Source organism: Chanos chanos, chromosome 3 (assembly GCF_902362185.1).
Source record: "Chanos chanos chromosome 3, fChaCha1.1, whole genome shotgun sequence".
Lineage (NCBI taxonomy): Eukaryota > Metazoa > Chordata > Actinopteri > Gonorynchiformes > Chanidae > Chanos > Chanos chanos.
The window spans coordinates 36,799,813-36,871,901 of NC_044497.1; the positions used below are offsets into that span (position 1 = coordinate 36,799,813).

The 72,089-nt window shown below is 37.4% G+C and overlaps 1 protein-coding gene across 1 annotated transcript; it reads right to left on the minus strand.

Moving 5' to 3' along the window:
* Positions 1-267: 267 nt before the first annotated feature.
* Positions 268-41,005, minus strand: cntn3a.1 (contactin 3a, tandem duplicate 1). The gene is made up of 22 exons (XM_030767810.1): positions 40,951-41,005; positions 33,440-33,572; positions 30,685-30,860; positions 24,416-24,511; positions 21,220-21,423; positions 20,638-20,740; positions 20,309-20,496; positions 18,108-18,247; positions 13,367-13,496; positions 12,046-12,196; positions 8,120-8,247; positions 6,126-6,301; positions 5,551-5,668; positions 4,959-5,117; positions 4,515-4,664; positions 3,857-3,927; positions 3,258-3,492; positions 2,887-3,002; positions 2,349-2,535; positions 1,780-1,892; positions 1,396-1,564; positions 268-359 (listed from the first exon to the last, which is right to left on the minus strand). The coding sequence occupies exons 1-22, from the start codon at positions 41,003-41,005 to the stop codon at positions 268-270; spliced, it is 3,090 nt and encodes a 1,029-aa protein (XP_030623670.1).
* Positions 41,006-72,089: the final 31,084 nt, after the last annotated feature.

Sequence of the window (72,089 nt, forward strand, 5' to 3'; positions counted from 1 at the left end):
TTATTAAAATCAGTCAAAACCATTCAAATACTGTATTTCAAAGCTCTACATCAACTCATGCTAAACAGCACTTGACTGTAAAGTAATGGAATAAGGTGTTCTGAAATATGTAAATGACCACTTGCTGTCACTAATTACATAATTGAATATATAAAACTAAGATGACGACCAAATTTTATGCTGTCAAAAGTTGATGATTAGACACTGCCAAATCATCATCACTTAGAATGACGATGACAATATCATAACACCCTTCCAAAGAAGTAGTTAAAGAAGAATTATTTTAAGGCTCTTCTGGTCCTGAGGGTTTTCAAACAGATGTCTTTTTCTGTAGTCAAGCGTATTAGCATTGCGTGACTCTGAAAACAGTTCGGACAGAAAGATAGTCATGTTAAGTTGTCCCTGTGCAAGAGTAAGGCCAGCAGCAGCTGACTTAATTTCACATTTCTCTATAGAGTAGAGATACAGTTACTGATTGGCTGAAACCATGGCAATCACATCCAAAATGGGCCAATCAAAAGCCCACAGCAGTTAGACGGCATTAATGTGAAGGTGAAGGCCATAAATGATGAAGTTCAGGAAATATCAATTTTCCAGTGCATTGGTACGAAAAGGGATCGTTCCTCATTGTAAACTCCATTTGGACAAAAATGTCAGGTGTAATATCCAATCCAAACACGATGAAGTAACAACAGAACTCCGGACATTTGCCACATTAATATGACGCAGGCTTTACTGTCAACAGCTAATCAAATCTGAGAGCCATTATGAGACTGTTGAGAGACTGACAGGATGTCCTCAAAAGTTGAAGAAGAATAAATACTTAAATGTAGATTCATCTCGCCCAGTGGTATGTCTCCTAAGAAGCTACAAATCCTGCTACAAATGCACTGTTTGTTTCTGTAACAGTTCTCATTCCTTTGTCTTGACAACAGCTTTGGTATCAAATTTCAAGACTGGACTTACAAACTTCTTGGAAACTGTTGAAAAAAACATTGTTTTCTTCTGGAAGTTCTCCCCCACAAATTTTCCTGGTAGGTCTCTGGGGAACCGTGTGTCATAACAAAGTTCTTGCACAGAGAGTTATTGTTACCATGATGAGGACTGACAATACTGGCATCTGGCATGCTGATCCAATCGCATGTGCTGCTGAAAAACAGTCAACACAGCATGTGAAACTCATTTACTTGAATGTATTGTTTTTCCCTTTTTTAGACTAAAAAATTACTTGTGCTTTTTCACAATTACATCTTGAAAATGTAAAAATTAAAACTGTATTTTGTTCTTGACTAAAATGACAATTATAACGGTCATGTATAATACACAGATAGCAGATCAAATATAAATACATAACATATGCTTTAAATATATAGTACAAAATAAGTAAACAGAAACCTCTGATTCTGGGGATCATTATTTGTTGACTGCTGCTGCCTTCTCCTCCCTCACTGATTGGTTTAATCTGGATTAGATAATCTTCGTCCAAAGGCAAAGAGAGTTCTAGAAATGTGCTGTTAGTAACCAGCACGCTTGGATGACTCTGTCTGCTTTGCTTGTACATCACCTTCAGATAAAAAATGAATTACAAGGTGTTAGGATAAAACATAGGATGAAATGAGTTACAATAATCCCTAATTCAATGTGTTCCTAACTTTTTGGATTAGTTCAGGTGAAAGAAAAGTAAATAATTCTTTGACTTATTGACAGAATAATGTAACTCAACTAAGTAAGAAAGAAAGATGCAAAAAAGGCACAAAGAAAAGAACATTCTGCTTTTACCTTGTACCCCATCACTTCTGATTCATTGTCCAGGGCTTTCACCTGGTCCCATTTCAGGATGATTTTAGAGTTGGATGTGTTCCACATTACTTTCATTGGAGGCTGGCTTGGTGCTAAAGCAGATAAATAAGTGAGCTCATTGTTCAGTGTATATACATCATAAACTACTGGAGAGTAGTTATTCCCAGTGTTTCCCAACTAAAGTCTGGAGAAGTAACAGGACTTTACTTTTTTTCATTCAAGCTCTGCACTCATACACCAATTTTATTAATCAATCTTCCAGATCCCTGATATCTTTCATCAGATTTGTTGTAAAGCACAAAGTCCTGTGGGACCTGAGTGCTGAGGATTGGAATAACTGTAACATGTCCCTGTTTGGAACCGTAACATAATCTTTCATTTTGGAACTGTAACATATCACACAATACTCACTGTAACACTGTAACATAATTTCATGTGGAACTGTAAAGTATTGTAAACATTTTGGAACCGTAACATATTGTAAAATATTCTCTACAACTATAACATACTGATGAATCGAGCAGTAGGGAGATGTGATGTGCTCTTACGGGGTCTCTTTGTGGTGATGTTGACAGTGGTGCTGTCGGGCCCCACGCCTGCGCTATTATATGCCCGCAGCGTGATGAAATAAGTGCTGCTGGCCTCTAGTCCTCGAATGACTGCAGACGTTTTGTTCCCTACTGTCCTTAAAACGCTGGCAGTCTCCTTGTTTTTCTTCTCTCCCCAGTACCTCAGCTAACAGAACATATAGTACACTGGTCATCATTCAAAGACTAGACATATCAACTTATTCCTGTAGACAGGCTAATATTTCATTTTGTCATTTAGTCATGCCAACTGCAACTGAAATAATTGTTTTAATCTTTGATTTCATCCTGTCTTATGGGTATACTAAACAATAGAGCAAAAAAGAACACACAATCAGCAGGTTCATTACCAAATGCAAAAAGTTTCTTAGGTTTGAATTAATCATATGAATCATTTGACACATAGTTACAAATGTTCTTGGACATCTGTTGTATCATCTTACGAGGCTGGAAGGTCAGGCCGGCTCAAACTGAAGTATCACTCATGTCTTTCACTTACCTCATAGCCCATGATGCGTCTCCTGCTGGTGATCCAGGGCAGGGATTTCCAGCTGACCTCTGCCTCTGATGCAGACAGACTCTTAGCACGGACCCTGCTCGGGGCACGAATTGGCTCTGTGTTTGAGGGGGAGGAGTGTAATTTAATATCTGTTATCTTTTTTGATTCAGACAAAATCTTCTTTGACAGTTCAGGAAAATACTGAGACAGGCATAGGATGAACAAATTAGCAAGTGGTTTCTCAGTGGTATGTTGTACTTACTCATGTAGATTTTTTACAAAAACATTTTGATATACAACACCATCATCATCTTACTAACTGATCTACTATAATGTGTTATAGGATGTATTTGTGTTGCTATTCTCTCTACCTTCCTCTGCAGAGTAGATGGTGGTAATGGCCCCAAAAGGCCCCTCTCCTTTGTTATTGTACACTCCAACTTTCACATGGAAAGGTGTGAATGGAGGGACACTTTCATTCTTGTAGACGTATCGAGATGCATCTGGAGCAGTGACAGCAGCCAGCATCCAGGCCTGTGCTCTGTGAGGGCGAAAAGCCACCACATAGCCGAAACCTGGACCTCCCTGAAGCTCCTCAGGAACAGGCTGGAGCGTAACACACACACACAAACAGAAAGAGAGAGAGAGAGAGAGAGAGAGAGACGGGGGGGGGGGTTCAAAGGATGAGTGAGGAGAGGAGAGGCTGACAATCAGTTTATTCTCTACCATCACAAAGCATAACAGAAACATTATGTGTGAAAAACCAATAAGCCCTTGAGAACTGATGCACATTTTAAAACAGCATTGCTCACATTCAGAAAAAATTAGCCTCATTCAGTCAGTCTTGAAACTTCCTTTTAGCTGATAGAAGAAGTTGCATAATGTTTGACTCATTCTGTTGTCATAACTATCTACCGTATAGCACAAAGAAAGTGTAAACAATAAGGGACCAGTTTCCCGCTTCTTTTACCTCCCATGTGATGACCAGCTCTGAGCGACTCCCACCGCCTCCACTTATTCTCGCTGGCGTAACCTTTGGACCTGCAATGTCGACAGACACAACTGTCCTGTAATGTGTCTGTTGAAGGATGAGGTATATTGGTTGTCCAGATACAACCATTTTCACGCACAGCTGTTGTGATTGACAAGCCAAAAACACAATATCCCACTGCTTTGGGACATTGTTTGAGGACTTAGATTGAATTATTTGATTAGCTGGAATTCATTAAAATGAGAGAGAAAATGTGCCTCTGAACCATTTCAGTAGCTATTTCTTTTTAAAGCAGATGAAGTTTAATCTGACATGATGTTCAGAATTATTCATTAATTCATTACTTTATTTTTCACTCTGACAGCTCTGAATCTGTTTCCCTGTAATCTTTGGAGTTGTATCAGGTGCTATTTTATGGCTGAAATAAACAAAATATTTTTTTAAAATTTACACTTTCCTTTTAGGAAATATTTAATCAAATATAGCATGAACAAGTTTCTGCTCTGACAGATATCTACAACTCTCCATTGTTTGAGAGTTGTTTGTATAAATCTTGTCTGTTTGATGGTATTTAATCTCACATTAGTTTTGACGCTGGTAAATGACAATGTCCTCTGGTGTGATGAGGTGTACTCACGGACATCCTTGGTTCGGACTTTGCCAGAGGGTTTGCTGGGTTCACCTGTTCCTATGGAGTTTGTGGCCAGAACTCTGAATTCATACTCCACCCAGGCACTGAGGTCAACGACCCGGGCAGTCAGTTGCTGCCCACTCAGAATCTCAGGAACTGAGAGAGCAAGAACAGAAACTTTGAGTGACACTGAGTAAAAACACAAAATCACAAAATACCAATATAAATGAGGCTATCATGGATCAGTGGCAGTGGTCAGTTTGGATCAATCAATACATCTTACTAATCAATAAAATTAATGAGTAAAATAATCAATATCAATACAGCACACACAGGATGAAAATTTTGCATTATAGAGTTAAAATACAAGTGTGAATTGATTTTCTGGTAGTTTTGAAGACAAGTGAGTGAATTATTTGTTTGTGTTTGAAATTGGGATGAATGTCTCACGTGTTTTGACAGCCTGCCAGCCCAGTGAGAAGGGGCTCCTGCCCTGGACACTGTAGGTGAGAATAGGGCTGTGATTATGTGGTCCTGGGTGCCACGACACCACACATGTCGTCTCAGTGATGTCACTCACCTCAATGTCCAATGGAGGACCAGGGGGTCCTGTACAGAAGAAAAAAAATTAGATCAATAATCTGAAATTAAAATATTAAAATAAACATTGTTTTTAAAGCGGTCTATGGCAAACAATAGATGGAGATGAATACATCAACAATTTATTTACTGAAAGATTAGTATGAAATGTTCCTAATTTGTTTTGTTTTTTTTTTTAATTCAGAAGTAAAGTAAGTATCTCAACCCCTGACCTTAAGCATCAGCAACTGTTTTCAAATGATAATGAAATGAAAATGAGAAAATGAAAAGAGAAGAATATGCTATAGATTTGCAACTATGTCAGATTTTGATGTTTTTCCACAAATATAGGTCAAATATTGCTATTTGACTACACATGGTATTTAACCTCTTTCTAGAGATCAGGTCAGGGGGTATAATTAGTGAAAAATGAGAGATGTAACAGCACAACTTATTGCTTTACCTCTGACAACTACATCAATAGCAACTGAGGCACTGTCAACCTTTGTCTGCACAGCACAGGTATACTTCCCAGCATGCCTTAGCTGGATGTTGCGAATCATGATGTCACCAGAAGATCGCTGTTAATAAATGATATACCGCAGGTCATTGAGAAGTTTAACAGTGACAGAAAATAACTTTTTAAAATCACTCCTATAGTGTGAGAGCTGCATATTGAGTTATAAAATATCTAAGAATGTATCTAATCTAACTTTCAACAATGTCTTCCAAGGTGAGAAAAAGTAATTAAGTGCAAACTGTGTAACTCACATATGTTACAGCTAAGAGAAAATCAATTCTAAAAAAAAATTCTTTCATTTACTTTGAAAGGGAAATAAACTCTGAGCATATCTTCCCAGACCATAAAATCACAACATGAGAAACACTGAATCTTAAACAGTTTCTAAAGTTAAAGTGACTGCAATTATGGAAGTTGTCAAAAATTAGTACCAGTCTACTGAAACACAGCATGTTTTACAGAAAACATTTTCATTTAATATTGTTAAGTTTCTGACTATTAATGATTAAGACACTTACTCCGCCAACTTTTTCAAAGTATCCACCAGGGGTTTCGAAACTGATCATCTGTTCATTGAAAAACCAGGTGAACTTCACTTCTAGAGAGGGATCTCGTGATACCTGACATGGAAGCACAATACTCTCTCCTACTGTGACATCCAGCTGGGCGGCTTTAGTGGTAATGATGGTCGGCTCTGAAAAATGAAAATACACAAATAAACTTACGAAAAGAAAAAAAAAGTAAAAGGTGAGATCCTAAGGGCAAAAGGTGTTTTTTCCCCTGTTGATGGGACTTTTATGGCTCTCTTAGCACCACAAGGTGTCACTGTACTCTTAAATTTCTGCTAGTTGCCCTGTTACTCTATAGCCATACCACAAAGGAAATCCTCAGAAACATGAAGCTCAACCAGTGTATATCACTCTCTTCAGAAAATCCTCAATTTGGGCTCAAAGTGAGGATGCACACTGAACAACAGGGAGTGACTGTAAGTGACTTCATCTCTGTGAAACTTTCTCCACATTTCAATGTTCTCATTTAAGGAAGATGGAGTATGGGAGTATTTATGCATGAAAGAAAGGCAAAGCTGGCACAGTTGACAAGACTGGGGATAATTTTGCTTGAATCTTTCAGTGGAGTGTTTGCAAAATCCTTAAAGTTGTCTAAAATATTCTCACCAGTGGTCACAAAGGCTCTGTCATTTATGAAAAAATGCCTGGGCCTTACAGTATTTCAAATAAAACACCCAAATAACTTCTCAGAGAGAATCTACAAAGTTACAAAAAGCTGTTTGCTGACTATCATACACAGCTGCCTCTTACTGGTATTACTAAAATATTCTTATTTTTATAAGAATTGAAGTGACATTCTTCTGAAAAAGTAAATTAATTGCAATTAAGTAGAGAAATTAAGAAAAATTATTTACCACAACATTTTCACAAGTTTTTTTTTTTTTTTTTTACAGCTGCCAGAAATTACTGTACACATGTGTTGAATACCATAATAATTTGATGCACGGGGTGGCAGATCTTGTAACTTTCTACAAAAAAGACCATCCAAACTAGACATTCTAGAGATCTCAGTTTGAAAATGTCAGTCAAATCACACTCCCCTTTTTACCTCTATTTTCATTTGCCTTATTTGTCCTCTGACACACCTGACTGTAAGGTATTAGAGAAAAAAAGGAAGAAAAATGAGCTCCACCTAAACTGAATCACAAAATGTTGCAGGGTATTCACTGCTATCACAAGGTAATTAATATTTAATGAGAGTTCTGTTTTATTATTAATGTAAATTAGGGGGCAATCTCCACTCAAAAGACATGCTCTCAGTGTGACAGATATCTGCAATAAGTACTCACCAGAAATGCTTCACCTCCCATGGTAATGGCTGAAATAAATAGCTCTATGAAGGGAAAACTTCATTTTCACAAAAGGGGCTGCTTGCACCAAATGTACCATAAGCATTCACCAAAGATTCTGGCATTTCTTGACAAAGCAAAAAAGAGCCTTTAAAATAAAATGGAAATGGTTTCTATAGTAACCAATTTGCAATTCAAAAAATTGAAAGCAATCTCGCTCTGTTTTAATGGAACACTGGTATTGTTGACTTGGCTCTTTTAACAGGGGGTGAAAAATCATTGACTTGCGGGCAGCATTGATTCAAATGGATTGAACCCCTAATCAAACAGGGCACATTAATTTATACACAAATGCAATGAGCTGAATGATGGGGAGGGTTCCTACGTTATAAAACAATGCTGATGCAAGACAAATAAATCCACACTCCTGCCATTAATGGCAAACCTGTCCATTTAAATTGCAGAGATTTGGGGAAATTTCTGGCCATATAAAACTGCTCATTTTCACCAAAGCCTTTACCATTGTTAGGAATCTGCATAGGGACTGAAATGTTTCAGCCCAAATGAGAGACTCTGAATACACCCCAGACACCTTGGAAAACGTGATCTAAATGCAACAAATTTAGAAAAACAAAGGAAATTTCCACTGTGTACCTTTGACCACAAGTGTCCCAGCACTGCTTGCCACCCCAAATTGGTTCCTGGCCACACAGGTGTAGAGACCAGCATCCAGTTTGGTAATGTTTGAAATTCGAAGACTCCCATTGTCCAGCACAGAAACTCTGAAAGGAATATGATGAGAGAAAAGAGTCATACCATACACAGGACACTGTATACAATTATAAAATGTATACATAACCAATGACCCAATCTGTTTTACGATGTGTCACTCACATCTAAAGGCTCCCATGCCTGTTTACGACTAAACCATTACACAAGTGTATACACATGAAGGATGTACTCATTCAGCCATGTAAAGTTTAACCCAGAATCTCTGACTCCATAGTAACAGTGAAAGAAAAACTAAGCAATCTACTTGAGACACCAATTACTGGGATTAAATATAAAAAACGCAATTTATTCACATCAAATGACACTTTCTTTGAAGAAATCAAGACAAACACAATAGCTTGCCAGAGGAGATGTCACTTGGAAGTGTAAATTAGGCAGAGAAGACTGTTTAGCACACCATTTTCACAATCCTTTCCCGGTTTTTCACTAGAGCAAACAGCATGGCTCCCAGAAATAACTACACACATGCTGAATTCAATGACAATTGCATTCATTGGGCAACAGGTCTTGTAACTTTCTACAACCAAATTTCAACTTAACATCCAGTGACATCAGCCACCAGCAAACAGGCGAATACCATTAAAAAAACAAAAATATTTTGGCTTGCTTCATACAATACACAAAAATGCTTGTCGACATTGGTATTAATGGTACATTTTCTATTTCCAATTGTTTTGTACACATGCCCACTATTATCTTCATTTTGTATGAATATACTTTTTATGAGAGAGATATATGTTCTAAAACATACTGAAAACCACAGTAAGTTCATCAGTCAATTTCCAAATATCAAATGCATTAGAAAACAAACAGCAATATTTTGCTTGTTACAGTTTTCTGATTTGTAATTTTGTTGGGACTGTTCTCATTTGTTTATTATAGGAGGAGGGACAAAACACCTACTGGTCTTTAAGACAAGATATGAGGCTGTGTTCCCTTGATTAGCTAAGAAAGTTGGACTGTATTTCAAAATGTAAACAACAAAAACATTGGTAAGTATTGGTATATTGAGATAATATTGTTGCAAAAACAAGCCCAAAAGTCAAGAAGTGAACTCCCCCTTTAAATAATGAAAAACAAAATTTTAATCACATCATACTCTTACATGTCTGCAAGTGCCGAACATTAGAATGTTTGTCTTAAAATAGGAGAACAGAAAAAAAACATACATTTATTGAATTCATGAAAATTTCATGAATTTGTTGTCTCTACAGATACCCAGTGGTCCCTATTAAATATCAATTAATTCCCAGTTGCACAGTCAAACAGATTTGTCTTCTACAGCATCGCTGTAGGAGTATTTGACCAACTGATTATTTTAGAACTGTGAGTTCATCACCATGGCATTCATTAGATCTCCTTTTGTTCATTTGCTTTATTGTGTTTCACTGACAGCTGCCGTATCTGAGACATTCTCTGAGAGCTGAAAACAGGCTGCATCTTGTTTTCCTCAGAGCTGCAGGAATCTTGAGTACAGTGGTAGAGGAATGGATTAGCTTCATTTTAACTCCGATGTCAGTGCTGAGGGTTACAGATAAAAATAACCCTCCTGAGAATATAAACAGCATTTGCTTAATATGCATCACGACCTTTAAGGAGCAATTGTTCTTAACACCTCATCTTGGCTGGAGGGTAGGATTTGAGGGGTAAGATCCAGAAAGTGGTGGGAAGTCACCCTTGGCTTTAGAGGCAAATATGGAAAAGATCCAGGATGAACTTCTTGGCATTTCAAACATATCTTCTGGGAGGGTTTTTAAATGACTGGCATTTTGACTTTAATCCTAGTGAAGACTGGACCCAAACTGTGTGTACCTGCATTTTCTTTTGTTCCCCATCAGATGGACACTACTACAATTTACAATTTAGCATTTGGCAGACGCTTTTAGCCAAAGTGACTTACAATCAGTGCATCAGTCGGATTCCTAATAACTCATAAGCAGACATCGCAATAAGACTGAGTGTCAATTTACCCCTTCGTATTGCGCCCCTACTAAAGGATCACTGGGAGATAAAACCACACTTAGACCCCAATACCCTGTTCATAAAGCAATACCCTTTAATATCCTTCAGCAGCTTCCAATACTCTGAAAACAGCTTATTCTAAGATGTTCACCGTAGGTTTCTAAGCATGGCCAGAGGCATAGAAACATCCCATGACAACCTGTGCCTTCATGATGTGTTTCTGAGTGTGTAAGTCATGCTTAACAATTAATTATGAACTATGTGTGTAGCAGACATTGTCATGAGGCATTCACAAACCCTCTTTTCACTGCTTTAGTCCACATGTGGATCACTGTTACCTCTACTGGTTAACAGCACTGTTACAGCACTAGCTCCCCTACATATTCATTTTAAATAAGGTATTTCATAAAGACTATTGGCCCGCTGCCCGTTTGCCATTGGATAGGTTATATTGTGAATGTCTACACGGGTGCTCATGAACTGAACTCAATCTTTGTCATGATAAGTCATGTAAACCCTCCAGCTGATTAGCAGCCCTCACCATGAGAACACAACAGTTTCATCAGTGGTAATTAGACATTAAGTTATTTTAAAGGAATGCCTAATTAAATTGCCACATGATGTATCTTTACGTCTTTATGAGGTAGTAGAATGGTTAAATAGCAGTGGTTTATGCTGCTGTTAGAGCTATAAATTCACCCATTTCATTGAACAGACTCACAAACCAGGTCACAGAGTCCCCTGCTGAGAGGGAACATGGCTTAATATTCATAACAATTATAAATACAGACTTAGGGAGGAGTTTCACTGTGCCTCAAGTGTATTTTTTCTGATCAAGCTGTCTGAGTACTACATGCCTGAAAAAGCATTCGAATGTCACATGACATTTCACTTGGGTTTTTTAAAATGAGAAAACCCAAACTGTAGACAAATCGCAAAAACTGCTATGTTAAAAATGTATTTTTAAGATTTTCTGCTGTGCACCACTTTAAAGAATTTCTCTTTAATTCACAAACACATTTAAACTCTCTTTCTTAAAAACAGAGGATTCACATTTAAATTAAGGGCATCATGATTATTTACCATCTAAAAGTTCAGATTCATGTTGTAGTGAGGAGACATATAAGGAAATGAGACTTTTGACAAAAAAAAATCTTAATACTCAGCAGTGAGTATTAAGATGTTGCATTATTCTTCCTCCTGAGAATCTCTCCATGCTGCTTTTCTGTCTGTGTGTGCTTGCACATACTCATAGTCTAAGACACTTACTAATGATCAACAGACCTCTCTCTGGACTTCTGCAGGGTAGTGGGGTGGGCTTGGTGAATAATTTCAAATCTAGAGTATGTAAATGAAATATCAGACACATGCAATTATTCATTCTTAACAGTGGAAGCCAGTGTTAATCCACTCTAATGAGGTGACGAACAGTTCAGTCACAGTGAGAGAAATGAATTATACGGCAAAAAAAAAAAAACGCAGATAACTGAATACCACGTTGTAAAAGCAAGAGATTTTCATCTCCTTTTCCATCTTTTTCCTCACATGAAAAAAGCAGAAAAAAATTGTGTCTAATTAATCCTCAGTGGACACACCGATCAAACCAATAATTATCTGAGTTTATGGATTCTGGATTTTATTGAGTGGTTCTTTCAGTTAAAAACAAAACAAAACAAAACAACCCCCCCCCTCCCCGACTTTTCTCTTGACAATATCATAGTTTTATTGTGACCACCAAACACGGCAGAAATTGGGATAGAGAACTACATATAGTATGAAAAGAAAAGTGTGGTATAACTCAAAGAGAGGTTGTTTTTTTTTTTTACCTTTGACTCTCTCTCAGAGCCTCCTTTCCTTTCCTCCATGATATCATCCCACGGGGGGACATGCGGGGCCTGCATTCAATTAACACGTCCCCGCCCTGCCGAGCCAAAGTCTGAGACTTCAGCACGTTCTCTGAGAAATCTGGGGCCACAGCTGAGGAGAGAAAACACAACTTTTACAAACAGAGAAAATGAGGGCAGTGAGGATAGAGGAAAAGAGAGAGTGGGAGGAAAGGATGGGTGATATGAGGGAAGGGTACAAGTGGGATATGAGTGAGAGAGGGGTATGGGATGGATGTATTGTGAAGACAGAGCAGACGAGTGAAAACAGTGAGAAAAGGAAGTGGAGGAACAGAGCCTTGAAAACATCAAGAGTAAGGCCGAAAGGGAAAGAGAGTGTAAGAGAGAGATTGAAAAGGTATGTCTTCATAGTGTAACTGGCAAAAATTTTCTCTTTTTTCTTCTTCGGTTTTCTCTCCACCTCTGCCTCTAATGAACAGTTCACAGAATCCTTGTAGTCACATAGCCAGTAAGTGTGTCATCCTTAAGTCCGACCTATTTTAAGAAACAGTGAAGAGGTGCTTACTCCCACGCTAAATCAAATCTTCTGCCGTGAAGTGCAAATTTAAAAGGCACTAAGTGACAGATGTTGTAATAGACTTTTTGAGCTTTTTCTGTATACATACCAAACAGAGCATAGTCAAACTTCAAAGCTACTGTAACGTCAAGAAATGACAGAGCTTAGAAACTGTAGGCATTGCACTTAAGAGTTTGTGCCAGAATGAACAAAAACAGTAACACCTTTTCCTCTCTCATCTTCTTAATCTCTACAGCAACAATGTATTTGATCACTATACCTTCAAACACTACCCTGCTAAAGAAAATCAGTAGAAGTTTTAAGCATTTAGTAAAAGGTATTTCCGTTATGTAGCAGGGCATGAAGTCCTGTGACGGCTTTTACAATCATGCATCTGAACTCTGAATACTAGATATTAGCTGACAACCTTTTCTTAAGCAAAAGTCAATTTGGTGTCTTCTTGACAGAAACAACAAGTTAGCCAGAGTTAAATGTATTCAAAGGATAAAGTTTTTGGATTATAGAAGCACCTTTCTAATCCAAGCAGACCTGAGTGCATGCAGCCACAAGTGCTCTCATAAACTGTGTCCTCTTGCAACTGCAACTGCGACTGTAACAAAGTCAGCTTCAGGTAATTTTACACTGATGAATTACCATCTGTTTATCTGGAGTGTTGCAATACTAAACCGTCCATGGGTCTTGTGAATACTGCTCCCCATTAAAGCTTGAGGATACATGCTGCCTTACCTATTATTGTGAGCATTGCATTGGTAAAAATCCTGCCATGACGATTCTCAGCCACACACTGGTACATCCCTGTGTCAGAGAGAGCCAAAGCACTGATGGACAGAGCCCCATTGATAAACTGGATCCTATCCTGAAATTTAAAATGTTGAAAAATAATGGTATGTATTATACACATCTTTAGTATATTATATCTGAACCTGCTCCTTTTCACATACACACACACACACATATTCACACACATTCACACACACACACACACACATCGTGAGAACTAAAAAAATTACATTGGCAATCTGGGAATTTTGAGAATCTGACAGCTCACAATATATGTATGGACAGGGTGCAATTCATGAAAAAATCAGAGGGGGGGGGTGTGTTTTTGAGACTTTCTTATTCATGAAAATAAATCACAAACCACAGTAGGCCTATATACAGTAGACTATGAAGCCTGTTAGGCTATTTCTTACAGCTGAAACATTTATAAAGTTTCAGCTGTTAAAGCAACATTTATAAAAATAATTGTGAACTTTAATAGAACAATTTCAGAACTTGAACTAACCACTGCATTTGCAGGAATATTTTAATTCAAAATATGATGATATGCTGCTCTGAATCCTTTTCATTTTTCTTTCATTTGGCTAACTAGCTGTAGTTTTCGCGCTGAAATAGACTATTTGTGCTTGGTGACATTCTGAATAGCCATGCGTAAATCAAAGCCAATGGAACCAGGACCATCACGTAATCATGGTGTCATCTCTTTTGTCACACGAGCGAGAGCGCTGACAGTGATAGTCCATTTCTGATTTTATTGTTGTTTGCACTATAGACTGTTCTCATGTTGCAGCACTTTACTTAGATATATTTTCAAAATATTTTTATTTTAGGTATTTTATATGGTCTATTGGTGAAGTAACATTAATCACTATGGGGGGGATTTTGTCCCCACCAGGGATAAAAATAATTCAGCAGAGGCTGGGATATATAGACCAGAGAGGGGTAAATCCCTCTCATCCCCCCTGGCAAATCACACGATGCATATGGACATCTCATGAGCTGAACAGACACACTTTCACATGAACACAACAAACATGCATTTGATCTGTATTCGTGCTAAAATAAGACAGTGCCAACTTTTTAAGGCAGGTCAGTTTCAAACACAGGGTTCATTATTTGTGGACTTTCTTAGACATCAGGTTATCTTTGTTGTGAAAAGCATTAGTATAAAATTAAGAGTATATATGCACAGAAAATTCCTGCCAGTGTGATGTATAACAGATACCATATGACTAATGAGGACAAGAAAGGGAATGACATGTCAACTATCATACTTTAAACAAATGCCTTAACACTAGGGTTATATATATTCAATAACACAGCCAATTAAGAAGATGTTTAAGGAAGCAGAAGGCTTGTCTGACCTTTTAGCCACTAAAAAAAACTGTTTGAGATTGCTTTTAACTATTTTAACTGCTGTTTTGAGATGTTCTTCTTTTTTCACTTAATTGTGTTCTTAACAATTTATTCTTACTGTCTTTCATTTCGCTTAATATGTTTTATTACTCTTTATTCTATTTCTACTTCTCATTTTTCTTCTTAAAACTGTCACTCTATGTAAAGCCCTTTGTAAACCGTGTGTTGAAAAAAGTGCCACACTAATAAAGGGTATTATTATCACTTTTTCAAAAATGGCAAGTTCTCTATGCTCTCAAAAGAAAATGATAAAACCATGATAGTAAAAGCCCTTTTAACAATTACAGTTAACTAGATGTTTAACGAATCCTCAGATTCCTCATATGAGTCTAAGATGTCCTGCGACAAATGGAATATATCTTCAATGCTTAACGTTAGCCCTTAAATGTCCCCAGCTCCCCTTCACTCATGTGCAGAATCAAACCTATATAAAACCTCTTCATCTCAGTGAGCAGCACTCTCAGACAGTTATTGAAGCTGACTCTAATTTGATCTTTCTGCCTGATGTGTGCCACAGAGTACAAATTCATTGTTCTGGCTCTCAATCTTGTCTCTTCAATCCACCAGGTTGTTTAATGCCATTAGAGGAGAAGAACATATGAACAGTCTGTCAGAAGTCTACTTGGATTAGGTCTGTGCCACATGAAAAGACCAGACAGCCCCTCAACAACAGAACATATTCAAATTGACCTCCTATGAGTGCTATTCTTGAATGTCTGAAGTGTGGTCCTCTGAGTGCAGCATCACTGACTTGTAGTGGTTACACACAATACTGAGTTCAATAATGGCCACAGATGTCTGTAGTCTGTCCTTCTATGAACATGAAAACAATTTCAATTCAAACCCCTCATATCAAAATAAATTAGATGCTTTTGATTTCCCATAGCGTTGACATTAATGCTAGAGAAACACAGTATCAGTAACTGAATAAAGTTTCTTTTCTAGTTGGTTCTATGAATATAAAAACACCTAGATTCAACACAAGGGGGAGGGGGGTATTAAATCTATATTTTAGACATCTATTACATGTTCTATTGCAAGATAGACAGTCTTTCAGAATCAGACAAAAAGGATAAGTCACTGAATCAGAAAGGTTCGAACAAACCGGGCTTGAAATTAGTCCTAAAATGGTACAACACTAAAGACCATCTCTCTCTAGATGAGCTTGGTTATTCTGGTCGCTAGAGTCTGACACTGAATAGCAGAACATTCCAAGTTTGTCATACTATCTATCAGACAGTAACTACAAAAAAAACTTCTTTGCTTCTGCACGTAAGGATGGACTTTGGCCTGAATTTCTAAAGTCTGTTGTCCTTTGTTTCGGTATGCAGCTGGTTGTAATGGGGAAGATCAGCCCTGCTTCAGGCAGAGGAGACAAATGGTGCCATAGACATACTTTACGACTGTAATTAATTAGCTGTGACATTTTCCTGAAATCAGCGCTTTTTCATGTTGACAGGAGAGCACTGTTTGGGCACCTTCTGTTCAATGAGGGTTATTAAAAAGCTTGGTGTGCACATGCCACCAAGTCTACCTCAAAATGGCAGATGTTCAGTTTATAAGTATTCTACAAAATTATCCTTCCTTTTAATGTTTTTAAAATTGAAAATACTTAATTAATTAATTTACTTTTACATGTGGAGACTCACCATTATAGTTTGAAGGTCATACTTGAGGGGAAATGGATTTGTGAATCACCTTAGTGATATTTTGGAGAGACAGACTCCTGTAGAGCCAGTCTTTTCGACTGACATGCTCTACAAAATGGAGCAGTGACAAAGCATGATCTTCCACACATTTTCTTTGTAATGAGAAATAACAAATGACCTTCTTCTACCTCTATCCCTCTCACTACAGTACTGACCTTTGGTTTGGAAATTGATTAAATGCTATGGCAGTTGATGGTGACATTTTCAAAATGGTAACACCTTACCTCATTAATACAGTAAAGCCCTATGCATGCAAAAGAATGGGCTTACCTCTCAAAGAATCAGCTCCAAGAAAAAAAAAGGAAGGAGCTTCATTTATGCATTATTCGATGTTTTAAATGTCCACTCAAAAAACACCAATAAATTCACTAACCATACTAAAGGGTAATCTTTGGGAAATGTTTATATTAATGCCCTAATGATGAGATAATAAGACACCAATTCCTGGAAACATGGGCTGACTATCGCTGTTGATACTTTTTGAATTTTATGTATTTTCACATAGTTCTGAATTTATTCTTATTTCACGTCCTGCCTGTAACATTTTGGCATGAACAAAATGATTCATCGTGACAGCCTTAAAGTTTTAAGTCTTAGAATTATGGGGTATGAAACATGATATAAAATTTTTTGCCACTGGTTTGCCTAAATGTCAAAATGTATCCAGCATTCAAGGCACAAATCAACATAATATTTGCATGTTCACGACTGCTTGGATATTTTTTTTTAAATTTGCTGCTGCAATGGTAATAAAACAAAATACAACATTTAACCTTTTGACATTTAAGCTCTGAAAATGAATATTGTATGAGTTTTTTTTTGAGTCTGGTGCCAGAATTCAATGTTAGAGTTCTTAAAATTGATTGTGCCTTTTCATATGTTTTACTCTTGACTTTCTCTATCTACGTGCCATATTACCTTAAAATCTCACTGGAGACCAAACAGTTACAGGACATCTCCTTATATTTTAAGTTATACATTTTGAGTTAATCACATTTTACATGGTTATTTTATGAACAAAGCTCACTGTGAGCACTAAATTGCCTAAATAAAGTGTATGTGATTTGTGCTGCTCTTTGACCATCATATTTGCATTCACTGACATTTTTATATCAATTTAGCTCCTCTTGCATTGCTTCTTTTAAAAAGACTGGGATACCTCTTAATTTGACAATGTTCATGATGATGTTTCGAGATAGGGCAGGTTTAATTTACTCCCAAAAGGACGACAGATAAAAAACTTGAAATGAAGTGAAATCAAGGAGTTTTTTTTTTTCTGGCAGAGGGAGAGCAACACCATTTGTCTCTTATAGATACACTCAGTAGCAGACATGCCCTAGACCATAATTTGTGTCTTAGGTACTTGTACCACATTCTCTCCTCTTTTCTGAATCTGAAAATATTTCCAAATATGTGTTAAATATAGAAATTTGCATATAAAATGGTCCCTAGTAGTGTTTCTCTTAAACGCAAACTGGTTGATTGGGATGGTGCTATCTCCATATACTTTTCATACTATTTTGTTAGTGTGATAACAAAAGCTGTACAGCTGTGTTTCCCACCTCAAAAGACTCCAGGGGATCCCCATTTTTCAGCCATCTATAGGAAGGTTTGGGTTTGGCAGTGGCCTTGCATTCCCAAAGAAGTGAGTCATCAATAGCCCTTTGTATGTCCTGGGGTCCCTCCAGTAGCTGTGGGGGGGCTGAAAAAAAAATTATAATAGTAATAATAATAAGAATAATAATAAGAAGAAGAAGACTCTTGATCTTCATCTTCATCTTCATCTTCATCTTCATCATCATAATCATCATCATCATCACCATCATCATCATCAAATAAATTCTTCAGTATCACTATGAAGGCAGCCAGAAGATAAATCCATTTTATGAATAAGCAAACCAACCAACCATAGAATGAACCTATTTATGAGCAAACCCAGCCAATCAATCAATCAGCATTCTATTAGAAACCATTCCAACTGCTCTAAAACAACCTACATTATCAAACAGCACAGTTGTATGATATGATCTGCTCACCAAGAACACAAGGAAAAAATAAACGTCCATTTATTTGTTGGCTTGGGTTGGGGTTGTTTTTTCCCCAATTTTTTCAGTCTCTTGGTATATTGATTAGGAATTTGAGGTTCTTTCATTTATTTAATTTAAAATAATAAAGACTACTTACAACACCATTAATTTACAAGACTGTTATATAGTACCTTCCACTGCAATTCATCACAACTCAAACATTATGATGTTATAGTTAGTACAGTTTCATGATTCGGAAAAAAATTAGGACAAATTTATATTTTGATGCATTCTAAAATATGAAATGAATAGAAAAGGGCATGTTAATATTGCATATTTCCTCTTAACCTGTACAGTAAAGCACAAGAACATACTTAACAGAATTACTAAGCAGGCATCTAATGATATATTGTATTGATACACATTATTGATACATAAGCTGATGTAATATTCAGTAATGTTGCATTCAGTAATTCAATAAGTGCACATTCCAAAAAGCAAAACAAACGTCACACACACATTTAGAGAAAAAAATTTCAGTGCCCCATGCAAAGCATCCACTCTATTGATCATTCCGCAATGCCTAATCTGCACTGTGTTTATTGCGATCTGCTGAAAAGGAGTAACATAATTGAAAGTGAGAGTTGTTTTTGTTATGTTTTGATTTGACTCTCCACAGCGTCATAAAGAATAGATCCAGATATTGATTATTTTATTGCACCACAGAGCTGAGGGATGTGCCTGAACATGAAGACTTTGAGGGATTATAGATTTTTATCTCCTAACAAACAACCCTTTTCAGAAAAGATCCAAAATCAGAGCCAGACTGAAAGCTGGCAAGGCCAGACAAGTCGCCTGCAAATCCTGTAGATCAACAGCATATACCTCAACAAAAGGGAGAAAGAAAGAAACAGAGAAAGGTAAATTCTAGAAAAGAATATCTCAGCGTACATGCTTTTAAAACATGACAGACACACAATGTTCCTAATAAGCTGCTCTATTTTCAGTGAGTTAAGGCCCTGCATAATTCCTTTCTGTTACTCTCCTATGGTGTGTATTACCTTCAAAGAGATTAAACACTTTGCACATTTGTTGTGCACTCTGTGGATTTGGGCTAGTACAGTCATCATTTCAAACTCTGTACATTTCTCAGGAGAAAAAAATTTGTTTGGATTCCATCCAAAATCAATAAGGGCAACATAGTTTGCAAACTTTTTGCCTTAACGATGTATTATATTGACTATATTTTAAATATATGTAAGAAGTAATACATTTGCTTGGGTCAAGCATTCTGAATGGCTTATTTAGCCATAGTTTTTTCTATCTGTTCGTATGGGTGGTAATCAATAATATGTGAGCTGGAAATATAACTTTGCGTGCATGAAAAACATTTAAAAATACTACACACTCTAGCAATATGTCAATATGTCTCCAAAAACAACTAAGCTAAATATTTACAGCTGGATCAATACTGAGAGTGGGTCAAACAAGAGGCTAACATGAATAAAATGCCACTCAATAATGAGGCATTGCACCTCAGCAGAAAGGTGCTGAGCAGAAAATGGACACTAGTAGCTTTATAAATGGCTCATTGTAGCCATGGGACTGTGAGAACATCCAAGCAGCAATGTTTCATTTGTTAAGCAAGGTTTAAAAATCAAATTTGAAGTACAATAAGTAAAGAACAGTGCATGTGGCATTGCTCTTCACAAAAGACTTTAAGACTGTTCACCTACCGTAAAATGAAAGCTTTCCTCTGACTGCATTCTTTCCCTTGGGGTTATCTGCCACACACTCATAAACACCTGCATCCTCCTGCTGGAAATATGGGATTTCCATCACTCCAACACCGGCCTTGTTTAGGTCCACTTTCCTGGCAAACGAAATACCATCCAGTCTTCTCCAGCTAATAGAGGGAACTGGGCTAACAACAGAGGGAAAGGAGAGATCAGACTGATGACTGTACGATAATAGTTAAGGTCATTTAAGGTCAAACAGTAACAACATATCTTGAGGCTGGGCATTCAAAGTCTGACAGAGACACAGAAAACTGTGCCAGACTTACTTTCCTAGAGCGAAACATTCCAGTTTAACAGTTGACCCCTTTGCTACAGACAGAGTCTCTGGAAACTGCACTTCAATTTTTGGCTCATATTCTCCCATAACACCTAAGAGAACACACAAATAGCACATATACATAAAATCAGACAAACCTTTAAGAGATTAAACATTTAATGAGTTTTGCTCTTTTGCTGTTGGCAGAATCAGAATTGAGGCACAATGACCTACATGATGTCTGTAAAATTATGAAATAAAAAAAAGAGAGCTAAGAAATAAAGACCATTTTTACATCAGTCCAACCATTGTCAGGGCATAAAGTGTTGTTAACAGCAGGCACATGCCTCAGTAAGCCTTTACCTCATTAGACTAAAAATGACTGATGATAATATAACATTGACTTTGAGATTACAGTAAGGTGTTATGAATAGTCCTAACCTCACATTAAAAACTCTTCAATGCATGTAACCCCATAGTCATGTACATGTTTCAAGATTTTTCTGGATAGCAGTGCTTGACAAAAATCCAATGTAGAGCCTTTAAAAGAAATTAGAAATTATATTTTAAATTTCTATAGTAGCTACATTACCATCACTGCGTAGCACCAGAGCAGTGGGCGGACCCTGGACTGTGCTTTTGGTCACCAGGTTGGTTACAACACAAGTGTAGTTACCCACATCTGATGGTTCCACTTTAGCGATGTATAGGTTGCCTGTTATCTGAGACACAAACCGACGCATATCCTGTTTCACAAATGATGGATACTCGTTGAAGATCCAGGAAAAGGTCAACTCTGTGAAAGAGAGAGATCATCAAATATAACAAAGACAAAAATCAACACTTTACAGACAGACAACAATTGCCACAGATCATTTAATTCATACCTAATTTGGTGCATCAACAAACTTAATATGGACAAATCACGATAAGCATACATTATGCCTGAAAACCTGAATAACAGAGAAAATGAAAAGGGTGAGAACATTTTGCATTGAAAAGAGCAGACATCCTTGATGCTTATCAGATATATCAGAATGACTCACACTAGACAGTGCGTTTTTTTCCAGACCACACATGGCTTCGCCTTCAACATCCAGACATTTTGTATTTATCCCCTGGAATGACCTGGCAGTTACTACTTAACAGAATCAGTCTACCCACTGGAATAATCAAATAGAACCACTTAAATAATCTAGCTGATTGCTCTTAGCCACACTTAGTAAAGTTCTTTCACTGTTTCTCATTAATAAATCATTCAATATTCATCCTGGTAGCTTCACTTTCAATAGTTGATTTCAAGAAAATAAGAATAAAGGATGATCACATGATGATCACCTATCAGCACTGTGCTTCACCAGCATTCTAATTACCAGATCATTAGAACAATTATTCAATCATTTTGTTCATCTGTTTTTGGTTCATCCTCCCAGTACTCGTCTGTGTAGGACTTTTCCTGTTTGTCTCATTGTCAGTTGTGAGGTCTGTCTATTCTCCACAGTTTCTGAGTCTTAGTGTATCAACTGTGCCTAGTTCTTCCTGTGTATTATTCTTAGTCTATTCCTGGTTTCAGTCTCTTTCTGGTCTTAACCTTCTTTATTCTTGAACGTTAAGACCGGAAATAGACTAAAACTAAAGCTTAACCTGCGTTATTCCCTTACTCCCTGTGCACTGGATTGTTTGTGTAATTCCTTCCTGCTTTGCCTTCCAGATACCTGAAGTCTGTGTTGCAAACCAAACCTGCATTGTGACCTGCCTTCTGGAAGGCAACTTCATTAAAATATACTCAGCACATACATCTAGTTTCCCTGATAAAATCAAAGGTTAACGAGTAACATGTACAGCACATTCGTATGGACAAAACCTATGCCAAAACTAGTCCTACATCAACCATGATTAGAAGTCAGAATAGAGAATAATCATTAGGTGTTCAAAAACAAACTCTGAATTCTTTGTTAGGGACCAAAAAAGCACTCAATTAAGTATGTCTGGAACTCTGGAAGAAATCATGCAATTCAAGCATCTAATGAACCAAAAGGTCCGGTCCAATTAATGAAACAAGCTCAAGTGTATTTGGCTCGCATCTAAAAATTATAATCAAAACAGCAGGGGAGCAAGCAGACAGTTAATGCAAGAGAGCAGTATTAACTGTTTTCATTTTACTGAGAACTTCTTGCATTTGAGAAAATGGAGAGCAAGAAAGCCAGTGGATACATATGCTTCAACTCAATATACTGATACACGCAAGATGGAAAGGCAAAGACTGAGAAAGAGAGGGAGAGAGAGAGAGAGAGAAGAGAGAGAATAAATTTGGATATTACAAACTGATTGCAGGCAAAGGTAGCAATCTCATTCTCCATATGGATGCTTTTGAGTGCTTCAGACATGTAATGTAAGGGAAAAGATTACAGTACCGTTCACAGAAAAATGTTTATTCTGTTTACATTGTAATTTCACATTCACATCAAGACTCCAGCTATTTCAGCACACATCAAACAAGCTATATTATAAACATATCTTTGATATATACACATTTATCAAAGTATTAAGCGTTCTGTTTGTATGGAATGCTTTAGCCATTGTGTAAATTTAACTATACCCATCTACTTCTTGTAAGTATATTCTGGACTTTTCATTCTATCACTGAATTATATACTGTATAAGAAATGAGGAAAATGTTGATGAATTCAGAGTTATTAATTAATTCAACAACGCACTCACAGAAGGGAATTAACATATTACATTCTGTGTGTATTGATATTATGGTGAGAATGACACTGTGGCATTACAACAACTTAACATGACAACATGAAATAAGCATTCATATGAAATCAAATCAACAAGAGATGAGTTGACTGGCATGAAGCTAATTCTGAACTCATCTAAGGAGTTTAATTGATTTCTCTAAAATCCATCAGATGACATTTTAGTCAGACAAATCCTGTGAGGATGAGAAAATTAACTTTCATCATCTAGGGCACAGTCTCCACTGTAATCATCCTTGTTAAGCACAATAATGTACCCCTAATGACAAATACTCTGAACCAAAGGCTCTGAACAAGAAAATGTGAACCTTGTTAGCATGTTAACTGACATTGCATTGAACTATCTGCATAAGTTACTCAAGGGAAAAGGCTAATATTTATGGTAGGAAAAGATCTGCCTCTGTGGATACTGCTCTACTAACATTAATGGAGGTGAATCATTTCATAAATGTCTTGGATGAAGCGTGGATGTACTCCTGCTTAAATGAAGCTGACAAGACTCTCTATGAAAACACTTTTGAGTGAAACCACATACTGTGCTATTAAAACATGTGAAAAGCCAGCAAAGTGTGTCAATTTAGTGTGCTGTTTAAATGCGCAACAACAAGCAAAAAGAGACAGATAAACTGTTTACTTTAAGGTGGCTTGGGGAAAGATGAAAAGCTATTCGTCAACTCTTGACAAATACACAAGAACTTCCCTAGGGAACATTACATTAGCCAAGCATTTTGGACAGGCCAAGTCACAAAAGCTCCTCCAAAAGCAGTGCCAAGAGTACCATTACAGCAGATCTGAGAGTAGTTACAAACAATCTGCCTACAGAATTAAAAAAAACAAAACACCAAAAGCCACATAAGTAATCCAAATAAGCTTGGAGACTGGCAGTGGTGAGAACAGTCATGTTATAAGGTTACCGAGTGACTGTAGAGGCCTAAGAATCTTGAGTGAAGTTTTAGGCATGTAAGGGGTTAATTAGAAATCTCTCCCTCTGTAAAAAATTGGGCCAAATGGCTCACACCTTACCTCCCATGTGAGGTGGGGGTCCACAGAGTAGCACTACACCTTGGCCCTCACGAACCCTCACTGGACTGCGTCTCCGTGTCTTAAAGTTATCCAAATCTGTTGCAGAAAAAATGACAACATAATACAGCATTTCAGAACACAACCAGCTTTCTTATAAACTACCACAGATGTATGTTGTAGTTGTGTCCTGCATGAGTGCTTTGCATATGTTTTGGAATCACTTGTCTCCTGCAGGCTACATAAAGCAATTGGTTTAAGTAACTTATTTTTACAGAACTGAAATTCCTATGGGTTACAGGACAAAGCCAGTGCACCATTCTGGCATGTCGAGCAATAGATGTAACATGTTTAGTCTAAATCTGCTTCTTTGAAGAAACGTACACACTTTTGATACACATGCTTGTGCCATGCCTGGCCATATTTCTTTGTATAAATTGTTTCTTGGGAATATTCAAACTAAAAGCCTATGAACAATGCATGCCCATGAAAAGTAAAACATGTTGTGTCCCCTAAAACAGGAACAGTATAATTGAAAAAAGAGGAACATGGCTGTGGTTGATTTTAGGTGTTTATACCACTTGCATTAATGTCAAATTTTGTGTTAATTCATTTAGAGTTTTTTTGTTAGATCAAATTTAACAAAATTACTTAAAATTCTCTCAGTTGCTTATCGTCATTTGTTGTTCTTTTTTTTTTAGGCTCAGAGTTCACCTCTGAGTTTTTATGCCTTACATATTCCACACAGACCAATCTCTTCCACTGTCGTATGTAGCAAGCATTTCTTCAGGTGTAAGTCACACATGAGTGGATTTAATTGCTTCTACAGTTACCAGATAAATTGTGTTTCATTTTTTTTAACAATCAGCAAAAAAAGCAGCACATGGTAATTGTAGAATGGACCTGAGATTAAATTTAGTATTGTGTTAAAATTAATATAACTTTGACTTATGAAGGGAAGTAAGAGTAAAAGTATATTACTGTATTTCCCCTTTGGCAGTTTGGCTTAGTGGTTTTTCCAGAAATTGCCTCATTTCCAGCCGATAAAATACTGTGTTACAATATATTGACTAATTTCGGTAGAAAATATGTTTTGAATTCCTCCATTGCAAACTATAATTTATCAATAGATTAACCAGTCATTCCTGTGATTTACTACGTATTGCATCTAGAAATTACCTTAAAATACATTTTCCTTAAAGATTTGACTTAGCGTTCTTATTACAAACACAGTAACAGGTACATCTCAATATTACTTTGCTTTTGGAGGAAATAAAAAGGAAGTTTTTTAATGTTAGCAGAACGTTAACATCATTTTCAACGAAATCTCACTCTGAAACAAGCTGCTTGATTAGTTTTGCCTTAGGCGCTGCTTTAAATGGGTAATTACAGGGTTCACTGATTTATGGAGGCCTATGTTCATGTCAGCTAATAAATGTATTATTGCCAATGAGACAAATCTATTACCAAGATGGTCTCATTCAACTTAAAAGCCATAAATTTCCTTTAAATACCACAAATGTCTAGAATTTTCAGCAGCATTACAAAAGGGAAAAAAGACATATTGGTATGTTCAGATCAATTCTTTGATCATCATTTAAGCCTTACATTTAGACTTTTACAACTGCATGCCATTTATTCAGAATACAAAACCAGCAGTAGACCATTTCTAATAACATCATCTTTGACCAATATTTTTCTAACTCATGATCTATAAGCCTTTAAGTCTTACACTGTCATCTTTCAGCCACTGGTTAAGAATGAGATCATTGCTCATGTAAGACACACAATTATTGAATTAATTCTTATTAGACAGTGACTTTTGCGCTAGATAAGCCTTGACCAAGTCGAAGTAGTTACAAGATTTGTTTTTGAGCTTGCTGATATCATAATGCTCTGGTTGCAAAGGCTTTTTCATAATCCAAAATCTACAAGACATAACACAACAACTGCAGTCAGGCGCAAAAAAAGGTCTGAAAACATTAAAGCCACTTTAATCTGAGTGACAGGCATGAGACTTCAGAGAGAATTCAGCCCCTAGAAAGAGAGGAGGCAAGGGACTGTGGACATCATTAAGCCTAAATTAATGAGAAAATATATGAGAAGATTAATTTGAGAAGAGGCACATACTGTTAATTCATGACATGTTAAGACATGATTAATAGGACAGTGCACTGCGAAATCTAATTGTTTTGTCTTTACTAGAAAGTATTATGCAAACTTATTTCCTTGACTGAATGAGAAGTTAAGGGTTAGTTTGTGCAAATATAAAATAAATATTAACATTTACTTCACTCAGCATCAGTCAGGCTCTGGGAAACACGATGCATGTGCAGGTGGATTTATTAAAAAATGTAGAAAATTAGGAAGGAAGGTAAACACGATAATGATGATGAAGGTTACTATACTTGCATTTAGAGAGGAAGAGTAGGCTTAGTATGTTTCACAATGAGTAGACTTCACAATTAAGAAAAGAAACAAATGGGTGTATATAAACAAGGTGACTAACAGAACACAGGTCAAATGATGACTGAAAGAGAGGCAGTTTTGACAGGATGAGTAAATGAGTGACACTAAATGTTGACAGGCTATTAGGATGGTTAACATATAGATTAGAATTTACTCATAGCACATTCTTTTCAGAAAAAAAAACAGATTCAAAAAACTTGCTCCCAATGAAGGGAAGATCACCCTTTCAACAGATATGGGCCCATTACAACATTTGTCTATTTTTTTTTCCATGTGCTCATTCAACACTGTTAATAACAAGGTCAAACCCGAGAAAAACTGGGTTTTAAAGGTTATTGTGTGCTGTGGAAAGAAAAAAATAACAAAAATGGGGTGAATAAGCAGTGTGTATAAATGGTATGTGCACACCTCAGGGCAGAGCAACACTGATCTGCCCTGGCCCAGACATTATATTGATATTATGATGCTTCTTCCAACTTTAAGCTTTGTGCTATCTACCACATCATATTAGGACAATGTAACATATATCCTTCAGATAAACAAATAACATGCTGTTTAACACCATGCTACTGGATTACCAAAATAACATGCTCCTATGGAAATAATATTTCCAAATCGTATTATTTTAAATCACGGGCAACCCAGTAAAAATAGATGCTCATACCCTCCTGTACAGCAATGCTTGATAATCTCATGCATCACATTTTACCTTTGTATGCCATCTTGTCTCTTGGCATAACACAGCAAGTAAATTCTGTCTTTATGACTCCATGATTCATAAAACAGGACATGTATTTTGCTGTAAGTGTCCTTTCAAACAGCCTAGTACAATGAACAAGTGATGAGGCAGCATGCAGGACCGCTCATATTGTAGAAAGTCCACTCGATCAACCTGCTCTTATACACATCTCTTTTGGCAAATAAGGGAGATTGTTTAATTTGTCTTTTGGTTAGAACCAGTCATTACAGGAAGAAGATGTAATAATAATTTCTAATCCCATTTAGGACCCCAATTCACATCTTGCAGTGCAGTGCCCATTCCAATCCCAGGTTTTCCTAATGGAAACTCTCTTGTTCCACAGGAGAGATTCTTAGGCATGCAGATCTATATGTGTGATATATATTAGCCCCATGTGTGAAACCATATCTAAACCTGATTCATGCCTGTAGTGTGAAAATCAGGTTGTGTGCAGAATACACAAAGCTCTTTGATAAGTCTCTCGCCGAAGAAAAAAAAGAGAGAGAGAGAAAAGAAAAAAAATTGAACAAATGAATCAATACGAGACAGGGTAAAGTCCAGGATAAGTACATCCAGTGCTACTGGTGATGACAGATCATTGATTGTTTTCCTCTTTTTTGACTTATATTTCCAGCACCATCAATGTAAGCATGTGATTTATAGCTTGTATTTTTACAGTTCAAATAAAGTTCTGTGAAAAATTATGAATGGGTAAATCTAGGGTAAGATCATTTTCATTTGGTACCCTATAAATAATTCAGGAGACCATCCAGGCACACCTGGAATAATAATGCTATCTTTATTTATACATGTGAAAACCACAGCTAGGGGAACTCGGAACAAATTAAAAGTAAAGTAAAACTGTTTTCTTAGTCAGGTGGTGCTCAAGTCAAAGCCAGTGTCAAACACAGATATCCATCTAAATAAAACAAGAGAGTACATACTAAAAACAAGAGGGATCCTAATCTCAATAGTGAAATAATTATCATATAACATGACAGAAAGGTTATTACAACAGAGAAATGATAATTATCCCCAATAAAAAGACTCTGAATACGAATGCACGAAACAGCTGAAAAGGAAACAAAAACGACACAGCTGAATTTCGTTTTGTAGTTTTGTAGGAGACATTTTTCTCTTCCCAGCACCAGTACTACTCAGAATAAGCTGTGAGCAGTGTGAAAGCTGTGGCAGGGATCTAATGATGGATTGGTTTTACATTGGTTTTACAGTGAAGCAGATACAGAGAGCCTTGTCTCTCTACCTTCAGAGGGGGAAAAGACTACCTTGCACTGGTCTATGGAGAATCCCTTCCTACAAGCAAAAGACAAGAGACCTAAATCTGTCATTAAATGCACCCATGATGAGATAATATCATTCTGGTACAAAAAGCAGGCAAATAGCGCTACCTGTGGAGTATAATGAATATATTTCTCTCATTTAAAAAAATAAAAATAAAAAGAACATCACTGAACTGACCCTTGAGCCTGTTTCCAGTGTTGTGAGTTGAACAATACATACTGGCAGTACTCAAAAGCCACTGATATCCAATCTTGGACATGTTGGACATCAGGGCCTAGACGGCGTTCGTATATATGAATGAAAATTGAATCAGTGTTATCTACAGCTGTCTACAGTTAAGGCAAGCTGGCATGTGGGTGACAGAAGCATAAATCTCCATGTACTTCTAATCAAACAGAAAAAGAAGCATCATGTCTGCTAAAAGATTAAAAAAACTGAAATGCTAAATAATCACAAAACAAACAAATATTGGGTAATGACTAAAATATCCATGTGGTTTGAGATCAAAAGCTCTATATTAAGACTTTAATAGCACTGTCACATTGATGCTTATGTTAATGGATTAGTATGGCTTCGTTTGCCCCTTATGGGTATATTTGAATATACAATTAGTTTTGTACAACTGTACTTGGGACCAGAAGTTAGTAGTTCAGAGAATCTCCATGGGACACAGGTAACTCCCAGACAACAAGACACATTACTTAGGGCCTTTGTGTCATCTCTAAATTACAGGATATGGCCTTTTATAACACCAGCAACTCTCTAAGTTGTCCTCCCCGACCCCGAAACATTCAATCATCTTTAACAGATAATTAAGTTATAGCAGCAGTAATAAAGATGATGAATGGGACCTGAACACTGATGCTTCCCCTTTACGACACTGGCCTAAAGCTTTTGCTGGAGTTCAGGACGAAACAGTTCATGTGACCAATCAATGTGATACCAGGCAAGTTACACCCACCCAGGAAATAGGTAGACAACAGTTAATAATGCGTAAAGTCATATGAGACTCGTCTCTTTCATGTGTCTGATAGCAGTCTGGGGTGTTTTTGTTCTGAGGTAATTTTACTTCCATTCTCTGGCCTGACAGGAGGAAAACAGACATCAGAATTCATTCCAAGTCAACTATCCATCACACTGTGTCAATGCTCTGTTTTAGATGGCCAGCTGTCACTGGAGAGGACCTGGGTTCACCTTGGCTTCAGAGATAGAGAAGAGCTAGTGTCATATAAAAGATGAATGAGGACCAGTATGCCATCAGTTATACTACCTCTGACTGAGCTCATTTTAAGGCATCACAACACTCTCTGGAGGGGTACATTTAAAAGTCTACGGAGAGATCTTGCTTGCATTTCTATCTGTTTAAATGATCTAGTGTAATGCAAAAGGGAAAGGAATATTTTTCAGACAAAGGCTGAGATAACTGGTTAACAAGTTATCTATCTTACTTGTCTTGCATTATACAAGAGTCAGGGAATCTTCTGCATTTTCCAGCAACTGTAGTGTGTGATCACATTACTTTGTGTTACTTAGTTGCAGATACATGATTTATCTGCGAAATGATGATCCATAAAATCCATAAAATAAAGCTCTAGTCCATTTTGCAGCGTTATAAAGTATTAGACGTAAAGTTCAGAACTACAGTTACTCCAAAGTGAATTTCTCAAATGTCCTATTGGGTTTAGTTTTCTAAGCAAACTGCATCCACAATATGAAATACAAAGACATTTTCAGGATTACATAGAACAGACTAATAACTTACATGCAATATGTAGACTAGCCTCTCTGCTGAGAATAGTCCCAAAAGAATTGGAAGCAAGACACTGGTAAACGCCAGCATCCTCCTCTTTATTGAGCTGACTGATTCGCAGGTTACCTCCAGACAAACTGTATCGTGATCCAGGCCGGACAGAGATGAAGGAGTCGTTCAACTTCCACCTGGAAATCAAGATGTAAACTTCATTAAGAAAAAAAACATCTTGTGTGAGTGTGTGTGTGTGTTGTGTGTGTGTGTGTTTGTGTGCTTATATGTGAATTTAATACATATCTAATATGTAAAACCCATTCCTATAGGTCTGCTTGTAAACAACATTATTAGTGCATAAACATTATTGTTGTACCAACTTTCACATTTCAAAAAATCCCTTGGATATCTCCACATACACAAAAGAACCATTAAAACCAATTGCCCCAAGAGAGACAGCCTGTCACAACCTGCACCGCCATTTTGGACTTTTGGTTTGACATGTCTTTGTGCTCCTGTTCTCTGTCTGTCTCCGCCCCTCACCTGTACCTGTTTGTCTAATTATTACCTTGTTAATTTTATCCAATCCTGTTTTGCCCTGTTTAGTTCTCCCTTGTATTTAAGTCCTAGTGTTTGCCTTGTCTTTGTCTATCGTTGTTTGTGTTTTAGAGCACGCTGTTACGCTGCACCTTTTTGTTATTGGTTTTTTGTTCCTTTTCTGCACATGTATTTTGATCTTCAGTTCCAGTAAAGTCCTCTGTTTTTTTCACTATCATCATCGTGTCTTTGCACTTGGGTCCTGCACCACACCACCAGCGTGACACAGCCAAACCTGGTGCTGAAAAGATTATAAGATACCAGCTAATCCCAGCTCCTCAAACTCTATATCCATACCATCAGATAACGATCAGATAATTATTTCTATTCAATTGTGGTTACAGTGCAGAAAACAGATCACTTAAACACCGTGAGAGGGAAATGAAAATAAATGAATCAGCTTTGCATGTGCTGCAGTGAGCTACTGGAATCATTAATGGCATGAGAGGGCACCGGAGGAGAACATTACTCACTAGTAATTTTCACAGATTCTTCTCTCTACTGACTATGTTCATTCTGAACATGAGAATACTCCAAGTCAGAGTAGGTTAATTCTGATGTCACATTACAAAGCTGTCACCCATAGCCCAGTCCTACGTCTCCCATCATTCAAGCTCCACTCAGTTTTGCATGCCCCAAAAATTCAAACAGAGACAGACAACTGCAAAATATAACATGGTGTTTTGGTATTTTTCTTCTTTTAAACTTTGAAAACAATCCGGTCCAAATTCTTGTGCATCCTTGTAAGATCTTGTTCAATACATTACAACTAATGCATACAAATTAGTTCAGCATCACCTTGTAGTTAGATTAGCAAATAGCAATAGAACGGATGAATGGAATGACACTCATTGATATCAACTCTGAGCAATTCAGTCCTAACTGAAGAGTTACTGTGAAATGGTGACAGTTATCTGATAACACTGAAACTGTCATTAAATGAAATGGGTCTAAAACTGAATATATAATCGCAAAAAGGATCACAGACATAATGATGTGAATACATAGAAATCTGCAGAGTAAACGTATCATTTTTGGACTTTGAACATTTACATAAAAATGTAATTTCCTTGTATTGTAAAACAGAATAAGCCTATTGGGGAAAAAGCTGTTAAGAAACTGTAAGGAACATTATTTTAATAGCATTAGAAAGCCTCCTCAGGGTCTAATTCCTGACTCTACAGTGACTGTTATTCATGTCAGCAAGATTAAAACTCTAACGTTAAGCCCATGAAGAGAGAGGAGAGTCAATATGATAAGAGGAATGCCTGATAAATGGATTTTTCCAAGAGGAATTGAGATGGCGTTAGATCCAATATAAGCTGAAATCATCGGAATGGAACTTTCATGAGTTGGGAGAGAGTCGGCCCAAATAACCCTTGAGTTTTCCTATTCCCTTCCTTATCCTTTACATAATGATCCCAAAAATAACTGCGAGGAAGTCCGTTCTGGTGGAGCAGTGCTCGGTGACGGCCTGATTAGATTGATTTCAAGATTTGCTGTTGCAGCTGGAACAGGTCGTGGAGCTTCAGATGAGACAAATCAAGGGCTGCAGTGACAATGCGGAAAGGGCTTCTTGGTAATGGCAGTCATGGAGGCAGGAGTCCACGATAAATGAATTTGTCCTTGGCTGCCTGATATAGAGTTTTAGCTTCACACTAAAAATACCTGCTCACAGCAATAAACTTCCAAGGTCTCTAAACTTTGAAACTTTTCCGTGAAGCCTCCTGAAACTTGGATAACTGTTTGAGAGCCTAAATAAGGAATTGTCTGAATTCTGACTGAATAAGAGAAGGACTATATCTGAGGTAGACGGAACTAGGACAGAGTATGAGGGTGATAGAAATTATGTATAAATCAAAATATTACAAAGCCTCTGAAACAGCTTTGAGTGAGGTGCTGAAACACCAGCATAAACCATCTCTCATGTCTCATGAACTGAACTGGTAAGATGCATGCTCTACATGACTCTTATAGATTTACACAAGGAGCCACATCAGAAAATTATGCCAAATACTTCAAAATGTCAGTAAATTTACAATACATGGATACATCAAATGTTTCAATACGACATTGTCAAAAGACCTATGTATTTATTTATTATCACCTTATATTAATCATTTAGGTATACCTATTTAAATTAATCCCCATGTGACTGTGGAGAATGAGCTCTAACCTGTAAGAGGGGGGTGGATGTCCCTGGGCCTCACAGCTGAACACCACCTCTCGACTGGACTCAGACTGATCCAGTGGGAACACAATGCTGCCTGGCTGCTTAATGAACACTGGCCTGAGTGGAACGTTGCCCCCTACGGATTTGGGAGAGATACACAAATATACAAATGTAAAACACAAACATGCAAAATGTGTTTTAACCCTTTTGTGTTACAAATTTTGAATTGGTTCATTGGAGACAAGGACAGAATGAAATAATCTGTTTGCAACTGAAAAAGTGAATTCTAGCTCAGATGGTGGTTGCTCAAAAGAAAAGACTTCTGTAAAAGGAGAATTCAAAATAGTTTGATGTTTTGGGCAGATTATGATGCTGACACTACTATTCTGAGCAATGAAAAGGTACCAAGGACTGGCTCAGTCATAGCTCAGTGATACCTTAAAAAAGTTGTGACGCAGTCTCTTTGTTGAATAAAACCCTACTTTTCCACAGCACAAAATGATGAACTAGTTTAATGAGTACACCCAAGGAATATATAAATGCAAATATTATATATGTATGAAGTTTCTTTTCCAAACTCTCTTAAATGTAGTTAGCCAATTACTAAAATGAAAAAAAAAACCAAACCCCAAAACAAATCATTTCAGAGCAAAGGAGTAATAGAATAAAAGAGTAATTTATGCTATTCAGCAACAGCAGACACCACAACAAACAACTCGACAATATAATTTGTTATCTGCAAGGTGAAAGCAAGTATTTTCTTGCTGAAAAGTTTGAGGAGAGTCTTATGAACGTTTAGAGGTCCTTACTGTGTATTCTGTAATTATAATGTGCTTGCTAATGTTGCTCATTTACACTGCCTTATTAAGCACATACAGCCTCCAGCAGATACGGGAAAACAATGAAGAGAACACTGTGTCTCAGCAACAGGGAGAAAAATTCAATTTACATCATTTTAAAAACTCACTGTCGTTTTCACCAATTAGATCTGTACAGAGCCAAGCGATAACACTAATAACTCTTCATTGCATCACAGATTACAATAACAGTGCACTTGGAAAATTGATATTTCCTTTCAAATTGCACTTCTGAGGTATTGTCTTTGAATAGTTACAATTCATGGAGCAATGTAATGCAGCCTCTGAAGCAAGCTTAAATGCTCATTTGTAAGACATATTTGACGAGGCAATGTGACCGGCTTATCTGCAATATCTTAATAGCACAAAATTATCAAGGGAACTTCAGAATGGTCACTACGCATATTCATGCTTGACTATTGTCTGCTAGATTCTTTTTTTCACCATGAGTGTTCGTGTGTTAACTGAAAAGAATTCATTCATTCATTTTTTCATTCGCTGGGGTCCATACGAATACCCATTTCTGTCAGTGTAGTTTGCCATCCACAACTGCCATCCAAAAGTCAATATAGCAGATATACTGAGTATATCCATGTGATTTTAAAGTATACTTTAAAATCACATGGAATATAAAGGAGGCAGTGTTGCACTAATTAACAGAGGCATTTCAAAGGGAAACAGGCAATACATACATTGAAAAATTGAAATTCCCCTGGAAGCACTAAATTTGTCTACCTGGTGACTGATTTGCATTTCCCTAACGTAAGGTAGGTGGAGATGGTGTGTGATGTTGTGTAGAATTATTGATGAGCAAGATTCCCAATGGAGTTGTCTTAGACCTACAGGGATCTATGGGTATATGCCCAGTCTGAATCAATTTAAAAGTTTAAAGTTATCAAATTACAATATACAAGTTTTCCTTTCAAGCCAATATGTAGCAGAATATGAATGACTTGATAAAATGAGATATAACATTTCATTATTACATTGCAAAATAAAATTTAAAATGAATCCTTATGGCCTTGTATCACAACCAACTACTTGCTTTTGTCTTTCTAGGTAGCAGACCTCTCCTGCAAAGACACAACCTATCAGAGGCAATCTTACTGCTAATGTAACCAAAGAGACAAAAATACATCACACATTACTTTACCTGCATCCTCTATCAGTCATCAATTTACTCAAAGAGATATATTAACAAGCTGTGGATGAGCAAAACAACTTTTTTTTTATATATAGCTCAGACTTCAGTCTTTGTCTCAGTTCCAGTCTACACAGATTTTGGTCTTTGACATTTCGGCTCCAGTCTAACAAACTGCTCTTAGGGATCCTCAGGAACTGAATCTAGGCTGCTCAGTGAAGGCTTGAGCTCTGCTGGCTGCACCTAGGGGTTTGAGCCTGTCTGATGCAAACTCCTGAAATTCTTTTTTTAACTGCTCAACAGGGCTTATTTAGAGCATGCTGTTTGTCAGTAATTACCACACATCTCAGCAAGGAACCATGCCTTCAAAAGTTGAACTGGTGCTATAAATGTAAGATTAATACTCGAGGTAATGCTAAAGCGTAAAATCATGTCATCGAAATTATTATTTTAACGTTCATGGGGGCAAATTTATGACGAGCATCTGTGCAATGGCTTTGAATGAGCATATCTTGGGCAGCTCTGATTTTTGCTGGCACGCTACAGATGTTTTTTTGAGGACACAGCATCGGTGAAAAAAGATCTATCTGCATAGCACAGATTCAGAATACTAACGAGAAGTTTACAGCACAAAGCTGGCAGGCGGAGAGAGGGAGGTCATTAGGAATTTGGAGAAAGCCAGCATCTCTCATAACTCTCACCTGCTGGAGGATGACATGTGACAGCTCAGAGAGCTGCAGACACCCCCTTCTGCTACAGAGACAGCAACAGTAGGGGAAAGGACAAGGCACTTTGGGGGCCAAAATCAAAACTAATCTCGCATTCAATACTGGCCGACAGCACATGAATTTACTCAGCTTACCTCAGCGTGAACGAGGAGTTTGTTGGGGGTGGGGGGGGGGGGGGGGGGGGGCAGGGTCTCCAATCTATTTGAATCCGATTCTGGTTTTATGCACTGAATGAAGAAGCCAGTCTCGCTGTTGAGGTCCTTTTCTTTTGCCTGAGATAAGCCAGACACATCCCTAATGTCCACCTCAAACAGACAACTGAGGATCAGAGATGGCAGTGAAAATAGCCGGATATTTCAGGGTAACGTGCAGAAGCTCTGATTTCTGATCTATGGGATAGAAACTGCTTCACTAAAAGCTATTACTTGGTCGGGAAATATAAATAACTGTTTTATAATCCATTGTTCCAGGAAAAAAACATAAAACAATAGAGAGTAACATGAAAACACTTTCATTTTATAAAAGTTCATTATTTTCCTCCTGTGTAAGCTCAAAATAATGTGTAGTGTGTAAAAAGAACATTATTATAATCTAGTGTTTCCCAATACTTCTCATGCTGCTGAAGTAATCAAAGGGTTGATATTTAGCTGATGAGCAGAATCAGACTAGACAGTGTTTTAAAATGTGAGTAGGAAACACCACGCTCATCAATGACAATCAACTTATGCAAATATAAATTGTATTAAATCAACCTGTAATGTATTCAGTTTCAAAAGTAATAAATTGCCTTAGCTAATAAATTTGCATTTAGATACATTTAAATTTTGAGCTGTTGTAAAAAACCTACTCAGGTTTTCTTACAGGGATACAATTCTATTTATTAGAAATCCACCAGTATCCTTGATGTATGCATATTAACATGTAATTATACTGATCGAGCCCATATGTTCATTAGCCTACACAAACATTATATAAGTTAAACACAATGATATGCATGAGCTGAAAGACAATAACATCACCTAACAATTACATCACCTAACATTTCTTTTTCATGGAGATTTGGACAGAGTGCTGTTGACATGACATGTCATTATAAGGTGTATTCAACCATGAAAACATATACAGTTATTGGATGTCGTTGTAATATAGAGCATAACTCTACTGGCTGAAAGTATAACTTTTTAAGTGCAGTCATCGCCAACACTCACAAGATAGTTGTCATGTTAAATAACTGTAACGGCTTCTTTTTTTCTCTGAAAGTGCACAGCATGGCTATGCACAGTTGATAAAGGAGGGCTATGCCTTTGGCCTTGGGCACTGCATAATTGAAACCACAGCTATTCTCTGACAAGACACAAATGTATTATCAGCTGAGATATATGCAGAGATGACTGGCTTTTAGTTAAAGTGGAGCTGGAGACATCGTCTATTCTTTTCAAAACATGGAAGCATGTCACCAAGGTTTGCTTTTTGAGCGACAGCCCAAATCAAACTACGTATACTAAAAACTTTTCAGACACCAAAGCCAGACATTGTAATTGCATTTTATTTTTAGGAGCAATTTGTCGGTGAGGGTAACTACATATTTGCAATCCTACAATAGGACAGGCTGACTTCTGAAAGCCAAATGGACCTCAAATGAACAATAAAGGTGTCATTTTCTGGAAAATAGTATATGACCTGCTGTAGCATACCTAATTAATACTATATGTGTGCTCCTCCTTAGTGTCAGTTTGCACATTTCAGAGAAAAATCTAAATTCTCCTCACTGACCCGATCCTACACTGAAAACAGCAGTTGACACAGCATTTTGAATGCCCTCCTTTATTACTTGCTTACATTTCAGCTGCATATTGGTGTTGCTTTGGAACAAAACCTCATTTCATCTCATAACAATGAATAAGTGTGGATTACTCAACCAAGAGGGGTTTATCTTCACCAATTTTCCACTGAATCGGAATAATGGGAAATGGCTATATATTTACTTTTTATTATATATTTAGGTTACATCATGCTAAAAATCCCAACAACTGAAAAACAACTTTGGATGTTTTTCTGCAGGGATAACAATGGTCTTTGCCCTGTGCACTTGATTAAATGGGTCAAAGATCAAATGGTCTAAGTATCTTCTTCACATTTTTTTATTTTTTTATTTTTGGTTGATAAAGCAATTCACGGTTTGGCACAGTATATTTGTTTCTGTCATAGTGCAGATATTTTTGCATGGAATAGAGATCATTATTAAAAACTAAAACAAAAGACAAACAAACCAGTTTAGTTATAAAAAAGTAAAACAAAAAAATCATTTTCAACAAATAATTTTTTGGCTTTTTTGTTTTTAATGAGTTCTATTTTAATGACCACAATTAACTGCCATTTTCAGATTGCTTCAGATAATCAATCTCTCTCTCTCTCTCTCTCTCTCTCTCTCTCTCTCTCTCCCTCTTTCCCCATACATGTTAAGCTATAGAAGCCTGAATATAAAGTACGTCAAATACAGACAATACAATGGTGGAATAGGTCTCAGGATATGTCTCAGAAGATAGGCACAGGATTACCAGATTTTGGATGGGAGGCTGAAATTGCGTTGGGAACTGTTATATGCTTTGACCATCTACAAGTATTTAATGGTTAAATTTTCTAAACGACATGGACCGAATAATAAATACTCATGGTTGAAAACCTCTATGTTTTGGACTTGTTGCAAATGCAACCATTAGATACATAAAACTCCACACACTGATCACATACATACACACACACACTTCGATATATGGCATTGAAATTGTTCATTTTGCAATGTAGCACAGTGGCTAATGCTGCTGAAAGACTAGAGTTTTAACATGAACACTGTGATAAAGGATCATGTCTAGAAATTTCTATATTGTGTGCTTTTTGCAAAACAAAGTAGAAATTCAGAAATCCACTGTCACATACACTGATGTAGAATGTTGTCATGAAGTACAATCAGTGTAAGTTTGCTGGAGGGAACTGAACTGTTAAATAATCAATTACGTAAAAAAAGAATTAAAACATATAAATCATTAATAGAGCCACCCATCATATTTTCCCCATGCCATATGTTGTTCCTGCCTTGGCTGTTTTAATCTAAGACAAATTACATATACTTTTTTAAATATGTAAAATACTTCCGACTGTATAACAAACACCTTTGTTTTACACCTGGACTATGTAACAGTTCAACTCTAAAATAAGTATGATATCGCAAAAACAACAACTAAAGCAATAACAGAAACAAGTTTTCTCTCCCTTGGTAACACCCTGAAGAACTTCTACTTTTCTTTAGCATGGAGAAAAACTTGATTACAATTACATTATCAGACAATGTTGTGAAAGTGATGCAACTGCAGCTTTCTAAATGCTATTTTTCAGAAAGTGTACAGAGTCAGTGAAGTTTAGAGGCATGATCATTATGTCCAGACTGCCTGGATTGATCAGTGGATGAGCTTTAGGTCAAATGATTTCACTAGATTAGCAACACAAATCAATACAGTTCTTTTACCGGGGATGAACTACCACCTAAGCAAATCAGTTGTAGATTAGTATCGTATTCACAGAGACTGCATGAAGCTATGTGTGTGTGTGTGTGTGTGTGTGTGTGTGTGAGAGAGAGAGAGAGAGAGAGAGAGAGGATAACAAGGGGCTGAAACAGATGAATAGCTGTGCTATGTCACTGACATGACATGGTAACAGCATCTGGGTTGAATCAAAGTATTTCAAATAATTGTTTAGAATTTTACAGTTATGTCAGTCAGAAATCTTGATCTTTCCTGGCTCATTCTTCACTAAATGAGCCAGAGAAGATAATCTCTTCAGATTACTTCATACAAAATTGACATATGTCTCTTGGCTCCGGAATGCAAAATATGTATCACGAAAAGATAGCCGAGTCACTGGAAGATAAATGGGGAAACACTGTCTGTTTTTACAGTTGTAAACATACTGTTAATGGAGTGCCAAATCCAACTACAGGATTTGTGAGTGAATCTCTATTCTTTTAATTCACAAATTAGCGGGAAGGCAGAACTCATTAATCTTGTCAAGAGGAAAAGAACACATAAGCCTTTTATCAGAGGCTTTAAAAGCCAAAGGATTCACATTAACCTGCTTTGTACTGAGGACAGACAAAGCTAAACACTTCATCAAAAGGTGATCAATACACTTGCACTACACTGTATATTAATGACTGTTCTTTACCCTTCAACCTTCCTACAAAAATGCCTTCCTTTGATTGGAATTAACTTCACCTGACAAATCTAGCTGTTGAAAAAAGCCACAGATGAAAAAAGGTTTTCTGTCAAAACTAATCTATAAATGTACTGACTTTAAAATGCATTCTGTACATACAGGTATTGGTATTTAAATACTGTCAGTCTGATCTTGAAGTGAGTATCTCTAATTGTGTTAAACTCCCATTGAATTGCTAAAGCAACAAAAACATATTTGACACAATGTCAATATATGAAAAAGTGATCCCTTCACTCACACACACACACACACACACACACACACACACACAAATGACTGACACATTTGTACAGTGACTGTTGGCTCCAGAGCTCCTTTAGAAGAATACATTATTGTAAGTTGTTGTATCTGGACCTAATTATGTACATCTGTCTAACTCCTTGGGAAAAAAAAGCAAAGTACCAAATGGCTGTCCTTAGGTTGAGAAGGTTCAGTATTGGTCCTTCATACCCATATATAAGGCCTGTTTGTTAAAGAATGCATTGGTGTGCCTGCTCAACACATTATTAAGATGCTTACCTACAAGGCACCCCAGGAGTGACTTGAGAATCAGCAGTTTCCATGGAAACCCCATCTCTTCTATGTGAAGCCAGAGTGAAGTTGCATTCAATCACAGGTGTGAAGAAATCCTGCCTTTGTCCAGTAGTGAACCTTCCTGCCCTTGAATCAATAAAGACAAGAGACAGAGTGAACCAACACTGAACATCCATATTCAAAAGACTGATTGCTGGGGGAAAAAAACATAGGAAAAACATTAGGCAAGAGTGGGGACAGAATGAAAAACATCACTCAGTACCCTATGACCTTAAACATAATATTATGTGATGAAAGTATGTATGTATATATATATATATATATATATATAAAAATAGATACATACATACATACATACATATAGATGTAGATGTAGATATAGATATAGATAGAGATATAGATATAGAGTGCAAGTGTGCTCTCTTTCAAAGTCCTTGCAGTGCCTGCCTGCTGATTCCAAAATATTATGAGGTATAAATATGTAAGAATTAGACACTGTGAAGAATCTCTCTCATGTGTGGTAAATTCTCATGATATGTAATTGTATCACCATCTTATTCTTAGGAAATAAAAATGTACACTGTGTTCAAAGTAAGGAAATATGAGCAAATGCATGGCTTATTTAAATATTCATTTATTAAAAATGTTTGTTTTGTTTTGTTGAAGCAAAAGTAATCAATGAACATACATGGCTTATTTAAATATTTGTTTATTAAAAATGTTTGTTTTGTTTTGTTGAAACAAGAGTAATCAATGAGCATTATCAGATGCTAAAATAGTCACAGGCCTTAAAAAATGGATTTTACAGGTCAGGTGTCTGTCTACATCAAGGTTTATAGTGAACTAGTAGAGAAGAAATGAATGTGGATCATATTGATAAATATAAATTTAGCACGGAAATTAAAAACTTGACAAACTAGGGATAAATGAACATATTTTTCTCAGCAACAATGATCACTCAGTATGAAATTGGACCAAAAATAAAAAGTAACAAAACCCTAAAAGAAAAAAACTAAAGCATATCACTTAAAAAAAATTAAATACAAACGATGTGTTTATTTAAAGGTTAAGAGATTACATTATTTCAAAAGTCTTTTAATTACATTGTTAAAGTTTTGCAGACATACAGATATGTAAAGCGCTATATTTAGAATATTAAGAACAAACAAATTGATAGATCTTGGTAATTACTGTATGTTCTGCAATCTAAAGGTCTTAAAATGCATCAGCAATAGTTCTCTCAATACGTCAATTAACCAAATTAGAAAAAAACAGGTTAAAGGCAGTATATTCTGCCCAGGCTACGTGAGGACTTGTGAATCTTATGTAATCAATGTAAAGCTCCTGCATATCTTTATACTAAAGTATGTTATCATGAATATGTTTTAAGATGTCTAAAATGTTTTAAAAGTTAAAAGACATCATAGATGTTTTCATGGTATGGAGGGACTAGGGGTGGTTGGGTTGGGTCACCTTGATTTCTACTCATATGTGTTTGGACTGTGAAGTCAACATTAAAACACATTCTGAATGTGTCAGCGATCCTTCTCTTAACCCTTGTGACTTTTTATGCCTTGTGATCAAAGGTCTAATAAAACACCTTACATCAGCTTTACAGTGAGACAAACACTTCAGGATTCTGCGACTGCATACAGAGCTGTATTGATCTCACACAGTTTGACAAAAAAAAAAAAAGGAGTCCCGGCAAGTAGTTTTGCTGTGGAGCAAAAACTGATTTAATTCTTAGAAAAACAATTATACGAGTGATACACAATACACATATGACATTGGTTACAATTGTCTAATTTTTTTCTTGATATTGTATGCTGTTAATTTAAATTGAATTCAGTCTTTTTCATAAAACACAAGTGACAGCATCCACAGTAACAACAACAACAACAACAACAGCAGCAGCAACAGCAACAGCAACAGCAACAACAACAACACCAAAGATCTAAATCATACAGCATTCCTTTACAAACCCTGAAAATTGGGCCATATCCTTGTTGTTTTCCTAATACAAGTTCATCTAGCATGTTTCATTTTGAAAATGGAGCTGGAAGCATCCAGCCCTCTAAAAATGACAGGGTAATTACCCCCCTGACCAGCCCCCTTCCCCCCACCACCCAAAGAACAGATAAACTACATGTCCATTAGTGGCCCAGGAGAGAGGTAGCACAGATCCAGCCATCATATTTCATCAGCAGTACCATGTCATATCTACTGTGTTAGGAACCCCAGTGTGGGGGGTTGATGGCACAGGACTCACAAAAAAAAAAAAATTGAGCAATTTCAGACACAGAGGTGCCTTCAGTGAGTCTTTACTGTGGATTACATAGTTTAATGTGACAGGAAAACAGAGCATAATCAGAGCAGAACATTCCTTTTACATTCCAGGTTTGTTGTAAACATATGCTGTGTTGAGCTAGTAGAGAATGAGGCAAGAAGAGGTCAAGTTTTGCTCCTTACTGCGGATTTTCACTCGCAAATTACAAACCCAGCACCCAGGTTCATGGGATTATAAAACAAAGTTTCTGATGCTCGACCCCACTCTGACCATGGACATACAGCTCTCTCTGAATACATCAATTTTTTAAAGGAAATCTCTATTAAAAAACACAGATTCTGTGTGTGGTTTGTGCTGTTGTGGAGCCCTTCAGTAGTGGGATTCACACTAAATGCAAGAGTGCCTTTACTGCCTTTTTAATCATAAATGAGAGAGAGTGCGAAAGAGATGCGGGTGTTCTCTCCGGTGCAGACAAGACGAAAGCGAGGGGAAGTGGTGTAGCGCGTTGCATCTTTTATCTGCCCCCCTCTTGACTTCACTTGATCTAGAGACACCATCTTTACAACATGCATTTCTGTAAAGCGAGCCTCAACGCACTGACGCACTTCAGCAGACGTGTAAAAGCATTCAAAAATGAACTTTTAGTCTTCGACGCTGTGCGGCAACACCTGAGAAAAAACAAAATCTATCTAAGCACGTACTTTCACGATCAGGTGTGGGGAATTAGCCACAAGAAAATCATTAGAAAAAAAAAGAAAAAAAAGAAATCAAAATCTAGCTAATAGACCAAATACGTGCTTTTGTTTTTTGAAGCCAGTTTTCCAAATTCAAACATTTAATTGAAAACGTGCTCATGTGCACCCTGAGAACAAATTCTGGAAATCATCTCGTCTCTTTTCAGAACGTAACGTGTAGGGAACTGATTGAATATTCTGTGCCTGGGGATTATAATAATATTTCTGGTGCCAGTGCTTGAGTGTGGAGCTCATGTTATTTAGATCTAAGAATAAATCCAGGAGGCATGACACAACATGCCAACTCCAACTCACTGCAGAGCTCACAGTGGGAGCCCCAAAAATAAACATAAGTTTTTTTCTAAGCTACGGATGAGAACAGAAAAAAAAAGCTAACACCTTAATATCTTAGGGAAGGTTTCCTCCGTCCAATTATGTGTGTGTAATATGTGAGTGTGTGTGAGTAAGCTCTCAGACTCAGCTGCCCAATGTTGCTCCAAGAGGAGTCAAACCACTTTTTTTTTCTTTCACAGACCAGCAGAGAGCAGCATCAACTGACTCTCTAAGGCCAGGCTTAGAGGCTGTGAACCAACATCTGCATCATACTCTTTTTCCTCATTTTGAATTTCTTATAAACTGTCTATTTTTTTCTGTAACTGTTTTCTTCCTGTTGTGGTTATACTTCAAGTGAAGGGCAGATGTTGAGTGCAGAGAACAACTTTCCTTTTCATTGCAGTCTGTAGTTTCCTAAACCATGTGTTTCACATGGAGTTAGATTTATTTTGTCAAGTCTGCAAATCTGGCCTCATTACAAGCATAACTCCATGTAATAAAATGTAATAAAATTAGATAGTAATGGTTTGATAGAATGAGAGACACCACAGGGAGGTCAATCCCGTTGTCAGGAAGACAAGAAATGTCACAACTGCATAGAAAGATCAAGTGTTTCCAAGGTTTAGTCCTCAAACACATGTCAAGCACTTCATAAATTCAACATGGGCAATGAACAAAATGTATTTTTTTCTGCTAATGAAAATCATTCACAAACAGAACTATTTGTTGTGTAACTGCTCTCTCATATCGAATCTAATGAACAGATACACCAAATGAGAGGACTGTTGTTCCATGGGTCTCAGGTCTTTTCATACAAAAACATGTGGTTATTTGCAAAAGACATCTACCTGAAAATATAAAAATGTCTGGATTTTCCCAGTGAATGGACAACTGAGTTTCATTGTAATGTAGAGCTCATTTATGATACTCCATTGGGACAGTACAGCAGTGTCACGGACAACACACAGAATACCAGCTGCCCCGGTGTAACATTAGTATTAATTCATTTTCACCTCATTTTCTGTTGAAAGTTTGAGATGAAAAGAGAGTATATTTGTCTCTCAGTATTTATTTTGATGCATTCAGGGCAAGTAGTCTAATTTGTCTAAAAACTTTTCTAGCAGTACATCTTACCCATTTAATGCAAACACCAGGTATTTTCGGAGGTGTTTAAAAATGAATCGGTTTTGTTTTCCCTCACAGTCAACTGGCTCCAGTGTGAAATGCGACACTAATGACAGGCCAAGCCAAACTCGGATTAAACTCGAAGAGAGTGGCAGATGCGCCGATTGAGATAATTCCAGTCATCCCGCGATGCAGCCTGATGCTACGTTCCCATCACGGTTTAAATAGGGCAGACAATACGGATGCAATTTAAATTAAATGCTAAGTTTCACTTTCCTGTACAAAACAGCAGCAGACAGGAATCTTCATTCAGTAATAACTGAAACAGTTAAAGTAAATTCGATAATATTTTGTCTGAATAAATTTTATGGAACTAATATTTAAATGAGAGATTTGAAAATTTCCCACAAACTGGTGAAGGCAACACCATATGACCAAGATATTGTCTCATACCACTGATGTATGCAACGTGGTGTTTTAAAACGAGCAACAAAACATTTTCTCACACACTCCTTTGAGTAACCACACAATAATGCCTTATTGCACTTATTTCCATTGTCAAAGCAAGGGAACTAAAAACACGAAATTGATAGATATATTTCAGTTACCTTAATTTCTGTCGGGCGGATCTCACCCCATCCACGTTTTTCGTCTTTCGGCACGCACACTTACTGCCTCAACGTTTCTCTGAGAATGGTTCACGTTCCTCTGTGTTTTGGATTGTTTTCTGGGTTTGGGAGAAACCATCGGTCAGACGCGTTTTCCTAGTTTACCGCACTCCTTTATCGATACTCAAATTCCCTTTAAGTTGAGAGAGAGACAAAGACCCGGTTGATGAGGAGACTCCGCGGGACGCTGTGTGGCTGAGGAGCCAACCTAACTGGAAGCAAACCAATTGTGTTATGCATGAGCGAAACAAAATCTTCCCAACCGGAGCACAGAAAGCGTAACGAGGTCTCAGGATTCCATGCGAGGAGGGATACGAAGCGCGCAGTGAGTAGCGCTCTCACTCATCGACTCAGAGTTAAGGCAAGGGTCAGCCTGCCTAATACGGCTCATACTATTCACGCTACAAGCGGTACTAACGACGGTTGATACGATCTAAAACATCGTGAAACTGTACGAGTTCATTTCAGAGTTATTGTTAGTATCATTAACACTTTTAAATGTTAAATTTACTTTGAGTGAGAGTGCTGTTTTCCATCGCTCTCACTGCAACGCTAAAGGCAAGCCTAATCAATATCTGCCCTTTGTCCTCGTCTTGATCAATTGAGGACCCATGTTCAAGACCTACAAGAAGCACAGATTGTTTTCAGCTTTGCCCGATATTTAAACAGTTAACAGACGATATGCATCGATTGTATTTATGGTGTATGAGTATATTTTGCCGGTGCAGGGCACATAAAATGTCATGACAAAACCCTGAAAAAAAAACATGTGCCAGCGATGTTAATTGCTGGTTCTTCTTGAGTGGAACCTGGAAAGGTAATAACGTGTGTGCGTGTTCTTTCTGCATTGCAGTAGTTATTTAAAAAATGGTTGTAATCAGTGACGGCTGGTGGTGATATTGGGTGGGTGGGCTAACAAGTGGATTATACCCATCAGTAGTTTACACTGCAGCAACAGCAGCATCACATCCGAGATACCAAGTCACAGCAAGGACAATATATACCTTGTTATAGCAAGTGCTCTACAACAACACCATAGAGAGGTACCCACAAGAATGGCCTGATGCCAACAAACTCTGTATCTGTCTCCCCCCTCCTCTCACACACACACACAGGCTACATACCATTTAACTATTTTCCTCTGTACACATTAACACATGCCATTTTAACAAAAACAAAATATGCAAGAATGATGGAATGATAGGCTGCATGATAGAACAGAATGCTCCACATTGTCAGCCTACAATGTCAGAAAAGGGTCTACCTAGGGATGCACTACAAAACGTGTTCCAACTGTTATGATTGCCCATAGATACTGCAACTGTTGTCGTTTTTTTTTTTTTTTATCACAACCGTTTTGCAACACAGGGCCATGATTTAGAGGGACAGCCGGGGCCATCCGTACTGCACATAGGTGAAAGCATTTGCCAAGAATGTTTTCGTAAATCAAGAACGAAAGTTGGAGGATCGAAGACGATCAGAAACTATCCTAGTCCCGACCGTAAACAATGCCAACCCGCGATCCCGCGGCGTCCCCTACAACCCGCCGGGCAGTGTGAAGGAAACCAATGAGTCTTTGGGTTCTGGCAGGGAGTGCGGTTGCAAAGCTGAAACTTACAGGAATTCACGGTCCAAGCCGTGTCTCCTCCAAAAAGCAAGCATGGGAAACAGAAAAGCGAATTCTTAGCTACTTATCGCTAGCCAGTCCTTTCGTTAAAACCAAGTTTCAAAACTTACGATTTTGTCGTTTGTCCTTTTGTGTTATTTGAACGTCGTTTAGACGATGTGTCCCCAGTCTCCTCACTTCCAATTTTTCCACCAACGACATCGAAGAAAAGGGATGTGAAAGTAAATAATCCGCCTCGTTCATGCTAACGCCCACCATTGCCACAGTCGCTCACTTCTTTCTCCCCACTCTCATACATGCAGGTGCTACAGTAGCACCTCACTGTATGTACCGTCTGTACAGTCGCTGTCATTGGTCAAAAGTAAATGGGCTGTGGGCTGAATTAATTTAGCCCAAATGATCAGCAAATCAAGGGGGCGTGGCATGACACCTGTCACTCACTTGACCCTACGAAGATGAATGGTAGCTGATTCTACTGTGTTTGGGCTGTAAAAAATAAGCCCATTTGGGTATATCCTGCGTTTTTCTTGCGACTGTTTGGTGCTGTTGCTGCTCTAGGTTCCACCAAAATGTAAAACAGTCTGTTATAAGTTTTTTTAACAATAATTTTCTCATCTTTATTGTAAAAGATAGGGAGGGCTTAGCCCTGCTAGCCCATTTATACCAGCCGTCCCTGGTTGTAATGATATTGGGGTAACGGAAGAGGCCCAGAACCCAAAGGGTTGTGGGTTTGAAGGTCAAGCATAAGGGATTAACATTCACTTGACCAAGGCATTTCATCTTCTGGCCAGCATAGTGTGTGGCCTCTGACAAAGAAAGGAAAAAATGGAAATTTGTGTGTAAGCCAAGAGTGTAAACTAAACCAATAAATATTGGTGTACAATAAATAAATGTTAAAAACACACTCTTTTAGTGTTAGTATATCCATTTAATCAGCATCACAGGATGCTTACAGGAGGTGGTTATTTAACTAAAGGTGAGCTGAATATGCAGCTTTGAGGCAGTATTAAAAGACTATAATTAGCACTGTTAAAAGTGTCGATTATACTATAGTGAGTGTTGATTATATAAACATTAAAATAATGTGAAAATTGATACTCCAGGCTGAATTTATGATACCCCTGGCTGAATTTAACACATATGACCAGGATACAGGACGTTTAAGGCCTGGAATGAATCTTATTACAGTGTGGCTCTAACCTCTTTGCTCTCTTCAGAACATATTCAGCATTATTTTGAACTTTCTGTACATACTGAGTTTGCATAGCAACATTTAAAAAACAAACAAACAAAAAAAACCCTACAAGATCATATAGAGTTGTGGTTTTCATTTATTTATCTATTTATTTTTGATTGTTTGTTTTGTTCAGTTGCTTTGTCGATGCTTTGTTGCAGCCGAAACACCAAATAAACGATCTATTCACAACCCCAGTCTTCTCAAGTCTTTGTGTGTAATCTGTCAGACCACATACAAACTGTGTGTGTGTGTGTGTGTACTGTATATATTCTTACAGCAGTGTGCTTAAATAAGATATAGTAAGCTGCCCTAATAAGATTTGTATGCAACAATAGTGTAGATCTCACAGTGCAGTACAGTGAACTTTAAACCTCAGAGCTGAAGCTTTTTTTAACATTAGGGTATTTTGTACCATATCTGTATTGTCAAAATATAAAATATTCAGATGATAAAAGTCCAATATATTACGCTTTGCATCAGTATATTACAATTTGCATCTAACTCATTACAATTTGATTTAGATGCAGTCTTCATCATTACTGTGATGCAATGCTACAGTACATAAAGAAGACAAAGTTTCATGCATCCGTATCTACTGCTGGTGCATTAAGGAAATAGGCAAATATAGATAGACATATGTTGCAACAAATCTTTGTTGGGGCAACAAATAGGTGTAAAGGAAATATTCAGAATATTGATGAACTTTGGCATTTTGTGCACTGACAAATAAAACAGCGTAGCTCAACTGAGACTATAGCCAGTTTTACTCTTATCTTGCCGTGGGGCTCAGATACAAGGACCATGGCAGTGTCAGAAAAAGCTTTTGATGAAACAGGAAACACTTTTATGAGCTGCTTGAAGATAGGGTGATACCATCAAGAAGTCTAGGATTTAGACTCCAGAGAGAAAAAAAAGTCACATTTCTTTCTTCTACTGAGCAGTGTAGATGTCTCAACCAGTTTTCACTTGCTCCTCACTAATGAGCACTTGCCGAGTCATTTAACCTTCGACCCTGATCTGTCTTTCCAATAAGGAGAATGAAGTCTGTGATCCATGAAATTGAGGTAGTCAACTCCTCCTCTACTACTCAGCCATTTGACCGGTGTCAGACATAACAAATATCTAAGAACAACTTGCGTTTTAAAACTTGGATTTTACTGAAGTATCAAGTCAGCATAGTTTGCATTATCACTGATGATTTGCTGGGATCAGAAAATTAAATATGTGTATTTCAATCATTAGGAATAGGTCTTACATTTTTTCTGTTACAATTCATCATATATAGAACAAAAGCAGTTCTACCCTGTTAAAATGTTTGATGAAAATATTTATAACAATACAGTGCATGGTACATGAAAACATAAACAGATCAAATTAATTTGGAGATAGGGTCCAAGACCCAACCCTCTGTGTTCTTTTGAGTCCAGTTGCATCATCTGACTGACAGGTGGAGATTTGCAGGCACTGGAGCCTTGTGAGGACAGGAGCGAGAACTGGAGTGGGTGGGGTAGAGGAGAGAAGACAGGCGCTAAAGCTGGAGTGGGTGGGGTAGAGGAGAGAAGACAGGCGCTAAAGCTGGAGTGGGTGGGGTAGAGGAGAGAAGACAGGCGCTAAAGCTGGGGTGGGTGGGGTAGAGGAGAGAAGACAGGCGCTAAAGCTGGGGTGGGTGGGGTAGAGGAGAGAAGACAGGCGCTAAAGCTGGGGTGGGTGGGGTAGAGGAGAGAAGACAGGCGCTAAAGCTGGGGTGGGTGGGGTAGAGGAGAGAAGACAGGCGCTAAAGCTGGGGTGGGTGGGGTAGAGGAGAGAAGACAGGCGCTAAAGCTGGGGTGGGTGGGGTAGAGGAGAGAAGACAGGCGCTAAAGCTGGGGTGGGTGGGGTAGAGGAGAGAAGACAGGCGCTAAAGCTGGGGTGGGTGGGGTAGAGGAGAGAAGACTGGAGATGCAGCGCAGAGACAAGTTAGCAAGAACTGTTAAGCTTATTGAAAGCCACGATCTTAGCATCTCTTCACAATTGACAGAGCTCTTACTAAGCTCTCATGAGGGTTAGAAAGAGTATTTGCTGTTGAAAAAGACTTAAAATCTGAGCTGTGTCAGGCACTGTCAGATACAGAAGCAGCTGTCTTTGGAAGAGCTTCTTCACTGTGTTGTTTTACATCATCACTGTGAATGAGGAGCATTTTAGCAGGCCTGTATTACACTTATGAATTGTGGTTGACAAACTGCTTTGGTTTATTCAGTGCATTGGAAATATTGCCACAATATAACTTGCTGATTTAGCTGGAATGGATTTGAAGAAGCCAAAAAACCAGCCACTTTTTTTTTCTTGAAGGAACAGTCTGGTGCATTCTTTTAGATAATTCAGAGGTAGGCAAACCCACTGCTGAAACTTGCATTATATTTTGTGTGTTACAACAAATTAGTATTATGGTTGCTGAGGAGCTGGCCCAGTATTTGAAATGGTGTGAACGTGTCTTTGGACTATAAATGTCTTTTCAGACACAGACTTAATAGTGCGTGTTGCGTTGCTTTGGTGCTTGCTCAGAATAATCTGTATTTAATAACCGAAGTCAATCTCACAGGTGTCTATCCCTATGTGAACTTCGTACATGAGGTAATCTTCGAAGGGAGTATATTAAAATACTAATGCATAAGAAAAGAAAATCCTCACAATGAAGAAGAGATCTGAGGCAATAAAGCAGGACCGTATGCAAATAACATACATGGATAACAAACTCAAATTAGCCTCAGTACAGGACAAGTATTAATCATAGCATATCATTCATGACATCCTTCAATGGGATGAGCATGACATTTTGGGTAATGACGAAACACACGTGTGACAAGGACTCCAGCAGAATATAAAACACTGCTTTTCATTTTTAGTTCATTTTAACTCGCGTTGCTGAACTTACTGTTTCTGCACGGTCTCTTACTCCACTTTCAGGCCCTGTTCAAAACTTCTGCTTCTGATACTTTTAGGACATCAAAAAGTCTGTCTATCTCAGCCACATGCCTCAGGGCTCCACTGCCATGGACAACCTTGTTTCTGTTGTTTCAGTTCTGTGCAAGCACTGATTCAGTTAATCAGCTGGTACCGGGCAATGGATCAATCAGGTCAGGGCAGGGTTGGGCAGGGCTGGGTGTGGTGGAGTAGGAGGGCTGGAGACTGCTTCGAGAAATGGGCTGTAAATCATCTTCTCATAGTTGCAGGTTCATTCAGTTCTAAAGTTTAGGTATCATGTTACAGTAGCACAGTTGTAGCAGAACAAGGGAGATAACACTCATCTGTGTTCATATTTCTGCACACTCCTCAGGAGCAGCTCGCAGTCTCAAAGTCCATGAATAATTCACAGTGAGAAACTCAACTGCAGCAGATAAAGCCTCTCTCAGCCCCTGTTCAAGAGCATCGATTTCTGTACGCTCTCTATCTGTCTGCCTCACGGGTCGACAGAAAGAGAGAAAGAGAGAAAGATAGAGAGGGAGGAGGGAGAAAGAGGGAGAGAGAGGGAGAGAGAGAGAGAGAGAGAGAGAGAGAGAGGGTGGGACAGGCAGGGTGTAAAACAAATTCCACTCATGAAGTCAGCATGTGACGAGTGTTCCAGAGAACTGGATGACACAAGAGTGTTTAGCATGTGTCGCCTGTGTTGAGAAACAACTTATATTTTAAAATAATTTGACATTAAAAATATAGTTTTTAACTGCATTTGACAACGTACTGTCTAAATGCATTTTTGTATTTGAAGTAGTTAAGAGCACACACTTTACAATGATATGAATCAAACTGTGAAACGACAAACCATTGAAGAGTATCACACAGTCATACATTGTATTGCTCACTCCAGACACTCAAGATAGTTCTGAGAAATCAAAGTAAGTCACTTCCCCACCTGTATTTTTCAAGTAAATCTCTTGAAGGGAGTTTCTTTACTGTCAACATTTTTTGTCAGAATATATTGAATAGATTTACCTTGAAATGAAGAGTTTTCCGCTTTTAAATGACATGTTTTTCTAAGCAGTTGGCTTAAGCCTGCTGAAGATTTTGAGACGAATCTGCACAATCCTCTGGGCTATGCTGCTAACCTCGTTGAGGCCCCTGCGACATGTCTCTGATTAAGGTTGCGCTTTTTTTTTGCAACCAAGGGCTTATCAGTAACTCTCTGATTGTCAGAGTAATATGCATGCGAAGGTAATCAGAAAGCAAAAAAATGAAGTCCGTCATGAATTTTTGGACTTTATATAAGTCATCAATGTGACATGCGAGTCTTGGCATTTAATGTATCATCACAACTTTTTATCACTGCTCTGCTAAAGCTCTGCTGAATAAAAGTCCTTATCTGTGATATAAAACACATTAAGCTAACCAAATAACTGAAAGCTTTTTTTTCCTGAAATGGCATAATTAGGTTCATGCAAGGTAAATATGTAAAAATGTATTTCAGGCAAGCAGCGTCAGCAGCAATTCACCAGGAAAAATTCAGACGATGATTCCTTAACTCTGTGTTTTCCACATGAACATCCATTAATTACACTGGGTGTCATTAATTACCGGCGAGAATAAATTACATGGCACATCTGTGTTAATAACAAAGTGCAAAATGAAATATGTGATAGTAACACTGCCCTCTCCGGATAATGAACATTCCTACTGCTTATGAATGTCATGGAGGGAGAGCATATTTATTTATATTTTTGTTTTTATATAAGTTGCACCCCCCCAGCACTTATATAATGTATTAATATGAATTTTATGTGGCATGTGACATCAAACCTTGCATTACAATATTATGGATTATTACAAACTTCCTGATCATGGTGTTCAACAGACTGATGCATATGGTCATGCCATGACAAATACACACCTGTAAGGGACATCCTTTATATAATTACAAAGTGAAGTAGTAAGCTAAGACAGCACAGTAATGCTCCCCCCCCCCCAACAAATGATACAGTTTATCCTTCCACTAGGATCATTTTGTGTCTGAACAAAAAGTTTTTGCTGTATGTTTTTGTCCCAGGCAAAAAGAAGATGCAAAGAATTTGGTTCACCTTTAATTTGTCTTTGAAAACTGTCATTGCTGGACCAAGACCAAGTAACATCCAAGATGATGTATTCTGAGCTCTGTTCAACAAAGCAACATCAGCTAACATTTCTGTAAGCATATTTTCTGTAAGCGTACATGTAAGCACTTGTCTGATGCTACCCAGTTGTCAAAAAATAAATGAAAATAAAAATTCTGAGTAGCTAGCGTACTGAATAAGAGCTGGTTAAAAAAGGAATCTTTTCTAGTTTTCACAATGCTGGTGCTAAGTTCACAATGTGACTTTCCTTTCTATGGCGGTACAGTGATACGCTCAGTGAGTCATTCCACCAGTGACTGTTGAAAGCAACCCTAATTCACCATGAAAAGTTTGAATGTGAAATAGAATTCAGATTGCTATATTCTCCTCCGAATGGAATAGTGGAGCATTCATTCCTTAAAAGAAAAAAAAAAACATTTAATGGTTTGTTTTTGACAAGAACCAGGCGTGTCAGGCATTAAAAATCCATGTCAGGCATTAAAGAACCATGTCAGGCATTAAAAATCTCCATATTAACCCTTTTCTTAAAAAGAGAGAGATTATACAAAATAAATAAACAATTAAATAAACAAATTATATTGAAAAATTAGAGATCAAAAGTTAGACAGTGAATGTAAGAATTTAGAGCCTTCATATGTTGTGCCAGTACATGAGGGAAATTACTTTAAAATAATGCTACTAACAATGTAATAATACTAAAATAACAGACGCACATCCAATGCAATACATGTGTCAGTAGAAAGGGCCCAAGAACGTGGAGAATTTTCTTTTACAGACATAATTCTGATAGAGAGAGCCATGCACTAGTCTGGAACAGAGCTTGTTATAGTTATGAAAATAAGACTTGAAGAGAGTCATTTTTGGGAGCAGCCATACTTACCATTTGTTGAGGCAGTCAGACCATTTTCAGGCTGACGAACTGTAGATATTCCTCTTTAAGAGTGCTATTCCACATAGGGTCACTGACTGAAGTCACGTGGCATATCTCAAAGTGAAATTTTGGTATGTAAGTGATATTACTGATGTTGTGCTACATTATGAAGTGCAAAACTGTATTAAAAGCAAATGATTTGTGGGACAGTTTCAAGTTTTTTTTTCAGCTCTTCTCTGAAAACATGTCAGACTGATATTTCGCCTTTGTTTTCACCTACCTCTGTTGATTTCAAAATTAAATCCTGTGTCACACCTTCATCCCTCTCTCCTGGCCAATCAAAGCCCAGATTGCAAACTCATTAGCCATTAATCCAACTAGCTCGCTATCTAATCATCATGTTCACCTGTTCCCTGTTCATTTTCTCATTAAGACACTTGTCTAAATGTAGCTTTGTTACAGTCAGTCCCTTGTGAAGTCTCACTTATCGGAGTGCACTGAGCCATATTAATTTAGTCCTCTTTAGCCTCCCTGTTATAGACCCCGGCCTGTTTCCTGACTTTTGATTCATTGTTTGTCCTGTAGCAGCCTGTTTATCACGTATTGAACTCTGCCTGTTTTGACTTTGAATTTGGATTACGTTTTGCCAAATAAACTTTTTCAACACATGCATCTGGCTTCCCTTTAAATTTGTGACATAGTTCACATTGTCAGTGCTCTCAGTGTACTTGATTCTAGTGATTCTTCTTTAAAACACAGAATTGTCAGTACGTTGAAAGCTAAAGGTTTAAACAGATATCTTTTTGAGACAACAAGGTTTTATAGATTTAGCTGAGACCTGTGATCACCAGCCAGCCAAATCTCCCATTATTTGAACATTTACATCAATATCATCTCTTGACACCATTGTGAGTCACAATATAAATAGGACACCTACAGACACGAGATTGGTACTAGGACTAGGAGATCAAACACAAAAATGTATAAAAAGAGTATGTAATACTTGTCCCTCATTCCAAACTCTGTAAAGAGAGATAATGGCCTTGGCTAGTCTTACCAAATCTTCTCCTAGGACTGAAATGTGTGTCTACTGCTCAAGAAGATTTACTGAGCACACCCAGCAGGTCTGATTCAGATGAGGGAGGGCCGTTCATTTTGAAAACTGTAATATGACAGCATTTTTCATCTGGGCTCTAAAACATGGAGAAATCAATATTTAATCAAAGGAAGATCATGTAGCTTACAGGACACAATTTATTTACCTTCACAGTGGTAACTAGCCTCAGAAAAAAAAATCCAAATACTACAGCTATGGTGGAATAAAATGCCCCCAAATCTTTTTTTGTCCGAACATGGCATAATTTTCCATGAAACTGAAAATAATTAATCCACATCCGTATAATGATCGTGGCTATCTGGACAAAATAACAGAAATATCAGGTTACAAGCTACAGTGAGCTTTCCTGGTGAAGATGATTTATAATGAATTACAATAGTACTGACTGGTATGTTGATGAGAGAATGGTAACCGCAGGGAAAGACAGGTCTAATTAGGGCTATTTGCTTGGCTTGTTCCATTGCGTCCATCTCAGCCCCAAGTGTGTTCCCAGGACCTGACGCTGCCAGGGTAATGCGCTTGAGCTGGCTAATGCATAATGAGTAACTGGACACTGCTGACCCCCCCCCCCCTTTAAACACACACACACACACACACACGCGCATGCGCACATGCGCATTCACGCACTCACATGCACACACACGCATGCACGCGCACACACACTTACACACACATGCACGCACGTGCACTCAAACACACACCCACACACACACGCACAAAATACTGACACATTTTTACAGAGACTGTTGGCTCCAGAACTACTTTAAAAGAACACATTATTTTAAGTTGTCTGTATCTGGACCTTATTATGTACACTTGTCTAATTCATTTACAAAATGGCTATCCTTATGTGTCCATATGTTACGCACACATTTTTATGTTCATGACTCATTCATGGGGGCATACACACATACGTACCATCTCTTCTCTGTTAATCCCCCTTAGGTCATTGACTTTTTATAGGGATTGAGCAGTTAATATCATCCTCAAGCCTCATGTTTCTGCATCTTACTCATGTCTCAGCTTACTCAAATCATTTACATCAAGTGGATTTCACAGGTTTAACAGTGCACTTAAGAATTCCAGGAAAAAAACCAAAAACAAAAAACTTTTAAGAAAGTGAGAACTGTGTAGTGATGGTGACTGGTAATAGACATAATTAATATTCAGGGAACACTATCTGATCTTTGGTGTCTTTATCTGATTCTGAATGTGTATGTGTGTGTGTGCACTATGATTGATGTGTCAGCATTCAGAAGTTTTGCTATGTAAAACTTTATCAGCGAGCGGAGACAATGGAAAACTTGTAAATTACTTACAAATGATTAAAGCTAAAGAACTGATAATTAATTTGGACACAACCCCAAAAATAAAGCAACTAATTATTCTCTAACAATCTAAAGTGGATTCTTAATGGAATCACTAATGAGAAGAAATCCATTTGCCCAAGAGGAGCAAACTGAACAGAGAAGGGGGGTTGAGGATTGGTACTCCAGCATCTGTATTAGGAGAAACAGATGGATGGTGAAAGAAGGATAGAAAGATAAAAAGAGAGAGAAGGGAGAGGAGAGGGCAGGCTGTGACACAGTTGGCTTTGGCATTGTTGCTGTGTCTAGTGGAGAGACAGAAAGGTCACTGAGACCACATGCAAGCCTGTTGTCTTCTGGTACTGAGTTTTCCAAAAACAATTAAACCACAACAAAAGAGAGAGGCATTTTAGAGGAAATTAGTTTGATTTTCTCATTAAAAATGTTCTTCCTCAGACCTTAAATAGTAAGTTTAAAGATTATTTTATTTAAAGATTATTTCAAAATAAGAACCATTTAAATACCATGGAAAATAACAGTGATGAAAAAAGATCAACAACCTCATAATCAAATTTCACTAAAATTCTGTCGTTTAAAATTCAATGAGGTCTGAAAAATCAATTCTTGGAAATTTTGAGCCACGTCATCATTTTAATATTGCGTACTATTTATATGGGAGATAAAAACATTAGACTCATCCACAGAGAGCCGTCCCAGCACACCACGTTTATTTAATGACTGCTTAAGCCCTCATACACACTCTGACTGCATGTTTCTAATCGCAGCAGGATTAATATTTGATACATGTTACTGGCCTGAGTTCTTTATACTTGAATATTTCCATTTGAAAAGAGATGAACTGTAGAAAATGTTCCCTTAAATGTTTAGACTGCGTAGATGCTGTTCTTTATAAGAAGATTAGGCAAGCTTAATAAGCAGTATGCTGGTGTACGCCCGTGTGCGCACGCACACAAGCACACACACACACACACGCACACACACACACACGCACAGAGAGTATCTCTCCTACTATTCTGTAATACACTGCACCAGACTGAAGTGCCTCCAACTGACCAGGCTGTATGCTGGACAATTGTAATTGGGCTGATGAAGGGTTCCATTTATCTCATATTGAATAGAGGATAGATAGGCTGACTGATTAATCAAAATAGGCCTTTTAAATACTCAAGGGGAGATACAGGTCACATCAGCATTTCTCTCCTAAGAGATTTGCCTCCAGCAGCATGCAGGAAAGGTGGAGGTTTCAGATAAAGAGATATGTCAGAGCCATTGTGGAAATGTATGATAATACTTTTGACAGCCAATGAAGCAAAGCCTAGGTACAGAGTATGAAAACCACACAAATGGCAAAACCCTGGAGGCAAAAGAAAGAGAGGCAGGATGACAAAGGCTATTGAAAGGAAAGAGAGGGAGGGAGAAAAAGGGAATAAAAATGCACTTGGCTATTATGATGCCCATGGAATATATACAAGGTAGATTTTTTTTCATAAGCAAATAAAGAAATCTTAAGAGCATGTGCAGCTTCGACTTATGTGGAATAACCAGAGACCTGGTTGTGTGGCAATAAGAAAAAAAAAACAAAACAAAAACTTCATGTTGCACTGTGTGTATTTGTGTTTTCTGTGTATTGAGTGAATTGCAGCCTGTTCTGACCTAGTTCTGTCGGAGAGCATGAGGTCTCTCAGAAGAAAATCCACCTCCAGGGCTGCTCCATTATCTCCTTTCAATAGGCCAGTCATACCATCCAAGACAAAACTATCTACGACTTGCTGAGTACCAGGCCGGTGGACACTGGCTTCATTTTTATTCATTTGCCAATGGGACTAATACACAATGAGAACTAAGGGCAGATTCAATATAATGGAGTACAAATTGTCCCTTAGAAATAAAGGAAATGAATGTTTACATTGAAAGGGAAGTCACATTAATTGGTGAAGTAATATGCCATTGTTGCACTGCTATAGGATTTTGGACACATGTCAGCTGAGGTGATGTAGAAAATTAATTAATTGTATGTATTCCTCTTTTTTCATGCTGATCTTTCTACTCTTAGATTTCTGAAGGTAATTATTATTATTATTAATTATTATTATGAATATTTGTGGGATGATCACAGAAATATCTAAATTGTTATTAGAAATGAGAGGTGATAGTCAGTGAGTAAGCCATTTCCATCCCTCAAAAGGCATAGGTATGTACATAAAATGTGCAGGCACATTACACGCCATTATTATGCAAAGCAACAAATAAACAAATGAGAAAAGCATTAAGACACAACACATTACATGAATAATGGGTTGAAAGGTCAGGTGGAGGGCAGCTTGTGGAATGGACACATGTTGTAATGTTCCACTGCTCTAATGAACTAAGATCTAACAAAGCTTGTGGATATTCAAGCATGGTTTATGCACCACTGAAAAGAAGACAACAAAACCCTACTCATTACAGCACAAGTACCAGGAGGCAAATCACAGACAGACTCAACTAAATTACAAGTCTCTGCACATTGACTGCCAGTGGAATTGAATTTTACATAGTGTTTGCATTTGGAAAGGTTCATTAGTTTCTTATGGGAAGCCTGGTCACCAACATTCTCGCTGTCTGTAGAGAGATCATGCTGTTACACTCTACTCTATTTCTCAGTAATCATGGCAGTGTCCTACCACGCAACTAAAGCACTTCAAAGCAGCGAGGTGTGGAACTCTGGAGAACACCATCGCGCTTTAGATTTGTTTCCTGCGAGGAACAATATTGGCTGTCACATTCAACATTAGATCTAGTCATACACAGCAAAAGCTGATGCAGGTACATTTAAAATAAATGTCCTCATGTCAAACATGAGAGAGGCTGAGGTTCTGAGGGACAATAATGCTGTTTGTGTATGGGACAAAGCACAGCTGCTATATGGTCAACAAAAAACAAGCAAACAAAAAACGAACACTTGAAATACATTTCAGTTCTTTCTGAAGCTGAAAAAGATTTAAAAGGAAAGTTTTTTTTTGTGCAAGTATTTCATCTGTGCTGATGTCACAGACAGGAGAGAGCACAGTGTCATTGCCATAGGCACATTATGAAATAGAAGAATACAGTAAAACACACATTACTGAATAATATTAACACTGAATATTATACAGTTTTTTCTCCCTCGACCAAAGTGGGAAAATAGTGTTGGAAGTCAGTATGCTGGAATGATACAAGTGCCTCCAATTTCTATCAAATTTACATAGCTGTAATGTGGATGTGTGAGACAGTGAAAATATCACAGATCCAAGAATTGTGCCAGAATGATGCTACTAAAAAAATAGCAGTGTGAGTAAAAAAACTAAATAGATGTGCCAAATTGGGATGGATGGATGGACGGATGGATGGATGGATGGATGGAAGGATAGATGGATGGATGGATGGATGGAAGGATAGATGGATGGATGGATGGATTGTGATCATATCCGCTATGAGCTGCTTGTGTATTATTCTGTAATAATGGTGTAAATGGTTATAATATTTGAAATGTTTTATTCTTGCGTAATAAGGACCACTGACATACTGAACAGTCCAATGACATTCTTCCTCTTTGTGCAGGAGATTCAAATTTCTCTGTGTTCCTGTTGAAGGTCACGAATCACTGTGTTTTCCAAAGGGGAAATGACAAATCCCATTTCAATGAGTCATGCAGCAGTCTTCAAAAAAAAAAAAAAAATCAAGATCAAACAGTGTTGAACAGTAAGCATTCAAGTGCTACACTATCTTTAACCATGCACACAGTATGATATCTACACCATAAAATCAACTCCCCAAAATGAAAAGACAATCATCTACTCATTAACTCATTGCCCACTGTAAGTCAGTGATGAAGCCTAGCTTTCTGTCAGAGAGAATGATGCTATTTCCATAAAGTCTCTGTGAACGGTGGGGAAAGTGCTTTGATGTGTTCCAGAGGACTCTGACAGAGTAAGCTTTGATAGTGACGGGCCCAAATGATCCCCCTCCACCCCTCCAACCCCCACATTGAGTGGCTTGTGGGGAAAAGCCTGCCTGATAAAACAGCCACTGAAGTGCTGAAAGAGCTCACAAAATGTCAAACATGACACAATGAGGACAATGAAGATCATTTGCAATGCAGTTTTGGTGTGTGGGGTGAATAACAGTTGAAAAAACAACAACAACAACAAAAAAAAAAACATATGCAAAACTTTTGAAAAATTGTATGCCTGAAAATGAGTCAAAACAAGTGACACCAGTAAATGACCTGTTAATCTTTACTGTGGTGTTTGATGTGATATTTGGAATACTCTTTTCGCAGGTTAGGAATAAACACCTGGTGCACTGAGCAGAAGACTGATGGAATTCTGATTGCAATGTTGAAATTAAAAAGGTATTAGGAATATCTTGTGAAATATAAGCCTTTACAATGTGTGTCATATTTTGCCATGAGCTGACTGACCTGAAAATGCTTTGCCATTGTTCCAAACACCCCATTGGTTTCAAAGAGCAACTAAATAACAAATTCATCACTAAAAATGACACTATCAATCTACTGTAAATCAGGAAGTAATAGCCTTTGGAATATGATTAGTGTCTCATTGTCGGTGAAACACAATTTCAAAACATTGAGAATTTAGAGACACTGAGTTAGCATCATAAATCCATTTCCCCTTCTCTCACTGATTTTTGTCAGTGGTTTATCGACTGGATCTTCTCTGAGAGGAAGAACACAGCTTTCTGTGTGTGTGTTTGTATGTGTTTGTTCAGAAAAGGCCTGACTGCAGTTCCCTCCAAAGACCATTGCACTACAGCCTGGAGTGAGGGTGTATGAATGAGCTGCTTCTGACTGTGACATGGCAAACATAAAACGGATAAACATAACACTGTAAACATAAAACTGTAAAAGAGTAAGACTATGTTTGACTTTGATGTTTGTATACACAAGCATCATATTTGACAGTGGTCCATTTCCTAACATTAATTGCCAACCTGTCAAGGCAGAAATGTGTATGGGATTTATATTTTCCAGTCTTGGGCATCTACTTTTTTTTTCTTTTTTTCAATATGCGTGATGAGTCCTGTCTAAAATGAACGGCAGATTTTAATGTGGTGATAACACATATTGTGAAAGACATTCCAACATTCAAGGCAGTTGTCTCAGTTAGGACTCTGAAATGTGTTTTTCTTCAAAAATGCTGTTTCACTGTATTTTGAGCACTAAGCATGATCACCTACGTTTAATTAGGGCACGAACGTACAGTTTGTTATATGGAAGTGAAAACAATACTCCTCAATGTCATTACTGTGATTTTGGGCTTTACATGTAATTTATGAATAAGATCTAATTTAATATTTGAATTCTCCTTGGAATAAATGGAAAAACCATATATAGCTGCATGGAAATGAAGAAATGGAACTCTTCTATAGTAAATAAACTTTGCATTACTTCATGTCAGAGAGAGTATGCCTATATTGGCTTTGAGGATCAGAGGGTTGGATTATGAAGGTTGAAAGAGCCGCTAAAATGGAACGTTACAGTTAGTTAGTGAAACATAAGGATGAAAATGTAATACTTTGAGAATGAAGTTTGACACTAAGCAGGGAAACAAAGAACCAGGGCCTCTCTGTATGGGGAGATAGATTTGGATGACTCCACACTAACAATGAACATCAGACTGCCAAATGATCGGAGAACAGCAAGAGAAAATGAACATAGAGGTGAAGGTGAAAGGTTTGTTATGATAACTTCAATTCATTAGAGTTCTTTTGTTGCTTTAAATGATCCGTAGAGAGCTGAACTGAAGGCTGGTGTCTTCAAGTCTTTGCTAGCTTACATTTTCAGAGTTATACTGAGTGTACTTTTTTTTGCAGACAAAACACTTGATTATTTTCCTGTGTCTTTGTAAAGACAGGTTTGGCCCTTACAAATAAGCACAGATGATTAGCAGATTTCTCAAATGATTGCTCAATTCTCCAACAGACAACAACATTTTTAATATCCAAATAAATCAATTAAACAAAATATTTGAACTTCACAGATGTAACGTTGCTCTAGCAGTTTACGCAAGACAGAAAATGACAGAGCATGAACTGGCATCAATTATTTATTCCAAACCTCCATTAAGTCCATAATTAGAGGGTTTAATTCACTGAACAAACTGACTCACAGGAGCCATGTATCAATAAATGTTAATTATCTCAGTCTGTTCATGTTTCAATGCCCAGTATCATCCGTCTCCTCTCTGAAGGACAAAATCTAATAGGTGGTGTCAATTCTGAGCCAAAAGAGAAATATGGCAAGCTGTGCTTGATCAATTTAATAGGCAGGGAGGTCTGCCATGCTTTGTAATTGCACACATATGGCTGTATATTCCTGGTTGGGCCTGGTCCCTGTATCGATCGTTGCTGTGTATCATTGCTAAACTTCCATCTCTTGTCATGGTTTGCCCAAAACAATGACACTAAGCACTAACAATGCCTTGCGCAGACTACTGTGAGAATAATATGGAAAATGTATTCAAAAAAAAAAAAAAAAAAAATGAATCTTAATGTAGATTGGTCTCTTTCATTTGGTCTGAACACCATGTCAGCATTTAACATTCCAGTGCTTCATGTTTCTTCCTTGTTTGAATACACTGTAGTGACCCATTATTGGTATACACTTTTAAATTGTGCTTTAGTTCGCCAGGTGTCAGCCTCATAGTCTTAGGGTTGTGCATGGAATAGTGGTAAAGATTATGCTAATATTAAGGCTTGTGACAGTCTGATAGGGATAGTGAGTGATTATAACACATTCTAGATTGTGATTACATTGTAATGTCAGAATGAATGAACTGGTTTGCAGTGAATTATGGGCTCAGCACCTGAGTTTGCACAGCTCTCTGCAGACGTATCTTTGAGGAATTCACTTGAAGCCAATGTTGCTCCAATGATGTGCAAGCTCTGAAGTGATTTTGAGTGAGAGCATCAGTTAATGTAAATGTAAATGAGTTTTAAATTGAAGGGTTTTGCTGGAGACAGATTCGAAAAAGCTCTTTATGTCTCGTATCTGCAATGCGTCTTAGATCAAACTGAGGTCACACCATGCATGCTGGGTATGAATTTCAACAATCTGCAGAGGGCATCTTTTAATCCAGCTAACTTAGATTCATGTGCAAAACTTTCATGATGAGTTGGATGAAATTTGTAATTCTGTGACCCTCAGGAAAGCAAGTATTAAACAGAAATACTGCAGGGAAAGTCTGTACCAAGTAGAGTAAAAAAAAAAAAAAAAAAAAAAAAGCTTTACCCTTTCTCTGTCTGCCCTGCTTTAAAATCATCACTTGATTTAATCAGTCCTGTGAAATAGCCTCCGATTCTGTGGTTCTCACACTCCTACATGTGTTTTCATGTATACCTTCACACTGTTTTCATACAGCTGGTAAAAACCAAGGATATTTTGTGACCTTAACCAGTGAGATACAAAATCCAATACAAGCAAATATCTCTGAGGTGTACATTTGGAAAGAAAGAGGGAGAGAGAGAGAGAGAGAGAGAGAGGTTTATGCTCATGTAGAGGATACTGAAATTATGGAATTTTTGCAGTGATAATTTATCACTGCAAAAATACAGAAATTCTGTCATTTCAGTATTTGTCAGTAAATTTCAGTAAATTTTGTCATTAAGTCCATGAGATCCCTTTTCCATTAACCTTAATTAACATTTACCATGCTCCAGCATTCTCTATTGTACCTGAGTAAAGTAGGTACATAATTACATCTTAAAAATCACTGTTTAAATGTCTATGTAAAATACAGAAGTCATTGTTAAGGGTCAAATGAAAATGATTATTGCTATTGGAACAGTCATTGTTCATTACACAGCTCTATAAATGTCCAATTGACCTTTCATAGTTAAATGACTGAGATGCATGTTGGACTATTAGTCATGGTGAATTAGCTAGCAAAGCAAACTCTCTCTTGTGGTTAATGAATGAATGGCATAGCTTCCCAAACAGAAGTATCAAAAGTGTTAGAAATGGGTTTAAATTGAAATGTCATCTCATGGCAATCACAGGTGTTTAATACATAAACAAATATAAGAAGAGTCATGTATATATACACACTCCTGTTGACTCAGCCATGCAAACCATTCCTTAGCTTAGCTTTCATAACCCCTTGCAAGACCAGTGTAAAATAATATTATTGCTATACAGTGTCTTATTACATTTAGACAGAAGACAACCATGGCATCATGATTATATACGGAAATTTGAAGTTCATATCATAGTGAAGAGAGGCACATAAAGAACTGACTTTTGCCATGAAGCAAAATATTTTACTCTCTCTCTCTCTCTCTCTCTCTCTCTCTCTCTCCCCCTCTTTCTCCCTCTGCGCCCCTTGCTTCTCTGAGACGAGATTGGACCAAAGTCACATTTTATTCCCACCAAATGTCTGACATTTCTTTGAGTATCTTTCAAAATGCCTATTTTCGGATGTGGAGTAGAAGCTTTAAGTGTAACAGAAATTTTCAAAAATGCACATCAGTAAAAAAGTTCAACTGGATCTTTTAATTGTGCTTTGTAATTTGTATTGAGATTTATGAATGTGATGTGTAAATATTTTAGGCAGAAATACTTAAGTAAAATCAGTGCCACAGCACTCTATTTTAAATCAGCTTTAGAATGAAATATTTGAATGTACAAGTTTGTGAAGTTTACATCCACCATGAAAACTCCGTCTCACTTCTGTTGACCTTTATATATATTTCTCTTAGGAGAATGGTTATTGCATTATAAACTCATTTGCTTAAGAGAGGAATGAACAAATTGCCATCACAAAGAGCACTTGGCCATTCTTACTGTCCTTATATTGCTCTTCTGAGCTCTAAGATAGGTTAAGAGCTGATATTCTTTTTGACAAATGAAAGGTGAGAAACACTCAGAAGACCTGTGATGGTGTCTAGACGGTGAACATTATGTGGTGATGTGTTAGCATCCTTTAATGTCACCATCTGCTCACCATGTCATTTAGACACATATTTCCCTAAAGAAAATATGTTAAACATTATCGTTTCTATATTTAGAAGCATAATTTCTACATGCCTTGTCATTCTGTACTCTCATTACTGTGTTATCTCAACCTCCCAACCTTTGATTTAATTAGCTGCCTGCAAGTCAATTAGTTTTGTGGATAAATCATGGAGCAGTTGCCAAAACATTAACCAAAGGGAGAATTTTAAACAGCTATTAATGAAATATGAATTTCATAATAATCTTTGCTCAAACATGCACACACTGTGAATAAAAATATAAATAAAATAAATACATAAATACATAAATAAATTATGGAAAATATTTGAAAGGGACCTTAAGTGGATCAGGTCCTGCCAAATACACCCAAAATAAAGAGAAAAGACCAAATATATATGACTTCTGGAACAACAAACAAACTGTTTTGTAGTGATAAAACAAAAGATGCAGTGTAAAAGAAAATAATTAAAGACAAATCACTGTGTAGAGTAGACACACAACTCCAAACCACAAGTCTCATGTTTCCATTGTCTGCACTGCTATACATTACTTCCAGATATGTTTCATTAGAGAACAAAAGTACAGATCTTGTACTTACACTGACAACCAAAGCCTGAAGGATACAAAAATACTTCAGTGTCTTTTATCGTCGGTTTGTTCCAAGCTGAAAAGAGATATGTCACACTTATTGTCTTGGGAATAAGCAAGGGAGAGTTTACAACAGATTATTAACGATAATCACTTCATTTGTACTTGATGTGCCAAACTGTATATTACACACTCCTCCAGACATTCAGTTTCACATCATCAGTTTCTGTAACCCATTTTTGCAGCTAACACAAAATAAACAGCAAGAGATGTCAAAGCTGGCAGCAAAGGGAGAGAGACAAAAAACACGCCTCACTTTCAGTGTTATTCAAATTAATCCCTCCAGTTTAGAGATATTATGCAACAACAGTTCAGCTTCATCACTTTTAAGGGTTAAGCTATTAACAGGATTTTTAGACTGGTTTATTCCCAGGGGTTTGATATCAGCCTTGAGGATATTGTTTTTTTGTGAGCATTGGAGATTGTGTTAGCTTTCATGTGCTAAATAAAAGGATTCTCTTCTGAGGATCCGTTTCTCGACTCCACCACAGAGAATCTCTGTACTGTAAATCCTATTTACAGTGAAACTCTTATTAAACTTATAATACAGTGATACTGTCAGAGTTTGGTGAGTGCGTGACTCTTTTGACCCACATGGTCACACTCAGGGGGTTTGTTCTCTACAATGGAATCAACTCCTGCAAAACATTTTCTGCAAAAATAGGGTTTATGTGTCTTTATCTCAACTCAGAAATCCCAGGCAATACTCAGTATGTGCTCTCAGTGTCACAGATTAACTGATTTGTGAGAATAATCTAGGATTTCTGCCCCATTTTATTGGATAACAGTATTGTAACATCCTGCAGTATTTTGTGACATTCTCTATCTTGCCTCGCACTGGCATCTCTGTGAAAGATCTCTGTGAATGATTGTTTTACCTTTTCCATTTTTTGAGTCTCATTGAGGGGAATATCATCTAAAGTCTCCAGCTGTGCTCAACCCTGGCAGGTGTTTTCAATTTATTTAATGAATGTTTCCAGAACCATTTATCCAGGGTTCACAAAATCTCAAAATTTAATTTCTTTTACTCAAATGCACACTGTAGAACCCTGTGAAAATTACACACTGCAAAAAATAAAACACAACGTATTGAAAAAAAGTTCACTCAAAGCACAAACATAATCCTGTTCTACAGATGAGTCTCACTCATTTAATTGGCTTGTTGATGTCAAGAGCCACTTTCCTTTGTCCTATTTGGACCTTCTGCTGTCTGTAATGTAAATATTCTACTGCTATAAATGCCTGAACCAGAAATCCAGGTTTGATTTAAATGCGATTTAAACATGATCAAGTTGGTCTCCATTATGTTAAGGCATGCTCAGTACCACAGCCTAAGGAAATTTCACTAAAATGTGTTAAATCCTCTATGGGAACAGGTTTGTATGACATAAGAGGGTCCAACTGCCAGACCAAGACATTCCACAATCTTTATTATTCAAATAATAGCAAGGAAGTGTGGTGTGCACACACATTTTAGCTCAAACTCTCAATGAATAATATCTTCAATAAGGGTTGGTCCTCTATTGTTTCTGCCCAACCAGTGAGAACTGGCCCCACAGGGATGAATCTTAGCATAGTCATTACATTCAAGAATCCTCTGGATAAGAGTTTTCGGGTAACTGTTTCAACAGGAGAAGAATTAAAATATGGCTTTTATCGGCTATAACTAATAACAGTGTAGTTTTTGCCTAAGACCAAAACGTCAGCACAGTTTGAAGGAGAAAGGAAGGTGTTCGATACACATTAAAAGGCCCTTAGAATTAGCATGGTAAAATGAATAACATAAATGATGGACAAAGAGCAGGAGACTAATGTACTTGTGGTACTGATTGCTCTCTGTCTAGGCCACAGGAGAGTTAGTCTCTTCATTTGACAGTGATGGAAAGGGCAGAGGTCCCAGTTCATAGTTAGGGCTTTCACCAATACATCAGGACAAAGACAGCAATGCATCCTGGTGATAGCACTTAAATAGCTTATCTCATCTGTTTGGATTTTTTGCCTGATGCATTTTGATGAACTCCCACAAGAGTAAGCAGTTTTCTCTCCAGCTATTGAAATATCCTGATCGCATGCCTTCTGTGTTTTCGATGCAATTACAAAAAAGGAAAAAAAAAAGAAAAAAGAAAAAAAACAACAACAACTCAGAAATGTAAATTAAGAAAATTAGGCTTGTTATTCACCCATGAAGCGGAAGTCTACTCCACCAGTCAAGGCTCAGCAGTTCTCAGAGGGAAGATCTGGACCATGAATGCCACCGTTGAAAGCAGCATTGATATTCATTTACAAACATGGCAGCCTTGTTCCTCATTTAGTCTAACAAACACATCAATCACCTTCTTTCCACAATTTCTCTGCTCAGAGCAGACTATAACATACACACACTACTCAAGAGGGAAGAAGATCATTTCTTCAGCTCCAAACTCGCTGTAGAGAAAGTGCTGTGTACTGCTCATGTGCACCATAGGAAAGAACAATGTGTACTACTCGTATTATGGAAGAAGCATTTTTGGCTGTCCAAATATTAAGAAACATTGATTTGTGCCTGTCCATTTCCCATTGACTCTCAGAAAAATGAACATGTCTGATAAAAATAGAATTAAAATGCCTCGAGCATTTTGTCTGTTGCAAATTCATCTGACCATGTACACTTTACTCCCAAAAATAAAGATTTGTTTAAGGAAATGTAATATTAAGAACCATAAGATGTATATATTGACAATCTCAACCACCAAAAAGAAATCAGTTCACTTACAGCATACCTAAAGATTAGACTGACATAAACTGCACAAACTGGATATACTTCAATATACACAAGTTTATTTAATTCATTTCTGTTGAGGGTGAGTAGATTTGTGTTAGACGCTCCTTTAGCATGTGCAAACCCTCTGTACTTTAAGCAGCTGACATCACCCTTCGGTCCTTTCACATCTGAGTGAGTGTGAAAAGAAAGAAAGAAAGAAAGAAAGAAAGAAAGAAAGAAAGAAAGAAAGAAAGATCAGACACTACAAAGGCCAGAAACAGATAAATATAGCTTGCTATAGCTAGGCATTACCAGAGCAGGTTGGAAAACTAAAGTCAGAATGGGGGCTTACATCAGACACCTTGTCACTTCTTGTAAACTGGGGTCCATAGAATTGAACCCTGTAGGCTATCGTCCAAAATGCAATTCTTAATCTTATTACTATGACCTCAATGGTCTTCAATACAATTTCCAATTCAGAGTATTGGTGTTTGTGTAGCTCCTGAATCAGAACAGATAACAAAATGTCCTGTTAGATGACAAACTACCTGGGGGCTGGCTATATCAAAGATTAGCTTATATGTGTAGATGCAAGACACGGTTGATGTAGTTGTGAGTGCTGTAATAATGCTTAGAAAAACTATATTTCAAAATTGAAGATGGAACATTCTTCATGAATGACCTCAGTCAATACGGGATTATTTTCTGACCTAGGACAAAATAGCCAGGTATATATCCATGCTGCAAAGTTATATATATCTTCAATGTTCCAAAGCTAGCCTAATATAAGAATGGCAATCTGTTTCCTACCTCTGAGCTAATTTTCTACCCTAAGGATGTTAAGATGATAAACATGTATGAACATTTTATGTTATATAATTTGTACATGGCCAAATAATTTCTATTGGATTTTTTGTATGTCACATACAAATACCTACCCTGCCCTGCTGTGTCAAAGAGGCAGCATGCTTGGGGTGATACTTGTCTTTAGGTACTTGTGACAGTATTTCTGTTTTTATCAGTGCTTATGAACATCAACTTTTATTAATGAAGTTGTAGTTTCACTGATGCTCCAATTTTTACAGTCTTTTCCCCATTAATACAATATCTACACATCTTCCCACAGAGAGAATGGTAAATCTACCCACATTCTAACAATCTTTCTTTCAGTTTCTCTCAGAGCAGGGGAAAAGCCTGAATTCTTGTGAAGATACTCTACTCTTTGTTTCAGGAAGGAATTTCTGCAATTATACCAGGTGATTTCAATCAAAATGTATCTTCTGGGCATAAACTGAAAATAGTGTGCAAAAATACAACTAATTATCACTTATAAATCTTATTTATTTACATATATTTCATAGTCATGCATAGAATGATGTGTGTTAATACCTGGAAGAAGAAACACATATTTAAGTAATTTCATTATTTTATTTGCAGGTTGGCCACATGGGGCCTTGAGTCAAAAGGTAAGAACGAGAGAATTCTGGAGGGCATTTTCAAAAGCGGCTCAGAGCAATGAAGCAATGGAACTTCACAAGCATTTTAGTTGTTTAATTGTATCTAGAACAGGCTGACGGCTGTAATGAAACAAAGCATGAACATTGTATGAAATTAACAGTCCTAGGTAACTGTACTCATGTAAGAAACTGAAGTAGAGCAAATAAGATTTTCTGAGGAGGTTGATTAACAGAACAAAACAAACAAACAAAAAATGTATGTATATATAAATCTAGTGGAAAGAACTCTGTAATGTATGAATGATTTCTGTGTTGCTATGGCAACAAAGCCATGTCTCAAGGTATCCTAACAGGTATCACCTGTATGTCATCTTTAAATAAAGGCTGTGATTGCTGCTAAACAGATCTTGAGTAAACTTCAGCAGGCAGACAACTTCTTTGTCCGGATTACAATGATGTTATCAGTCATCTCAGTTGGAGTACTTCTAATTTGTGTTTCTAGGGCATATTTGTGTTGGGTGTCTTGCCCTGATGTCTTCTAGCCTTGACCACCCCTGGACACTTATGTCTGTGGTAAAGAACACACACTCTTTCAGTTTTGCTGAAACTGTTTTTGTTTGTTTGTTTTCAGTCTTTATTTAGCTCAAGCTACGAGCCTTGTATTTTTCAAATCAACACTGTCTGTGAATCTCTGAAAAACTGTCCAAGGAGTATTATGCTTGGCAAAATTTAGGAGGTTTTCAAATAGCCTCCACCCAATCCTCCAGGAGAGTATTTTTCCCTCATCTGCTACCCTTAAGGCTTTTCTTTAGGCCCTGACAGCATTTGACAGATGTTCTTCCACCTCCTACATTGCAGGAGTAAAGGGACCCTTCTGCTGTA

Coding starts and splice junctions, on each gene's coding strand:
- cntn3a.1 (XM_030767810.1), bottom strand. CDS start 41,005: ATGGGGTTTCCATGGAAACTGCTGATTCTCAAGTCACTCCTGGGGTGC. Junction 30,861..33,439: donor CATCCACCCCCCTCTTACAG/GTTAGAGCTCAT, acceptor CTTGATTTCCAG/GTGGAAGTTGAACGACTCCT. Junction 1,893..2,348: donor CATCACCACAAAGAGACCCC/GTAAGAGCACAT, acceptor TATCTGCTTTAG/CACCAAGCCAGCCTCCAATG.